Source organism: Desmodus rotundus, chromosome 12 (genome assembly GCF_022682495.2).
Source record: "Desmodus rotundus isolate HL8 chromosome 12, HLdesRot8A.1, whole genome shotgun sequence".
In the NCBI taxonomy this organism is placed as follows: Eukaryota; Metazoa; Chordata; class Mammalia; order Chiroptera; family Phyllostomidae; genus Desmodus; species Desmodus rotundus.
The window spans coordinates 74,853,967-74,926,055 of record NC_071398.1 but is presented as its reverse complement, the minus strand read 5'-3'; the positions used below and the strand labels follow the sequence as shown (position 1 = coordinate 74,926,055).

Below are 72,089 nucleotides of genomic sequence, written 5' to 3'. Positions count from 1 at the left end.
ATTTTGGTGTGCAGGCCAGTCCTCAATCAACTGAGACACACTAGCCAGGGCTGGAATCTTTTTATTTTATCCTTAAGAACTTCTTTATTTATCTTCACAAAATAAATTTTTTTCATTGCTTTTAGAGACAGAGGAAGGGAGACAGGGAGGGAGAGAGAGAATCACTGATGTGAGAAACAGATTGGTTGCCTCAAGTATGTGCCCAGACTGGGGATCAAACCTGCAACCTAGGCATGTGCTCTGAGTGGGAATTAAATCTGCAAACTTTCAGTTATGGGATAATGCTCCAGCCAACTGAGCCACACCGGCCAGGGGAAGAACTTCTTTTAACGTATGTATTTTGTGGTAGTGCGAGTCTTCTAGCCATGAATTATTTTAATCCTTCATTCTATTAAAAAAAAAAAGTCTTTATTCCACTTTTATTTTTTTCTTTTTAAAAAAATTTTATTGTTATTCAATTACAGTTGTCTGCCTTTTTTCCCCATTCCTCCACCCCTCCACCCCAGCCAAACGCACCTCCCTCCCCCACCTCCAACATCCCCCTTGATTTTGTCCATGTGCCTTTTATAGTAGTTCCTGTAATCCCTTCTCCCCACTGTCTCCTCCCCACTCTCCTCTAGTTATTGTTAGATTGTTCTTAACTTCAATGTTTCTGGTTATATTTTGTTTGCTTTTTTCTTTTGTTGATTATGTTCCAGTTAAAGGTGAGATCAAATGGTATTTGTCCCTCACTGCCTGGCTTATTTCACTTAGCATAATGCTCTCCAGTTCCATCCATGCCGTTGCAAAGGGTATAAGCTCCTTCTTTCTCTCCGCTGCGTAGAATTCCATTGTGTAAATATACCATAGTTTTTGGATCCACTCGTTTGCTGATGGGCACTTAGGTTGCTTCCAGTACTTGGTATTGTAAATTGTGCTGCTATAAACATTGGGGTGCATAGGTTCTTTTGGATTGGTGTTTCGGGGTTCTTAGGGTATAATCCCAGCAGCGGAATTGCTGGGTCAAAGGGCAGTTCCATTTTTAGTTTTCTGAGGAAATTCCATACTGTTTTCCACAGTGGCTTCACCAGTCTGCATTCCCACCAACAGTGCACTAGGGTTCCCTCTTCTCCTCATCCTCTCCAACATTTGTTTGTTGATTTGTTTCTGTTGGCCACTCTGACTGGTGTGAAATGGTACCTCACTGTGGATTTAATTTGCATCTCTCTGATGGCTAGTCACACTGAGCATCTTTTCATATGTCTCTGGGCCCTCTGTATGTCTTTCTTGGAGAAGTGTCTGTTCAAGTCCTTTACCCATTTTTTAATTGGGTTGTTTGTCTTCCTGGAGTATAGTCGTGTGAGTTCTTTATATATTTTGGAGATCAGGCCCTGGTCTGAGGTATCATTGGCAAATATGTTTTCCCATATGGTTGGTTCTGTTTTTATTTTAATGCTGTTTTCTTTAGCCATGCAGAAGCTTTTTATTTTGATGAGGTCCCATTTGTTTATTCTTTCCTTTATGTTCCTTGCTTTAGGGGACGTGTCTGTGAGGATGTTGCTGCGTGGAATGTCTGAGATCTTCCTGTCAATGTTTTCCTCTAGGACTTTTATGGTGTTATGACTTATATTTAAGTCCTTTACCCACCTTGAGTTTATTTTTGTGTATGGTGTAAGTTGGTGATCGAGTTTCATTTTTTTGCATGTAGCTGTCCAGATCTCCCAACACCATTTGTTGAAGAGGCTATTGGTGTTCCATTTTATGCTCCTGCCTCCTTTGTCAAATATTAATTGAGCAGAAAGACTTGGGTTTATTTCTCGGGTCTCTGTTCTGTTCCATTGGTCTATGTGCCTGTTTTTATGCCAGTACCAGGCTATTTTGATTACAGTAGCCTTGTAATACAGTTTGATATCAGGCATTGTGATCCCTCCTGCTTTGTTCTTCTTTCTCAAAATTGCTGCAGCTATTTGGGGTTGTTTATGGTTCCATATGAAATTCTGAAATGTTTGTTCTATATCTGTGAAATATGTCATGGGTACTTTAATAGGGATTGCATTGAATATATAAATCTCTTTGGGTAGTATGGCCATTTTGATGATGTTAATTCTTCCAATCCATGAGCATGGTACATGCTTCCATTTGTTTGTGTCTTCCTTAATTTCTTTCTTCAGTGTTGTGTAGTTTTCTGAGTACAGGTATTTTACCTCCTTGGTTAGATTTACTCCTAGGTACTTTATTTTCCTTGTTGCTATATCGAATGGGATTTTTTTCCTGATTTCTGTTTCTGATGTTTCATTGTTGGTGTACAAGAATACCTTTGATTTCTTAGTATTGACTTTATATCCAGCTGTTTTGCCAAATTCATTTATTAGGTCAAGCAGTTTTTTGGTGGAGTCTATAGGATTTTCCATGTACACTATCATGTCATCTGCAAACAGTGACAGTTTCATTTCCTCCTTTCCAATTTGGATGCCTTTTATATCTTTTTCTTGTCTGATTGCTGTGGCTAGGACTTCCAGTACTATGTTGAATAGGAGTGATGAGAGAGGGCATCCTTGTCTTGTTCCTGATCTTAGTGGGAAAGCTCTAATTTTTTGTCCATTGAGTATGATGGCTCTCATATATGGCCTTTATTATGTTGAGGAATGCTCCCTCTATTCCCACTTTGTTGAGGGATTTTATCAGAAATGGGTGCTGTACCTTATCAAATGCTTTTTCCACATCTATCGATATGATGATGTGATTTTTACTGTTGTTTATTTGATGTATTATGTTTATTGATTTGCAAATATTGTACCATCCTTGCATCCCTTGGATGAATCCCACTTGATCATGGTGTATGATCTTTTTAATGTATTGCTGGATGCGGTTTGCCAATATTTTGTTGAGGATTTTAGCGTCTATGTTCATCAGTGATATTGGCCTGAAGTTTTCTTTCTTTGTTTTATCTTTATCTGGTTTGGGGATTAGGATGATGTTGGCTTCATAAAAAGAGTTTGGGAGTCTTCCATCTTCTTGAATTTTTTGAAATAATCTGTGGAATATGGGGGTTAGCTCCCCCTTAAATGCTCTGTAGAATTCTCCTGTGAAACCATCTGGTCCAGGGCTTTTGTGTGTTGGAAGCTTTTTGATTACTGTTTTGATTTCATCAAGTGTTATTGGTCTGTTCAGGCTTTCTGCTTCTTCTTCATTGAGTTTTGGAAGGTTATATTTTTCTAGAAATTTGGCCATTTCATCCAGGTTTTCACATTTCTTGGTATATAGTTCTTTGTAGTAATTTCTTACAATTCTTTGTATTTCAGTGGTATCTGTTGTAGTCTCTCCCTTTCATTTCTTATTGTGTTTATTTGCATCCTCTCTCTTTTTTTCTTGATGAGCCTGCTTAAGGGCTTGTTGATTTTGTTTATCTTTTCAAAGAACCAGCTCCTGGATTCGTTGATCCTTACAATTGTGCTTTTAGTCTCTGTGTCATTTAATTCTGCTCTGATCTTGGTTATTTCCTTCTTTGTACTTGCTCTGGGTTGTCTTTGTTGTTGTTCCTGGAGTTCTTGTAGGTGTAGGGTTAGGTTGTTTATTTGAGCTGTTTATATTCTTTTTAGGTAGGCCTGTATCGCTATAAACTTCCCTCTCAGGACTGCCTTTGCTGTGTCCCATAGGTTTTGGTTTGTTGTGAGTTCATTTTTATTTGTTTCCAGAAAGTTTTTGATTTCTTCTCTAATCTCATTTTTCACCCATTCATTGTTTAATAGCATGCTATTCAATCTCCATATTTTTGAGTGTTTGGGGTTTTTTTTCCTTGAGATTTGTTTCTAGTTTCAGTCCCTTATGTTCAGAGAAAATGTTTGATATGATTTCAATTTTCTTGAATTTGTGGAGGCTTGCTTTGTGTCCTATCATGTGGTCTACCTTTGAAAATGTTCCATGTGCATTTGAAAAGAATGTGTATTTTACTTCTTTGGGATGAAAGGCTCTATGTATATCAGTTAGGCCCATTTCATCCAAGTCCTTGTTCAATGCCACAATATCTTTGTTGATATTTTGTGTAGAAGATCTATCCATCTTTGACAGTGGGGTATTAAAATCCCCTACTATAATTGTGCTGCTGTCAATATCTTTCTTGAAGTCCTCCAAGATTTTGTTTATGTATTTGGCTGCTCCTATGTTGGGAGCATATATATTTACAATGTTTATGTCTTCTTGGTGGATTCTTCTTTTGAGTATTATGAAGTGACCATCTGGGACTCTCTTTATGGCCCTTTTTTTTGAAGTCTATTTTGTCTGATGTGAGTATTGCTACCCCTGCTTTTTTTTCCTGTCCATTTGCTTGGAAAATTTGTTTCAACCCTTCAGTTTCAGTCTGTGTAGGTCTTCTGTCCTGAAGTGGGTGTCTTGTAGGCAGCATATGTGTGGGTCATGCTTTCTTATTCATTCAGCTATTCTATGTGTTTTGATTGGAGCATTTAATCCATTTACATTTAAGGTTATTATTGATAGGTAGTTATTTATTGCCAAATTCTTTGTACCTGTGTTCTTCCCTCTTTCTCTCTTTTCCTTCCTTTCTTGAAGTAGTCCCTTTAGCATCTCTTGCAGAGCTGGTTTGGTGGTGGTATATTCTTTTAGACTTCTTTTGTCTGGGAAACTCCTTATTTGGCCTTCTATCTTGATTGAGAGCCTTGCTGGGTAAAGTAGTCTTGGTTGCATTCCTCTGGTTCTCATTACTTGGAATATTTTTTTGACATTGTCTTCGGGCTTGGAGCGTTTCCACTGAGAAGTCAGTTGCTAACCTTATTGGGGCTCCCGTGTATGTTACTTCCTTTTTTCCCCTTGCTGCCTTTAAGATTCTTTCTTTGTCTTGGAATTTTGCCATTTTAATTATTGTGTGTCTTGCAGTGGGCCTCTTTGGGTTCCTCTTGATTGGGACTCTCTCTGATTCCTGGATTTGCGTGACTTTTTCTCTCATCAAATTAAGGAAGTTTTCCATCATTACTATTTCAAACAGGTTTTCTATCCCTTGCTCTTCCTCTTCCCCTTCTGGTATCCCTATTATATGGATATTATTGCGTTTCATGTTGTCCTGTATTTCACTTAACTCCTCTTCAGTCTTTCTGAGACTCTTTTCCTTTTCTTGCTCATTCTGGGTGTTTTTTTCTACCTTGTACTCCAGTTCTCTGATCTAGTTCTCTGGTCCATCGAGCCTGCTTTTGATTCCTTCTACTGTGTTCTTCAGTTCAGAAATTGTATTCGTCATTTCCTCTTGGCTCTTGTTGATAGTTTCTGTTTTCTTTTTCATGTTGATATAGTTTGCAGTGAGTTCATTGTAGTTTCCTTGTAGTTTTTGGTAATTCTGTGTGAGCTCATTAAGCTTCCTCATAACCAATTCCTTGAACTGAATATCTGATAGTTGACTTGCCTCTTTTTCATTTAGCATTGTTTCTGAGACTTCCCCCTTTCCTTTCATTTGGGGATTGTTTCTTTGTCTTCCCATTGTTTGTGAGACTCTTCCTGTTAGCCGCTGCTTCTTAAGTTGCTCTGTACTGACCCCCTGGGTTTTTGGTGTAAACTTCTGTGGTAGAATACCTGTAAGATTTAGCGTACAGTCTCCTTGATCTCCCAATCTTGCTGTTCTTGGCCTGTGGTTTATGTTTGCTCTGTGTATGTCTTTGTTTTTTGGTTCTTGTTGGGTCTTTCTTTGGTGGGTCTTTCCCACCAGCTGGTTACCTGAGGGTCAGTCTGTCCCCCACCTCTTGTCTTCTGTTGTGCAGGTGTGGGCAGGTTGTGTTGGAGCTGGTTCTTCTGTGTGTACAAGGTTTTGAGGCTTTTCTCTTGCTCTTGTTCAGTTGTTTGTTCTTAGTAATTTCTTCACTATTTGTTTGTATTTTCAGATAGGTCCTGGGTTGACTTCGTGTGGTTCCCCCCCTCCTCACCTTCTTCTCTTCTTATCTGTTGGTGTTTCTTTTGTTGGTGGGTTTCGTCTTCCAGGAGGAATCCTGGTGTTTCCAGCTTATACCCACTCTTTCTTTTATGGTAGGTCTGCTCTGGGTTATGGGTGTGCATGCAGAGCCTTCCTTGATTCGCACTCTCCCTGGTGCCTGTAGTCTCAGCCCCTCTGAGATGAGGTGCGGGCACTCCCCGATCACTGGGCACACTCCTGGTCACTGGGCACCTTCCCCCAGGTGGTGCCTGTAGTCTTAGCTCCCTCCAAGATGAGGTGCGGGCACTCCCCGGTCACTGGGCACACTCCCGGTTGCTGGGCACCCTGCCCTGGGTGGTGCCTGTAATCTCAGCTCCCTCGGAGATGAGGTGCACAGAGTCCCCTGACGGGTGGCCGGGTAGAGAGGAGACTGGAGCTGTTGCTGCAGGGGATTTCCCCAAAGTGCCCCAGAGGGTGATTTTCCTTTTTGGGAAAAATCCTCCTGCTCACTCCTGTGGCTCCCTCTGTACAAGGAAGGGCCTGTCCTCTCACACAGCCCACCTCTCCAGCTAGGCCGGGGGCTGTCCCGGTCAGGATCGCACATGGCCCAACTCTCCTCAGCCAGCACCCATGGTCTCTCTGGGTTTTCCAATTCGTCCTTATTCCCCTCCCTGCAACTTCAGGCAACCAGGTCTCTCTATCCTATGTTTTTTTGATTGGAGCATTTAATCAATTTATATTTAAGGTTATTATTGATAAGTAATATTGAGGTCTTTCCAGAAAAAGTCCAGCCATTGTTAATATAATGAGAATGGTTTGGGCGACATTGATATTACCCAGCAGCCGAGGAGAGTGGACTGGAATGCACACATGTGAACAATGATGACTTCACTGTCAGTGGGGGCAGTAGACACCCTTGAGTGAGCATGTGTACTGTTTGGCCCTCACATTCAAAATGAGTGGTTAAAGTGGAGATCTAAGGTGGCAGAGGGGGAAGTGGCAGCTACACTAACGTCCTCCTAGGACCAATATGGAATTTCACCTAAATTGTAGAGAAATTATCTTGAATAACCAATTGAATGCTAGCTGGAGGGAAGCCTTATAATCCAGGACAGACAGAAGAAACAACTTCACCAGAACAAGATTGGTTGGGCATGCAGAGGAGGCATGAGAAAACTTGTTGGGCTCGTATGGGCAGCAGCTGATGTTCCAGAGTGCTATTTCAGTGTCTTGCAGCTTTGCCTTGGAAGTGTTAGGTTTAAACCCCAAGCTGGGCTCCCGGACCTACAGCACCAGAGCTGGAAAGGAACCCAAATAACATTCAGCTGTGAAAAGCAGAAGGGTTTCTGTTTGCCAGGGAGAGATGGCTGGAAGTGTACAGAGCTTCTTAAAGGGTCAATGCACAAAATTTTGTTGACAGTCACTTATCCTGGGCTTCAGAAGAGGGAGGACAGAGTGGACTAGAGACACTTGAAAGGAGGAGCCTGGGGTTGGTAGCTCTGGGTAGAGAATTGAAGGAACAGCTGCCAGAATCCCCGAACTGAGTCATTCCTCATATCGCAGAAGCCATCTTTCTCAGGCAGAGCACTGCTCTGAAGTGGCATCAGCCTGAGGGGAAACGATAGCCCTGCCCATAGGAATTACTCTGCCCCACCCTCTGGACCTTACCCTGGGCTGTTGATTACATCTGATTAGCTTAACAAGTGATTAGTTTAATGACTATGGAGGAAAATACAAAGAAGCAGCCATAATGGGAAGACAAAGAAGAAGGCCCCAAATGAAAGAACAAGAGAATTCTCCAGAGGAAGAACTAGATGAAATAGATAGAAACAATTTGTCAGATAGAGAGTCTAGAGTAATGATTATAAGGATACTCAACAGTGTTAAAAAAAAAAAGACATAGAAACCATAAAAAAGGATCAGTCAGGATAAAAAATTCAGTATCTAAAATAAATAATACACTGGAAGGAATAAACAGTAGGTTAGATGAAATAGGGGATTAAATCATTGATTTGGAAGACAAGGTAGAAAAAAAACACCCAAGCAGAGCAGCAAAATGGAAAAAATAATTTTATAAATTGAGGAGAATTTAAGAAACATTTTGGACAACATGAAGCATAGCAGCATCCACATCATGGGAATGTCAGAATAAGAACAAGCAAGGGATCAAAAACCGATTTGAACAAATAATTACTGACAACTTCCCTAATCTGGTGAAGGAAAAAGACTCACACACCCAGGAAGCTCAGAGAGTCCGAAACAAGTTGGATCCAAAGAGGCCTACACTGAAACACATCATAATTATAATGCCAAGGCTGAAAGACAAGGAGAGAATCTTAAAAGCTGCAAGAGAAAAGCAGGTAGTTACCTGCAATGGAGAACCAATTAGGCTGTCATCTGATTACTCAACAGAAACATTTCAGGCCACAAGGGAGTAGCATAAAATATTCAAGGTGATGAAGAGCAAGGACCTACAACCAAGACTACTTTACCCAGCAAAGCTATCATTTAAAATTGAAGGAGAAGAAATAAGGATCTTCCCAGACAACAAAAAGCTAAAGGAGTTTGTTAACACTGAACCAGTACTATAACAAATGTTAAAGGGCTTGTTTTAAGAAGAAGAAGGAAAAGAGAAATAAAAAAACAGAGGAAAACAGTCTAACATAAAATGGCACTATGTATGTGTCTATCAATAATCACCTTAAATGTAAATGGTTTAAATGCTCCAACTAAGAGGGTAGCTGAAGAGGTAAGAAAACAAGACCCCTACATATGCCACTTCCAAAAGACCCATCTCAGATGAAAAGATACACACAGGCTAAAAGTAAAGGGATGGAAAAAGATATTTCATGCAAATGGAAAGGAAAAAAAAAAAAGCTAAGTTACCAGTACTTATAGCTGACTAAATAGACTTTAATACCACGCTATAGTAAAAGACAAAGAAAAACATTGTGTAATGATAAAGGAAACAATCCAACAAGAGGATATAAGTCTAGTAAACATTTACACACCCAACTTAGGAACACTTAAATATGTGAAGCAAATCAGATGAGCATAAAGGGAGAGATCTACAGAAATACAGTCATAGTTGGGGATTTTAACACCCCATTAACTTCAATGGATAGATCTTCCAGGCAGAAAATCAACAAGGACACAGTGACCATAAATGACACACTAGATCAAATGCATTTAATTGATATCTTCATAGTATTTCATAAAGTGGAAGAATATATTTACTTTTCAAGTACACATGGAACGTTTTCTAGGATAGACCACGTTAGGACACAAAAGTCTCAGTAAATTTAAGAAGATTGAAATCATATCAAGCATCTTCTCTGACCACAATGTCATGAAAGTAGACCTCAATCATGAGAAAACACTGAAAAGCATTCAAAGACATGGAAGCTAAATAACATATTATACAAAGAATGGGTCAACAATGAGATCAAGGAAGAAATCAAAAGATACCTTGAAATGAATAAAAATGAGGACACAACAATCCAAAACCTGTGGGACACTGAGAAAGCAATCCTAAAAGGAAATTCATAGCATTACAGGTCTATCTCAAAGAACAAGAAAAAACTCAAACTATCTAACTTTATACTTAAAGGAAATTGAAAAAGAACAACAAAGCCCAACATGAGTAGTAGGAAAATAATAAAGATCAGGGAAGAAATAAACAAAATAGAGTCTAAAAAAATGATACAAAAGATCAATGAATCCAAGAGCTGGTTTTTGAAAAGATAAACAAGGTTGACATATCTTTAACCAGGTTCATCAAGAAAAAGAGAGAAAGAACCAATTAAATAAAATCAGAAATGAGAGGAGAAATAACAACTAACACCTAACACAAAGGATTTTAAGAAAATATTATGAACAACTATATGCCAGTCCAACAAACTGGACAACCTGGGCAAAATGGGTAAATTCCTAGAAACACACAGTCTTCCAAAACTAAATCAGGAAGAATGAGAGAATATGAATAGACAGATTTCACCTAGTGAAATTGAAACAGTAATCAAAAAAACTCCCAACAAACAAGGCTGGATGACTTCACAGGTGAATTTTACTAGACATTCCAAGAAGAACTAACCCTTCTCCTTCTTAAACTATTTCATAAAATTCAAGAGGAGGAAAGTCTCCCAAACATGTTTTGCAAGGCCAGTATTATCCTAATTCCAAAACCAGATAAGGAAACTACAAAGAAAATTATAGGCCAATATCCCTGGTGAACACAGATGCTAAAATCCTCAACAAAACATTAGCAAACTGAGTACAGCAATGCATCAAAAAGATCATACATCATGAACAAGTGAGATTTATTCCAGGGATGCGAGGTTGGTTCAATATTTGGAAATCAATAAATGTGATTCATCACATAAATAAAATAAAGGATAAAAGCATGATTATATCACTAAGATGCAGAAAAAGTATTTGATAAAATCCAGCACCTAACTGTGATAAAAAAAAAAAACTCTCGGCAAAATAGGAATAAAAGGAAAAATATATAAACATAATAAAGGCCATATATAACAAACCCATTATCAGCATGATACTTGAATGGGCAAAAACTACAAGCATTCCCCTTAAGATTGGGAATAAGACAGGGATGTCTGCTTTCACCTCTCTTATTCAATATAGTACTGGAAGTCCTAACCACAGCAATCAGACAGGAAGAAGAAATAAGAGGCATCCAATTTGGAAAGAAAGAAGTAAAACTGTCATTATTGGCAAGTGACATGATACTGTACATAGAGAACCCCAAAGATTCCTCCAAGAAACTACTAGAACTGATAAATGAATTCAGCAAAGTAGCATGATACAAAATTAATATCCAGAAATTAGTTGCATGTTTATATGCCAATAATGAACTAAGGGAAATTAAGGAAACAATCCTGTTCACAATTATTGCAAAAAGAACAAAATACCTAGAAATAAACCTAATCAAGGATGTAAAAGACCTGTACTTGGAAAATTATAAGACACTAAAGAAAGAACAGGGACTTCCTCTTTTGCTTCTCTGCTCTTCCTACCAGTCTCAATGTGGCTTCTTCTTCTTGGTTATAAATCTTCTCTTCAGCCAGTCTTCAGTTGGTCAATCAGGGTGATTTTTCCCCAATTTAGTTGAATTTCCAGTTTGGTTCTGGGAGAAGGGAAACACAAGATCATGTTGAAAACCTCCTTTTCTTTCCTGTGTTTAAGATTGTGTATATACCAAATCATAAGGATAGTATTTGGACCTAGATCTTTCTGATTCCAAAGTTTAAGTTCTTTCCACTTTAAAACTGTTAATTGATCACCAGAGAGGCCCAGAATCTTGTTCTTAAAGCTCTAAATCAGGCATGAGGAGCCTCGATCAAGTGATAGTGTCTCTGACTAACTATTGTGTTTTCAGTCCATTTACCTCTTGCCTAAGTTTTTCCTTTCTAAGCTGTGGAATATAAGAGTAGTATTTTTTTTTTTTACTGCTTCCCAAAAGAACTGTGTTGGTAATAATGTTTAGGGGTGAGTGGTTAGGAAAAGAATTGATAGAACTAAAATTTATTGAACATCTACTATTATGTTCACAGGCAGACTCTGTGAAATTTTCTTTACACACAGCATTTAATCTAATTAGAATTGATTAAAAATATTTAGCAACTTGTACAACATAGTCAGTGATTGGTCAGGGTGACACTGGCCATTAATGGTTGGTAGGCCATGCCTTCATGGCCTGCCTGTGTGTGGGTCTTGAGGAAACAGACTTACAGAGGTTGAACACCTTACACAAGGTCAAACAGCCAGTGAAGAGGAGGCCACGATTACTTTCAGGGTTGTCTCACCACAAAGTCCATGTCCTTTTCAGCTACTTGAATGAACACTCCAGAAGAAAGTAGCCACACAGAGTTGAGCTATAATTTTTCTCAGATGTAGGTACTCATATTTGGAAAAATGTAAAAAAAAAAAAAGACTAAGAAGTTTCATTTTTATGGTTCCTCTTTCTTAGGGACACTGTTTTGCTTTTTTCTCTTATCTGTCTCTTTTTCATGCCTCTGGTTGACTAGAAATAATTCAGCTATGAGCCTCAAAATCTTATGCTTAGACTCTTACTTCCTCTCCTTGTGACAGCACTTCCAATTGAGACATTTAAAGCACTGAAAGCAACACTCAAAAAAAGAAAGAAAGAAAGAAACAACGAAAGGAGGGTAAAGGGGGAACAGATCAAGAAGAAATAATAAGAACAGATGGGGGGAGAGAGTGAGAGCAAGCATACGTGAGAGAGAGAGATAGAGAAGAAAACATTCAGAGCAGGACTAGGTCTGGAGCTTGTATCAATGTGTTTAATCAGATAGGCTCACAGTGACTGGAAAGTTTGCAAATTAAAAGTCCTTTCCGGTTTTCTAACAGCTTTCAACATCAAAGTGCTTTAAAGTCACCACCACATTTACCCAACACCAGAGCTGTGGTAATTATGACCTGGGAGGGGCCATAAGCTTGAAAAGGAGAGATGCAATAATTAATTTGTAGAAAAACCAAGGACAAACAGGAAGAATTAAAATAGAAATGACTCAAACCATAGAGGGGCACATTTCCTTTGCTTTTATTATCCCCTTCACAGAAAGGAGCCTTTCCGTTAGCTTTATTTTTAGCATTTTCCCCTCAACAGCTCATTCTCTCCTAACTCCTTCCTGTGAGCAAGATTAAGTTTTTCCAAAATCATGACAAGTTTCCCTGCCCTCTTCATTCACTCTGACTTCTCCTGAGCTATTTTAATATTGAATACTTGTGTTCGATAGTCACTAATGAAAATAGGATTAGTCAAAAATTTGTAAATGCATATTTTTAGAAAGCCACAGCAACAGTTGAAAATTTTATGCTTGTGGTAAAATTAATCTGAGCAGTAAAAGTCTCTAGGGTTTAGAAAAACTCCTCAGTAGGCCTCCTGGTTCAGATCTAGGCCCCAGAGCTGTTCTGAAAAGGGAACTACTGTGACAAAGAGTTTAAACTGGTCTGGATAATGGAGTAACAGATGTGTTTCATTTTTCTTCTGGTGGGGGGTGACAGGAAAGTGGTGTGCTGGTAATGTTTAACAACCACCTCCCCAATAAAAACAGCAAATAAAACCACAACCCCCTGATTTGTGGCACTTGTCCATTTCTGTGGAAGGATTTGCATAAAGACATGTACCATTATGTTGTATTTCCACTATCCACATACAATAGATGTAAAAAATCTCAAGAGCATAAAATAGTAAAGTGTAGTGAATTAATTAGGAAATGATGTATTTTGAGTACTTACTATTTTTTTGTATCTTTGTATAAATACTTCATTCTGTTCCCAGGTAGAATATTGAAATATACATTATTTCAAAGACAACTAATATACAACTAACTGAAATAAAATATACATGAAGTTTAGCAGATGTAAGATACATGAGAAAACCTGAAATGTTAACTTAATTTGCCCTAGTAGGAATATCAGGACTTGTAGAATTGACACTGGCCTCATATATCAATTACTTGCTTCTATAAGTATACTTGTTGGCCCTTCCAGAGAGGATATTGTGCCACTGTGTCTAGGAAATGAGTGAATAACTAGACTTTCCATTTTTATCAAAGTACAAAGCATTACTTCAGGCCTTCTGACAGAACACAGTATGTTTCTGGAAAAGAATATTTTCTTTCTACTAACTTTGTTAATGAAATCTTATTAAGAAAGTATTGAACAATGAAGAACACATGAAAAAAAAAGAAAAAAAAGAGAAAGTATTGAATCAGAAAGCAAGGCATCTTTATATTACAAAAGGAATCAATGAAGATTGAAGAAGATAAACAGCTGGTACTAAAAATATCCCAAATTCTGACATTTAGGGCAATAATTCCCAGATGATCTTTTCCTAAAAAAGACCTTTCTGGCTTGTTTCTAGACTTCTTTTACATTTCCAGTAATCTTGTACACTTAGTTGTTTTGGTACCCATAAATCCCAATGAATCCTGTTTTTTAACATTCCAAGAAACTCTCCATGGCTAAGACATTTGTTACCATCAAAATCAAAGATCTTGAAGGTGGTGTACAAAACAGTGTTTGAGAGCTCCTGTCCTGTTGCCTCTTCCACAGCTCTCTTAAACTCTACTAGTTTGACAGGGCAATGGGCTGAACTAAACATCTACATGGCAACAGCAAGGTCTTCCATGTGAGTTGTAAAATAACAAAATGTCTTGAACTTGTTCAAACTAATGTTATCTACTGATGACAACTTCTCTCTCACACATTTTTCTAAAAATTGTTTTTATTTTCAGTGTTAGTAAAAAAAGAGCCACTTTGCAAAATACTCTCTTCTCATGAAACTTAAATGTTTAGAGAATTGAAACAATTTCCATTCATAGGTTTTCCATAAACCTGAAAAAAAATTCTGTAATGTTTTCTTTCCTCTATTTTTCCAAAGAAATGAATCTGGAGAGTTGTGTTAATTTCTGTTTCTTTCACTGTTGGTTGCTGGAATTGTTTTCCTTTTTTAATCCACCCACGGACATTTTTTTCATTGCTTTTAGAGAGACAGGAAGGGAGAGAGAGAAATATCCATGCAAGAGAAAAGCATCAACTGGTTACCTCCCATATATACCTGGACTGGGAGTTGCTCTCACTCCTGGACTGGGGATTGAATCCACAGCATATGTATGTGTCCTGACCAGGAATTGAACCTGGAACCTTTTGGTTACCAGACAACTTTCCAACCAACTGGGCCATACTCCGTTTTATTGGTTATCCTCTTCAAATTATCCTGTTTACTTATGATCATCTGCAGTTTAAAAAATTTCTTTTTCTCAACCATCTGATTACCATCTGCATCCAGCATTTTAAAAGCAATTACTAAACTCAAGGTGGATAAAAGACTTAAATATAAGTCATAACGCCATAAAAGTCCTAGAGGGAAACATTGGCAGGAAAATCTCAGACATTCCATGCAGCAACACCCTCACAGACACATCCCCTAAAGCAAGGGATATAAAGGAAAGAATAAACAAATGGCGCCTCATCAAAATAAAAAGCTTCTGCATGGCTAAAGAAAACATTAGCAAAATGAAAAGGGATCCAACTGTATGGGAACATATATTTGCCAATGATACCTCAGACAGGGGTCTGATCTCCAAAATATATAAAGAACTCACACGACTCTACTACAGGAAGACAAAAAATCCAATTAAAAAATGGGCAAGGAACTTGAACAGACACTTCTCCAAGGAAGACATACAGAGGGCCCAGAGACATCTGAAAAGATGCTCAGCATCATTAGCCATCAGAGAAATGCAAATTAAAACCACAATGAGGTACCATTTCACACCAGTCAGAGTGGCCAACAGAAACAAATCAACAAACAAATGTTGGAGAGGATGAGGAGAAGAGGGAACCCTAGTGCACTGTTGGTGGGAATGCAGACTGGTGAAGCCACTGTGGAAAACAGTATGGAATTTCCTCAGAAAACTAAAAATGGAACTACTCTTTGACCCAGCAATTCCGCTGCTGGGATTATACCCTAAGAACCCCGAAACACCAATCCAAAAGAACCTATGCACCCCAATGTTCATAGCAGCACAATTTACAATACAAAGTACTGGAAGCAACCTAAGTGCCCATCAGCAAACGAGTGGATCCAAAAACTATGGTATATTTACACAATGGAATTCTACGCAGCAGAGAGAAAGAAGGAGCTTATACCCTTTGCAACGGCATGGATGGAACTGGAGAGCATTATGCTAAGTGAAATAAGCCAGGCAGTGAGGGACAAATACCATTTGATCTCACCTTTAACTGGAACATAATCAACAAAAGAAAAAAGCAAACAAAATATAACCAGAGATATTGAAGTTAAGAACAATCTAACAATAGCCAGAGGGGAAGGGTGATAGGGACAGTGGGGAGAAGTGTTTTCAGGAACTACTATAAAGGACACACAGACAAAGCCAAGGGGGAGGGTAGAGGTGGGGGCGGGAGGTGGGTTTGACTGGGATGGGGGGAGTGGTAGGGAGAAAATGAAGATAAGTGTAATTGAACAATAATAAAATATTTTAAAAAATAAATAAAAACATTGTTTCCTAGGTAAAAAAATTTATTTATTTTATTGTTTTTCACATACAGTTTCTCCATTTCCCCCTCACCACTCACCCTGCCCCATCCATCCCTGCCTCCCACCCTCGATCTTACCCACTTTGGCTTTGTCCATGTGTCCTTTGTACATGTTTCTTGACAACCCTTCTCATATTTTCCCCCTTATCCCTCTCCCCTCCAGTTATCATCAGTCTGTTCTTTATTTCGATGTCTTTTATATTTCGCTTGATTGTTTTGGTGATCAGGTTCCACTTATAGGTGAGATCGTATGGTATTTTTCTTTCACTGCCTAGCTGACTTCACTTACCTCTCCACATCCACCCATACTATCCTGAAGGGTAGGAGCTCATCCTTTCTTTCTGCTGTGTAGTATTCCGTTGTGTATATGTGCCATAGTTTTTGATCCATTCATTTACAGATGGACATTTAGGTTGCTTCCAGCACTTGGTTATTATAAATTGTGCTTCTATGAACATTGGGATGCATAGGTTCCTTTGAATTGATGTTTCAGAATTCTTAGGGTATATTCCCAGCAGTGGAATTGCTGGGTCAAAAGGCAGTTCCATTTTTAGTTTTCTGAGGAAATTCAATACTGTTTTCCACAGCAGCTGCACAAGTGTGCATTCCTATCAACAGTGTGCTAGAGTTCCCTTTTATCCACAACCTCGTCAGCACTTGTTGATTGTTGATTTGGTTATTATGACCATTCTGACCTGTGTAAAGTGGTATATCATTGTGGTTTTACTTTGCATCTCTCTAATGGCTAGTTATGCTGAGCATCTTTTCATGTCTATGGGCCCTCTGTGTGTCCTTGGAGAAGTGTCTGTTCAGGTCTTTTTTCCTATTTCTTAACTGGGTTGTTCATCTTCCTGGAGTGAAGTCCTTTGTGCTCTTTATATATTTTGGAAATCCAACCCTTGTCCGAGGTATCATTTTCAAATGTAATTTCCCATACACTTGATTCCCTTTTCATTTTGCTGATGCTTTCTTTCTTTAGCTGTGCAGAGCTTTTTATTTTGATGAAGTCCCATTTGTGAATTCTTTACTTTATGTTCCTTGCTCTAGGGGACACATCGGTGAAAATATTGCCATGTGGAATATCTGAGATTTACCTGTTAATGTTCTCCTCTGGGACTTTTATGGTGTTCCGATATATATTTAAGTCTTTTATCCACCTTCAGTTATTTTTCTGTATTGTGTTATTTAGTAGTCAGGTTTCATTTTTTGGGATGTAGCTGTCCAGATGTCCCAACACCATTTGTTGAAGAGGCTATTTTTACTCCATTTTATGCTTATCCTCCCTTTGTCAAATATTAATGGATCATAGAGACTGGTTTATTTCTGGCCGGTCTTTATTTAAGTATATTTTATTGATTATGTTATTACAGTTTTCCCAATATTTCCCCTTTATCTCCCCTCCACTCTGCACCCCCAACCCTCCAGCATTCCCCCTCCCCTGCTCGTAGTTCATGTCCATGGGTTGTACATATAAGTTCTTTGAATTCTCTGTTTCCTATACCATTTTTTTTTACCTCTCTCCATCTATTTTATGCCTACCAATTTTGTTTCTTCCCTGTACCTTTCCCCTCCGTTCCTGCCTACCCCTTTCCCACTGAAAATGATCCAGATCTGTATTTCTCTGGGTTTTGTTCCTGTTATAGTTGTTTGCTTAGTTTTTGTTTTTGTTGTTTTTCTTTTCTTTTAGGTTCATTTGTTGATAGTTGTGAGTTTGTTGTCATTTTACTGTTCATATTTTTATCTTCTTTTTCTTAGATAAGTCCCTTTAACATTTCATGTAATAAGGGCTTGGTGATGATGAACTCCTTTAACTTGACCTTATTTGGGAAGCACTTTATCTGCCCTTCCATTCTAAAAGATAGCTTTGCTGTGTAGAGTAATCTTGGATGTAGGTCCTTGTCTTTCATGACTTCAAATACTTCTTTCCAGCCCCTTGTTGCCTGTAAGATTTCTTTCGAGAAATCAGCTGATAGCCTCATGGGCACTCTGTAGGTAACTGTCTCCTTTCCTCTTGGTTCTTTTAGGATTCTCTCTGTATCTTTAATCGTGGGTAACTTAATGATGATGTGCCTTGGTGTGTTCCTCTTTGGTTCAAATTTCTTTGGGACTCTCTGGGCTTCCTGGACTTGTTGGAAGTCTATTTCCTTTGCCAGATTGGGGAAGGTTTCCTTCATTATTTGTTCAAACAAGCTTTCAATTTCTTGCTGTTGTTCTTCTCCTTCTGGCATCCCTATAATTTGGATATTGGAACACTTCAAGTTGTCCCAAATGTTCCTATGTCTCCATTTTTTTTGAAATCTTGTTTCTTCATTCTGTTCTGGTTCAATGTTTATTTCTTCCTTTTGCTCCAAACCATTGATTTGACTCCTGGTCTCCTTCCTGTCACTGCTGGTTTCCTGAATATTTTGTTTTATTTCACTTTGGGTATCTTTAATTTGTCTTTTCATTTTTTTGACCAACGTCAGTCAGGTCTGTGAGCATCTTGATTACCAGGACTTTAAATTCTCTATCAATAGGTTGGCTATCTCCTCACGGCTTAGCTCTCTTTCTGAAGTTTTGCTCTGTTCTTTCATTTTGGTCCTATTTCTTTGCCTCAGGGCACCTGTTAAGTTGTAAGGGGGTGGGGCCTTATGTATTTACCAGGGCAGGGCAACCCTTCTTGCTGCCCTGTGGTGCTGCCTGTGGGGGAGAGGCCAGAGAGGGCAGAATGCAGCTCCCCTGCTCATTGCTAGCCTAATTTTGCAAAGAGCTCTTGTGCAAGACTGGGAGTTTCTCCCACCACAGGAACCGCTATCATCCACAGTAAGCTTTGAGTCTCAGTTTCCTTTTCAGTGAACCCTGCCCATGCAGTTGGCTGCCTCACGGGGGGGTTCTCTCCATCTGCTGCCTTACCAGTCCGCTTGTTCTGGTTGACTGTATCAATTCCTTGGTTGTTGGAGTTCCATGCAGTTGATTTTCTGGCAGTTCTGTTTGTTTAGTGATTTTAGATTGGCTGTTATCCTCCTTTTGATTCTGTGAGGAAGTGAAGGGTTTCTGCCTACACTTCCATTTTGGCCGGAACTCTCTGGCCTCTCTTTTCAGTACCATTGATCTATATGTCTTTTCTTATGCCAGTACTAGGCTGTTTTGATTACAGTGGCCTTGTAATATAGTTTGATATCTCGTATTGTGATCCCTTCTACTTTGTTCTTCTTTCTCAAAATTGCTGTGGCTATTTGCGTTTGTTTATGGTTCTATATAAATTTTGAAATGTTTGTTCTGTGTCTGTGAAATATGTTATTGGTATTTTAATAGGGATTGCATTGAATCTGTAAATTGGTTTGGGTTGTATGGATATCTTGATGATGTTAATTCTTCCAATGTATGAACATGGTATATGCTTCCATTTATTGGTGTCTTCCCTAATTACTTTCTTTAATGTTGTATAGTTTTCTAAGTACAGGTCTTTTACCTCTTTCATTAGGTTTATTCCTAGGTACTTTATTTTTTTCATTGCTTTAGCAAATGGGATCTTTTTCCTGATTTCTGTTTCTGATATTTTTTGTTGGTGTACAAAAATGCCTTTGATTTCTGAATATTGAGTCTGTATCCTGCTGTTTTGCCAAATTCATTAATTAGGTCAAGTAGTTTTTTTGGTGGAGTATATAGGGTTTTCTTTTTTTCCTTTTTAAAATTTATTTTATTTTTATATATATTTAAATATATTTATTGATTATGCTATTACAGTTGTCCCATTCCCCCTCTTCACTCCAATCCATCCTACCCACCCCTTCCCTCCTGCATTTGCCCCCTATAGTTCATGTCCATGGGTCATACATATAAGTTCTTTGGCTTCTACATTTCCTATACTATTCTCACCCTCACCATGTCTATTTTCTACCTACCATTTATGCTACTTATTCTTTGTACCTTTCCCCCCTCTCTCTCCCCTCCCACTCCCCTGTTGATAACCCTTCATGTGATCTCCATTTCTGTGATTCTGTTCCTGTTCTAGTTGTTTGCTTAGTTTGCTTTTGTTTTTGTTTTAGGTGTGGTTGTTAATAACTGTGATTTTGCTGTCATTTTTACTGTTCATATTTTTAATCTTCTTTTTCTTAGATAAATCCCTTTAACAGTTCATATAATAAGGGCTTGGTGATGATGAACTCCTTTAAATTGACCTTATCTGAGAAGCACTTCATCTGCCCTTCCATTCGAAATGATAGCTTTGCTGGATAGAATAATTTTGGATGTAGGTCCTTGCCTTTCATGACTTTGAATACTTCTTTCCAGCCCCTTCTTGCCTGGAAGGTCTCTTTTGAGAAATCAGCTGACAGTCTGATGGGAAGTCCTTTGTAGGTAACTGTGTCATTTTCTCTTGCTGCTTCTAAGATTCTCTCCTTATCTTTAATCTTGGCTAATATAATTATTATGTACCTTGGTGTGTTCCTCCTTGGGTCCAAATTCTTTGGGACTCTTTGAGCTTCCTGGACTTCCTGGAAGTCTATGTTCTTAGCCAGATTGGGGAAATTCTCCATTATTTTTTCAAATAAGTGTTCAATTTCTTGTTGCTGTTCTTCTCCTTCTGGCACCCCTATAATTCGGATGTTGGATTGTTTAAAGATATCCTGGAGGTTCCTAAGCCTCTCCTCATTTTTCTGAATTCTTGTTTCTCCATTCTTTTCTGGTTGGATGTTTCTTTCTTCCTTCTGGTCCACACCATTGATTTGAGTCCCAGTTTCCTTCCCATCACTATTGGTTCCCTATATATTTTCCTTTGTTTCTCTTAGCATAGCCTCATTTTTTTTCATCTAATTTGTGACCAAATTCAACCAATTCTGAGAGCTTCCTGATTACCAGTGTTTTGAACTGTGCATCTGATAGGTTGGCTATCTCTTGGTTGCTTAGTTGTATTTTTTCTGGAGCTTTGATCTGTTCTTTCATTTGGGCCTTTTTTTTTTTTTTTGTCTTGGTGCACCTGTTATGTAAAGGGGAGGAGTCTTAGGTGTTCACCAGGGCGCAGTAACGCTGGTCGCTGTGCTGTGTAACTGTGCGTGGGGGAGGAGCTGAGAGGGAGTAATGGTGCTCACTCCACTCTCTGCCAGATTATCAGTCACTCCCTCCGCTACCCACAATCAAATTGGGCCCCTCTGGTGCTGATTCCCAAGTGGGTGGGCTTGTGCATGCTCTAGGCCCCTGTGGGTTTCTCCAATGAAATCTCCTGTGAGGCTGGGAGTTTCTCCTGCTGCCACCTCAACCCCTACGGGTGTTTTCAATCAGAGGTTTGAGGCTTTATTTCCCTGCGCTGGAGCCCTGGGTTGCGCAGTCTGCTTCTCTCCCCTGCCATTCCTCCCAGTTTATCTATGCACGAATGTGGGGCCATGGGTTCTGCCAGCCACCACCTTGTCGGGTCTGCTAGCTGCAGCCTGGCGTGCCCCCTTCCACAATCTGCCACCTTGCTGGGTCCTCCAGCTTCCACCTTGCTCGAGTCCTCTCTCCCTGGCTGCTGGTCTCCACCTCTCCTACCAATCTGGATGAACATTTCTTCTTTATCTCCTTGGTTGGTGGACTTCCATACAGTTCAATTTTCTGTCAGTTCTGGTTGTTTTTTGTCTTTAAATTGTTGTTGTCCTTCTTTTGGTTGTGCGAGGAAGCACAGTGTGTCTATCTACACCTCCATCTTGGCCGGTACCTCCGTATATAGGGTTTTCTATGTGCAATATGATGTCATCTGAAAACATTACAGTTTTACTTCCTCCTAATTTGATGCCTTTTATTTCTTTTTCTTGTCTGATTGCTGTGGCTAGGACTTCCAATAATATGTTGAATAAGAGTGGTGAAAGTGGACATCATTGCCTTCTTCCTGACCTTAGTGGGAAAGCTCATTGAGCTATGTTTTTGCCCATTGAGTATAATGCTGGCTGTAGGTCTCTCATATATGGCCTTTATTATGTTGAGGAATGCTCCCTCTATTCCCACTTTGCTGAGTATTTTTATCATAAATGGGTGCTGTACCTTATCAAAGCTTTTTCTGAATCTATTGATATGATCATGTGATTTTTGTCTTTCATTTTGTTTATGTGATGTATTATATTTATCGATTTGTGAATATTGTACCTTCCTTCCATCCCTGGGATGACTCCCACGTGATCATCGCGTATGATCTTTTTAATGTATTGCTGGATGTGGTTTGCCAATATTTTGTTGAGGAATTTAGCATCTATGTTCATCAGCATAATTGGCCTGTAGTTTTCTTTCTTTGTTGTGTCTTTATCTGGTTTTGGGGTTAGGATGATGCTGGCTTCATAAAAAGAGTTTGGGAGTTTTCCTTTTTCTTTGATTGTTTTGGAATAGTCTCAGAAGGATAAGGGTTAACTCTTCTTTAAGTGTTTTGTAAAATCCTCCTGTGAAACCGTCTGGCCCAGGGCTTTTAGGTACCAGGAGTTTGTTTTTGAAAACTGTTTCAATTTCTCTAGCTGTTATCAGTCTGTTAAAGCTTTTTGCTTCTTCTTCATTCATTTTTGGAAGGTTATATTTTCTAGAAATGTGTCCATTTCTCTCAGGTTTTCAAATTTTTGGCCTATAGTTGTTCATAGTAATTTCTTATAATCCTTGTATTTCTGTGGTATTAGTTATAATCTCTCGTGTTTCAGTTCTGATTTTATGTATTTGCATCTTTTCTCTTTTTTTTCTTGATGAGTCTGCTGAAAGACTTGGTTACTATGTAAATCTTTTCCAAGGACTAGCTCCTGGATTTATTGATCCTTTGAATTGTACTTTTAGTATCTATGTCATTTAATTCTGCTCTGATCTTGGTTATTTAATTCCTTCTACTTGCTCTGGGTTGTCTTTATTGTTGTTCGTCAAGTTTTTGTAGATATAGGGTTAGGTTGTTTATTTGAAATGTTTCTATCGTTTTTTTAGGTAGGCCTGTATCAGTATGAACTTCTCTCTGAGGATTGCCTTCACTGTGTCCCATAAGTTTTGGACTGTTGTGAGTTCATTTTCATTTGTTTCCATTAACTTTTGGATTTCTTCCATGATCTCATTATTAATACATTCATTGTTTAATGGCAACCTATTCATTCTCCATGGACTTCAGTATTTTGAGTTTTTTCCTTGAGGGTGGTTTGTTGTTTCAGTCTCTTGTTATCTGAGAAAATGCTTGATATGATTTCAATTTTCTTGAATTTGTTGAAGCTGTTTTGTGTCCTATCATGTGACCTATCTTTGGAACTGTTCCATGTGCATTGGAAAAGAATGTGTATTTTGCTTCTTTGGAATGAAAGTTTATATATACATATATATATCAATTAAGTCCATTTGATCTATGGCATTGTTCAATGCCTCAATATCTCTGTTGATATTTTGTTTGGAAAATCTATCCATTTTTGACAGTTGGATGTTAAAATCCTGTAGTATATGTGTGTTACTGTTTATATATTTCTTTATATATTCCTCCAAGATTTTCCTTATATATTTGGGTGCTCGTATGTTGGGTGTACATATGTTTACAATGTTTATTGCTTCTTGATAAACTCTTTGCTTTAGCAGCATGAAGTGTACTTCTGTGTGTCTTTCTATGGCCTTTGTTTTAAATTCTATTTTGTCTGATATAAGTATTGTTGCACCAGCTCTTTTCCTCTGCCCATTTGCTTGGAATACTTTTCCCCAACTCATTAGTTTCAGTCTGTTAAGGTCTTTTGTTCTGAGGTGGGTCTCTTTAGGCAGCATATGTGCAGGTCATGTTTTCCTATCCATTCAGCTACCCTATGTCTTTCGATTGTAGCATTTAATCCATTTACCTTTAAGGTTATTATTGATAGGTACTTATTCATTACAATTTTCCTCTTGTATCCGTGTTCCTCTCTCTATCACTCTTTGTTTTCATCTTCTTCAAGCAGTCCCTTTAGCCTATCTTACAATGCTAGTTTGGTGGAGGTGTATTCTTTCAGCCTCCTTTTGTCTGGGAAACTCCTTATTTCACTTTCCATTTTAATTGAAAGCCTTGCTGGGTAGAGTAGTCTTGGTTGCAGGCCTTTGCTTTTCATTACTTGGAACATTTCTTGCCCTTTTCTTCTGGCTTGAAGTGTTTGTGTTGAGAAATCAGTTGCTAGCCTTATTGGAGTTCCCTTATATGCTACTTCTTGTTTCTCCCTTGCTGACTTTAAGATTTTCTCTTTGTTTTTAAAACTCAGCATTTTAGTTACGATGTGTGTTGCTTTAGGCCTCTTTGGGTTCATCTTGACTGGGACCTTCTGTGCTTCCTGAACTTGTGTGGCTTTTCACCTATCCAGGTTAGGGAAGTTTTCTGTCATTATTTTTTCAAATAGGGTTTCTATCCCTGTTCCTTTTCTTTTCTTTCTGGTATTCCTATAATTCAAATGTTATTGTGTTTCATGTTGTCTTGCAATTCCCTTGAGCTATCTTCATATGTTTTGAATCTTTTTTCCTACAGCTGCTCTATGTGGGTGTTTCTACCTTGTCTTCCAGCTCACTAGTTTGCTCCTCTGCTTCATCTAGTCTGATTGTAATAGCTTCTAGTGTTTTTTTTTTAATTTTTTTAATTTTAGAAATTATATTCTTCATTTCTTCCTGGTTCTTTCTTATAGTTTCTATTTCCTTTTCATACTGTGGTAGTTCTCACTGAATTCCTTGTAGTTGTCTGTGAGTTTCTTGAGCATCCTTATCACTATTTTTTCAAATTCTGATAGTTTGCTTGCCTCCATTCATTTAGCTCTTTTACTGAGGAGTCTTCCATTCCTTTTGATTGTGGGATTTTTCTTTGCCTCCCCAGTTAGGTGACTTTTTGTTTGTTTCTGCAATCTGTGATTTGCCAGCCTTCTTTGTAGGGTGAACTTCTGTGGTAGGAATTCTGTGGGACTCAGTGGTGTGGTCTCTTTGATCTCCTTATCTGGATGCTCTAGGGTCGCCTTTCCTTCCATTTGTATGGATCTCTTGGAAGAGTACAGGTAAAGACAGGGCTTTACCTGTTGGTAGCTCCTTTGACAGTGGGTTCTTCCCTCCAGTGGTTTCTTGGAACTCACAACTTCCACCTTGTCTTGTATATGACCACGGACAGGGCAAAGGTGAAATGTAGTAAGACAGCAGGAGAGTATTCTATGGGATTTAAAATACAGATATATAGTGAACAGATAGGAGGTCCTTTAGAGAAGTACAGCAATAACTGTGATATTTCACCCAAGTAGCCACTTTTTATAAAGGGTGAAAAAGAAATAAGACTCTTATTGGAAGGAAAAAAGAATGTGAGCTGACTTTAGAAAGCAGAGCATTTATGTGAGGTTAGATGGTGAGATGCAGTGAGAGTAAGGGATAGAAACGTGGTGTAGTGTGTGAGAATATAATGTTAACACCAATAGAAATAAAGCTCAGGAAGATGGTGAAATGGATTAAGACCAGGGTAGTGTGCCCTGTGGGATTTGGAAGAACAATAATATGATTAGAAATATATAATCTGAATAAAAATAATAAAAAGTAAAAGATCAAGAGTAGTGTGTTATTGGAATATGAGTGAAGTGAAAGAAGAAAAATCAAAATATAATTATGAAAGGTAGAGTAAAGAAAACCAATGAACCAATGAATTCAACCAAAGAAGCAAAACCAAAAAAGCTAAACAGAAAGAAGAGAAATAAAAAACATAAAAAATAAATTAAAAACCCCTGGCTGGTGTAGCTTATTGGATTGAGTGCAGGCTGGGAACCAAAGGGTGGCTGGTAGGATTCCCAGTCAGGGCACATGCCTGGGTTGTGGGCCAGGTCCCAGTAGGGGGTGCACAAGGGGCAACCACACATTGATATTTCTCTCCCTCTCTTTCTCTTTCCCTTTTTCTCTCTCTAAAACAAAGAAACAAACAAACAAACAAATATATTTAAAAAAATAATAAAATGCAAGTTCTGAAAGAGAGCAAATTGAGATTTGTCTCAGCTGTTGGTATTAGCCTTCTGACTTCTTTCTGGCTCTGTCTTTGGTCTTCTCACAGCTCAGGTCTTTTTGTTTGACACTTGTGGCGGGGGAAAGTACTTCCTGCTTACTTTAAATCTGCCAAGCAGGTTTTGCTGTTTTCTTCCTGGATGCTACAGGAAGGGGGGGCGGGCGGTGATGCTGGGCTCCATTTTTTTTCTTTTTTTCCCCTTTATTTCCCCTTTCCTGTGTTTCCTTGAGGATGGGGCCTTGGTCTAGGCTTCAATATTCACAGCAATATTCAATATTGCCCAGTTTCAGGCCCATGCCTTCAGAGTGTTGTACAGCATACACTGTCCAGTGCATATGTGCACCAGGTTGGTGCCTCTAATCCACCTCATTGTCCAACCCTTTGATTAGTCTGTGAGGTACACTGAGTGGGAGCAAACCACACCCCTCCTTCTCCCTCTTTATTGGCCTGGGCCTGTGTCCGAGCCTGTGCAAAGTCCCTTCAGGGCAGTTAAGTTCCCTTATTGAATTAAGTCTCTCTGGGTGCTGTTACATCTCTGAGCCCATGGTCTCCCCCTTTGATCAATCTGTAAGGTGTCCTGCTTGGGAGCAAATCATGTCCCCCCTTTGCCCGCCCAGCAGCTGTGAGTGAGAGGTCCTTACACAGTGGCTGAGAGAGTTTTTGAGCGAATTCCCCTTGTTTGCCACAGGCCGTTCCTAACAAGAGCCCGGCTTTCCACACAGACCAACTCTCTGACCAGTCCAGAGACTATCTGGGTCACGGCCAGTCATGGCTCGTCTCTTCTCCCAGGTCCAGGTGTCACCTGGCTCTCCAATTTCTCTGGTACCGTCCCAGCTGGGATACACTGCCAGCTTTGTGTCTCTTACTGTGTCTTTATCCCCGCAGTGACTTTTAAGTGCCCCGATCTCTCCTGGGGTGGGTTGGCAATCTTACTGCTTTGGGAGGGGAGGGAGCTGCAAAGTCATAATCACTGACCTGGCTCTCCTCCAAAGCTGCCTTGGCAGCTGTGGTCTCTGGGGCAGGGCCCAGGGCCCCTCCCCTTGGCCTACAAAATCTCCATACCATTGTTTGCAAATGTTCTCTGCAACCTTTGGCTTCCATACTTCATTTCAGCTGTAATTCTGTTGGCTATTCAGTTTGTTTCTTGGAAGATTGGCTAGATGTCCCAGTTGGGCGCATGAGCAAGTGAGTTCAGTTCCTACTTACCTCACCACCATATTCCTCCCTCTGCTTTCTAAATATAAAATTATAATATTGACTATGCCTTTTTTAAAAATCTTTTTTTATTGTGACTACGCCTTTTCAAATTATATTTTCTGTTGTCTCTCATAAGCAGGCTCTTTTCCTGTACCTTTCTACCTTTTCTTTTCTGAGAAGTTAGATATTCAAGTTACTTTTCTTTTTGTCTTAAATTGTCCTATGAATTTATCCTATAACTTGGATTTTTATCAGATCCAGAGAGGGCCTTTGATAGGGATATTCTCCTTTCCTTGGGTCACTAGGAGTATTAATCATATTCAGTCTATGGAAATGAATGAAGGGAGAGAGAAAAGCAGAATTTAAGGTGATTGTGGGGCATCTAGGAGGTGTCCAGTCAGTAGATTCTAGGGAAGCAAATCTATTTATGGGACAGGAATCTTAGGAGAAGTCAAGCCAAGGACAGTTAAGGAGGAGCCAGAAAGATAGAGAAGACTAAGATGGTGTGGTTTACTGAAAGCTAAAAGGAGGGAAAGCACCAGAATAGAGAGAAAAGACCCCTGCATCTGGATGTTGGTGCCTTTTTAAGAATGCAATTCAGAAAAGTGATGGGGCTAGGTGTAAGGAAGTAAAGGTTTTGGATGTAAACCATTCATTCTAGAGGTCTGATAGTCTCCTTCCTTTCTTCCCATAGGAAGTATATTTAGCTAACCACTGGGAAGAGGAAACTCAGGGAGTCAGACTTCCTGTCTCTCTAGTTGAGAAGGCACTTCTCAGCCCATTCTCATCACCTGGAAATATAGAATAAAATGTCTGTTTAGTGACTCTGGAGCAGGGTTACCTTCTCTCTGTTTTGCACCCATCTTTAGCAATCTTCTTCATATCTACATATACCATGGACCCTAAGGGAGGTTAAAAGCTTCAGAAAAATGACCTAAAGTCACACATGGTCCAAGTGTTGTTTGGGGGTGGAATAGTGAGTGGATAAGTGATGCAGACTCCGTCCAGTGGGGTCCATATGTTGTGGATGTGATGTACAAATTCACCCGGACTGCAGAAGTCCTGTGGAGGAAAAGGGATGGCATGGCCCCTCTCTGACTGAGAGAGCACCCCAACCCTTGCCTGCATAGGCTTTTATTGCTTTTCTGGGAGCATTACCTCAAGGTAGGTCTTCATTCATCATTGTCAGGCAGTAATGATCAAACAATAGATAACATTCAAAGAACTATGAGGTTTTATTTGAGTCAGGGTCAGTTAGCCAAAGGGCTATAAAACTTTGGGAAACAACCTAATTTCATGCTTGGACCCTTATCAGAAAACTGAGGATGTTCTTAGCAAAGCAGGTTTTACAGGATTTTATGCATTCTTTCTTAGGCCTGATCTCCCAGGGGAACTTCCTGTTCCTGCCCAGGGCTACACCACCCTCCGGCATTATTTCAGGCTTAAGTCAAGCAGGGGAAGTAAGGCAGACAAAAGACTAGGAGACTTCTTGCAGACAAAATGAGGACTCAGGCTATGTCAAAGCCAAGGGGCAAGGGTCCATCATCCCCTTTTTCTATAGCCCCCCAAGTCCTTACCTGAGGGTCCCTTCACAACCGTGCCTGTCTTAGGTCGACCCTCCCTTGAGGAATCTTACCCATCACTGGCTAACCAGTCAACTGCCCAGGGCCAAGCAGGGTGAAGTAAAAAGGGGCAGAGGCAGTGCCCCTACCAGGAAGATAAGTTTTGTCTCCTTAGTGGCTTATGGACGCAAGGTCTCTTTACTCAGCCTTAGCCATGGGGGTTACGGCTTCTGAAACCAGACAGGGTGGTTCCCAAAAGGAAAGGGAGATCAGGCTCTGTTATTTTGGGACTAGCTTATTTGCTCCTTTGACTAACATGAGATGGAGTAAATGTCATGGCTTAGGCTAGAGATTAGAAACTTGAATGTTTACAGGTGTCAGGCAGATATAATAAATGAGTAATGTAAGTAGGGCAGGCCAGGAATGAAGTGTAGAGTTCATTAGAATAGGACAAATGCTACTTAGCACCAGATAATTGTTGCCCTGTAAGAATGTGGTTCCAATGTGGTCAGATATCTGGAAAATATTTCTAAAGAAAAGTATAAAATCAGAATTTTTTCTAGATGCATTGTCTCATTTTTTTATGCTGCAATTTTTTTTAAAAAGCACTCTTGGGGCCAAATATCTGTAGATAGGATCCTGGTCTCCAGCTGCCAGTTTGTGATTTCAGGTTTAGGATTTAGGGAGGAATGTCAAGGGAATACTCTCCTTAGTCCTTAAGTCATTACTGGCCACTACCCACCCCACAACAATTTTGCCTTGTTGTCCCTGGCTTCCCTTCCTCAGACACTAATAGGACTTGCACTGTTTTCTCCACCATCCTTAGCAGCTGGCTCTGAGGGAAGAGGAATGGGCAATGTACTGTAGATAGGAATGAGAGAAAGATTGGGGATGTTTCAACTCTAGTTTAGTTTCTCAAGTCCATAAGGCTGTCACCAGTTTTCTCCTAAAGTACCTGAAAATAAATACATAACTTCACTGAGATTAATTTCCTCTTGAAGACTACCTCATGTAATCTACATGCAAAAATGGATGTTTCTCCTATTAAATGGACTGGAATCACCTGTGTAGTTTAAAAATATAGGCATATACTACAGATATTATAGGTTTGGTTCCAGACAACCATAATAAAGTGAGTATCACAATAAAGCTAGTCATACTCTTTGCGCTGGTGGAGGGTTTTGCCTTCAATTTATTAAAAGTGCAATACCTGTGAAACACAAAATAAAGCAAAGTTTAATAAAATGAGGTATGTCTGTAGTGCTGCCTGAGTCCCAGGCTAGACCAGTTAAATCACTATTTCTGGGCTATAAAGGAGATTTGATAGTTTACCATAACAATGGTGCCATTTACTCATGTAAGAAGTAGAAGGAAAGACTTGGAAAAAGAATCCAGTTTTTCTTTTCTTTCTGACATCTGAAATTTGAGATATAGATAGATAGATAGATAGATAGATAGATAGATAGATAGATATTAGATGTGTAAATGGAGATGCCAAGTAGGTATTTGGTGATGTGAGCCAGGACACTAGGGATAAAGATATAAATTCGGGAACTATTAGCATATAAAGGGTATTAAGGCAATGGGAATGGTTGACATCGCATAAAAGGAATATGTACATGGAGAAGTGAAAGGGACCCAGGTCTGAGCCTTTGTCCCAGTCTTTACTGGTCCTGCAGAGGAGAAAGAGGTTCGGAATGAGGCTAAAAGTTTCTGGTAAGGAAAGAGGAAAACTAGTAGAATGTTTAAAAGGTTCAAGGAAATATAAGAATCAAAAAGCCTATATTATATATTATATTATATTATATTAACTGGTCTACAGTGAAATCTAAGTTTAGTTTTTCTTATAAGCACTTTTCTTATTCATCTCTTAGATATTAATGGCTAGTTCCTAGTTCTTGTTTTAGTAGTGATCCTCCCCAGTGCTGACTAGAACCTGGGCAAAATATGGTAGATTTCCTGTTCTAGAAGGATTAGCAGTCTCTTCCATGGTAAGGTTCCTAATTTTACAGTAGGTTTTGAACATCCTAGATGTTGAAACATTTCTTGTACCTGAACAACAATTTAAAAAATTTAAAAAACCCCATCTAAAAATAAATAAATAAATAAATAAAGAAAGAAAGAAAGAAAGAAAGAAAGAAAGAAAGAAGATTCTGGTGTGAAAAAAAAGGAAACATTTCTTTACCTGCCATGATTTCACAGATTATTACTTTTTCCCCTCTGAAGAACCTTGGAAATTTTACTTTTTCCCCTCTCTTGATCTCCTTGATAAGGAAGACATTATTTACCTATCAAAACAGACTTCCCCTGAGCTTTAGGCCATCTTGTGTAGACATAGCAGTAACCTTCTTTTCTTTGATGACTTCATGACTCTTATCAGTGGAGTCCTTCCTTCTTCCTTCTTTCTCTTCCGCTGATTGATAATGTAATTAATAACCAGTATTTGACATTGATTTAACTTTGGCCAATTTTGTTTTGCTCTATTGTTTGCCACCATTATTTCAGTTCTTTCCTACTCCAATTGCCTCATCTTTTCTTGAAGTCTTGAGAACTGGTCTTTATTACATAGTTCTTAGCATGTGGATTCTTTTCAACAGTCCTGAACTGTTTAAAATTTTGTACTTAACTTTAAAAATTGATATAAAATTATAGAATAATTTGGTTTAAAGTCACAAAATAATACATTATTACTATAACTATTTAAATAAGTCACACACACATATGTATATATACATATATATATATATATATATATAGAGAGAGAGAGAGAGAGAGAGAGAGAGAGAATATCATGAGATATAAAATTTGGGGTATCTCACAGAGGAGGTAGGTAAAAGGGTTGCCTAAGGTGATGATAAAAAGAAGTCTCAAGATAATTGCTGTGTATCAGGCATAGAAGATAACCAGTTCATGATGAAATATGAGCTCAGATGTTCCATATTATATAACAGATTTACTGGATAGAAAATTATATTGAGAATCACTTTTTACAGAGCTAATGGATGGTATGGGAAGATAGTCAAATGATTAATGAAAACAAGGCAAGGAAACAATGAGGCAATTAACTCCAAGATAAACTAAAAGCTATACAAGAAGGGAAATGTAATTATAATCATTTCTTGGCTGAGAACCAACAGTATTTTACATGGTCATAATAAAGAAAGCATTTGAATATGTATTTAACAGAAATTGAGATGTCTTTATATTAGGAAGATAAGGCAAGGAAAGGATAAATCTACAAATAAGAAGTCAATGGATAATGTGTTGTTTGCATATGTATGGAAAAGGGAAAGTATTGGAGTGGGGAATATAAGAGACTGTTGTTATACACATTTTAAAGCACATTATTTGACATTTAGCTATTTGTAGGTAAAACTGAAAAAAAATAATCAAAAGCAAAAAGAATGTAGCAGAAAAACATTCTGACACTGGGAAGTTGTTTAAGAGATATTCTTAAGCGAAAAAGAAGAAGCATATTCTAAAATATATTTTATTCTGGTAGGAAAGTTATTTTTTTAATATAAAACCATTAATAGTTATCACAGAGATTGTAGTGGATTTTTGTTTGTAGAATGTTTGAATTACTTACAATGATCATGTATTTATTATTTGGGGGATCATATAAAGAAACTAAAAAGAGATATATTAGAGTGACATCAGCTAAATGGTGAAATAAGAGGTCTTAGCCCTGGTTCTCCCAAAGAAACACTAGTTTTACTACCATTCATATACAAAAATACCTTTTTAAGAACACCAGAGTCTAGTTGAGAGGTTCGGTGCTCCAGTGGAGCACAAGATCTGAGAATAGCCACATCAAAAAAGATAAAAAGGACATTTTTTCTTTACTCATATTACCTTGTCCCCAAGCTGGACCAGTTCAGTACTCCCACAGGAGAAATAGAGAATGAAATGAGCTTCCCTAGACTTTTCAATGCTGCCTGAGAAATCTCCTTCTGCCTTGCCTCACCTAGAATGCTGAGGGAATTCACATATCTGGCTAATCAAGGGATATCTGAGAACAAAAAAAAAGGGTTAAGGAATTACAGAAACTGATGTATGGACCTCAGCAATCAGTCCAAGGACCCAGCCAGCCAGCTGGCCGCCCAGTGGACCCCAGCAGCTAGCCTGAATATAACCCTGCAACAGTGCCCCATTGTTCTGTGAAAAGACCATGGGGGCAAAGTGGCCCCCAAATACAGAAAGAGCTGATAAGCCAAAGAATGAGGCAGGCAAGTCCAACGTGTCAGTTTAGAGAATTTAATAGGAAACTTATGTACACAAATGGTTCTGGGTGGCTGTAGGGCAGTCAGATCTCCTGTCTTTCACTTCTTAGACAATTCCCTTTTATCTTCCTTAGACATAGACTTATGTGCTAGGAAAAGAGTCTGTAAGTGATTGGGGAGACTGAGAAGCCAGATACCACCAGGACCTGGTACCAGGGAGATAGATAACATCTAGGGCTCCTTGTGGCATAGAAAGGACTAATGGGAACTCTGTGAGTAGCCCAAAACCTCTGTACCTATTCCAGAGTTCACCTAGGGGAAGGAGAGGGGGTCCAAGATCTGGACTTATTCACTCAGAACTGGTGACTTAGTTTCAGATGAAATCAGCTTTTCAGATGGAGTCAGATCTGTCTGCATACCTGTATGTGCCCCCTCAGATGGCATCTCATGTCTGCCCCCAAAAACAGTGCAGGGATCTCAGCAGCCAGCTGGACTCTGCAGGTTTGGGAGAAGGTACACAATCCTAGATAAAAGTGGAGCTTGCACCCAGTGACCTGGCATTTCAGGGCACTGCCTTAGGGAAAAGGAGTAGGTGGTGCTCAGCACCCAGCACAGCTGTGCAGAATTAAGAGAAGGCATACAATACCTAAGACTTCACTCCCTGTGCCCCAGCAGGGGGTGTGAGGAGTAGGGTGGGTATACCCATAAAAATGTGCAAGATTCCTCCCCTAGAATGTCTACCCCACTGACTGTGAAGGTCTTTATCTTCTGATACCAGCCTATAAAGAGTGGAAAAAGTGGCTGCTTTTTCAAATGCACAGATACCAAGGCAAGGCTACAAAAAAATATCAAGATATCAAGAATCAAGGAAACATGACACCACCAAAGGAAGAAAATAAAGTAACTAACCTCAAGGAAAAGGAGATCTACAAATTGCCTGAAAAAAGAATGAAAAAATAATCATCTTAAAGGAGTTCAGTGAGCTACAGGAGAATACAGACAACTAAACATAATCAGAAAAACAACACGAAATGAACAAAAATGAGTTCAACAGAGAGATGGAAAACACAATAAAGAACCAAACAGAAATTCGGGTGCTAACTGAACTGAAAAATTCAATACAGAGCTTCAGTACAATTTTAGTTAAGCAGAAGAAAGAATCAGTAAACGTAAAGACAGATCATTTGAAATTATTTAGTTGGAACACCAAAAATAAAAAAAGGATGAAAAGGAGTGAAGAAAGTCGATGAGACTTATGAGACACCACTAAGAGAACAAATACATGCATTATAGGAGTCCAAGAAGAAGCAGAGAAAGAGAAAGTGGAAAGAAAGCTTATGTAAAGAAATAATAGCTTAAAACTTCCTATATTTGGGGACAAAAATAAATATCTAGATTCAAGAAGTCTAAAAAGTCCTAAATAGTTTGACTCTAAAATGGTCTACACCAAGGTACAATTTATTGTAAATAAATTGTCAAAAGTCAAATACAAAGAGAAATTTTTGAAAGAATGAAAAGTAACTTGTCACATATAAGGGAGTTTCCATAAAACTATCAGCAGGTTTTAAGCAGAAACCTTGCAGCCCGGAAAAGAGTGAAATGATACAATCAAAGAGCTAAAAGAAGAAAACTGCCAACAAAATTCATGTAAAATCTCAATGGATCCAAAACGGCCAAAACAACCTTCAAAAAGAACAAAGTTGTAGGACCCAAACTGGCAAACTGTACTTTAAAAATAAAGAAGCAATAAAGACTCTCCCAGACAAACAAAAACTAAGGAAGTTCATCCCCACTTGACCTGCCTAACAAGAGGTGCTAAAAGAAATTTTTCATGTTGAAAGGATGATAAACAATAACACAAAGCATATAACAGTATAAATTTCATCAGTAAAGGTAGATACTAGACAAATACAGAGAAATGTAATATTGTAATCGTAGTGTACAAATCACTTTTAACCCTGGTATAAAATTTAAAAGATAAAAGTATTAAAATAACTATAAACAAAAACTCTGGAATGGCTACACAATTAAAAAATGTAAGTTATGACATCAATAACATAGTGTATGTATGTGTGTGGGGGCAGAGTAAAAATGCAGAGTTTTTGTATATAGTTGAAGTTAAGTTGTTATAGGCTGAATGGAAGGAGTGAAAAAAAGATATTCCATGCAAATGGAAACCAAAATAGAGCAGGGGTTGTTATAGTTACACCAGAAAAAATAGACTTTAAGTCAAAGATAGTTATAGGAGATAAAGAAAGTTTTATAAATGATGAAAGGGTCAATTCAGCAAGAAAATGTAAAAATTAAAAATATATTGCACCTAACACTAGAGCACCTAAATATATAAAGCAAACACTGACAGATCTAATGGGAGAAATAAATAATAATACATAACAAAGGTGACTTCAATACCCCATGTTAACTGATGGATAGAACATCCAGACTGAAAGTCAATAAGGAAAGAGCAGATTTGAACAATGCTATATCCACATGGACCAAACACACATATTCAGAACATTTCACCCATAACAGTAGAATGAACATTCTTCTCAGTGCACATAAATCTCTAGGATAGATCACATGCTAAGTCACAAAAAAACTTGTAACAAAATTGAGAAGATTTAAATTATTCTAAGTATCTTTTCTGACCACAATGGGATAAAACCAGAAATCAATAACAAGTAAAATGGAAAGTTTTACAAATACAAATGAACTTTAAATCTGAAGGAACTAGGAAAAGAAGAACAAATTGAGCCCCCAAAGTAGAAGAAAGCAAATAATAAATATTAGAACAGAAATAAATGAAATAGAAAATAGAAGAAACAAGTTAGTTTTATGAAAAGATGAACAAAATTAATACACCCTTAGCTAGACTAAGAAGGGAAAAAGAGGACTCAAGTAGATAGGCTAAGATATTAAAGAGGAGACATCACAACAGATGCCACAGAATTAAAAACAATCATAAGGGACTATTATGAAAAATTATATGCCAACAAATTGGACAACCTAGAAAAACTAGATAAATTTCTGGAAACATACAACCTACCAAGAACAAATCAAGATGAAAGAGAAAGTTTGACAGATCAATAACAAATAAAGATATTGAATTAGTAATAAAAGAAAAGCCCAGGACCAGATGGCTTTACAGGTGCATTCTACCAAATATTTAAAGAAAAATTAATACCAGTCTTTCTTAAACCCTTCAAAAATATGAGGAGGGAGCATTTCTGAACTCATCTTATGAGGCCATCATCACTCTGATACCAAAACCAGACAAAGATGTAAGAAAACTATAATGCAAAAATCCTCAGTAAAATATTAGCAAGCCAAACTCAACAGCATATTAAAAGGATCATACACCATGACTAAGTGGGATTTATCCCTAGAATGCAAGGATGATTCAGCATACACAAATCAATCAATGTGATATACCATATTAACTGAATTAAGGATAAAAATTACATGATCATCTTAACAGATGCAGAAAACGCATTTGACAAAAATTAACACTCAACAATTTTAACACTCTTTTTTCCCCTCTCTCTAAAAAAAATAAATAAAATCTTTAAAAAAATAACAAGTGTTGATGAGGATTTGGAGAAAAAGGAGGTCCTGTACACTGTTGGTGGGAATGTAAATTGGTCCAGCTGCTGTGGAAAACAATAGGAAGCTTCCTCATAAAATTAAAAATAGAATTTTTTAAAAATTATTTTATTGTTGTTCAATTACAGTTGTCTGCAATTACCCCCCACTACTCCCCCCCACCCCAGCCAAACTCACCTCCCTCCCTTGCTTCCACCCCTCCCCCTTGGTTTTGTCCATGTGTCCTTTATAGTTGTTTCTGAAAACCCTTTCCCCCATTATCCCCTCCCACTGCCCCTCTGGTTATTGTCAGATTGCTCTTACTTTCAATGTCTCTGTTTATAGTTTGCTTGCTTTTTTCTTTTGTTGATTAGGTTCCTGTTAAAGGTGAGATCATACGGCATTTTTTCAATATGATCCAGCAATCCCACTTCTGACTATATATATCCAAAAGAAATAAAATTCATGGATGAATGTTGAGGAGATTGTGCTAAGTGAAATAAGCCAGCCAGCCAGACACACAAATACTCTACGCTCCTACTTATTTAAGGAATTTATAATAGTTAAACTTATAGAAGCAGAGAGTGAATAGTATTCACCAAATGACAAGTGGAGAGGGGATAAAAAAGATGTTGGTCAAGGGTATAAAATTTCAGTTACACAAGAAGAATAAGTCTCAGAGATCTATTGTACAACTTAGTGCCTATAGTCAACAATACTGTATTTTATACTTAAAAATTTATGAGGGTAAATAGTATGTTACGTATTCTTATCACACACAAAAAATTACAAATTAATAAAATAAAAAAGGGTAGAGGGAACTTTTGGAGGTAATGGATATGTTTACAGTATTGACGAATGTATACTTATTTACAAACTCATCAAGTTGTATGCATTAACTATGTATAGTTTTTGGTATGTCAATCATGCTTTGATAAAGTGTTTTTTTAAAACATTAAAAAATACTTGAACCCACAAAAAAAATCAGAGAACTCTTCCCAGGAGAAGAGGAGCATTATTTTTCATATGGGGTGAAATAATGGAATTTGAGAAAAGGTAGGAAATGATAGGAAAGCAGGGCTCAGACAAAGTATCCTATCTCCTTTATTTTTTCAAAGGTTTGTGAGAAAATTTTGTCAGTTCAGAAGAATGTAATTTAATAAAATAACAATAATAACAACAATAAAAGCTGACACTTATTGAGCTCTTTTATGGGCTAAGCACTATGCTAAAGGCTTCAGGTACCTTGTCTTATCTAATTCTCACAAAACTTTATTACATATTCATTTATTTGTTGAAAATACTTATTGAACATTTGCTATGTGCTAGATACTATGCTAGGGGAACAGTGATAAGTAAAATCATTATGATCCCCATTCCTGGAGGGTTTATGGTATAGGACGAGAAACATACATTAAACAAATAAAAATAAATATTTATTGACATGTGATAAATGACATGGAAGGTATGACAGTACAAAGGGGAGGGCACTTCAGATAGAGTGTTTGAGAAGGTCTTATTTATTTATTCGTTGTTGTATTTTCATCCTCACCTGAGGACATTTTTTCATTGCTTTTTAGAGAGGAAGGGAGAAAAACATCAGTATGAGAGAGAAGCATGGATGGCGGCCTTCCCTACACATCCTCTGGGATGGGGGAATGAATGAACCTGCAAACCAGGCATGTGCCCTGACCTGGAATAGAACCCGCAACTCTTAAATTATGGGGCAATGCTCCAATCAACTGAGTCACACTGGCCAGGACTGAGAAGGTTTCTTTTAGAAGATGACATATGTAAGCTAAACCCGAAAGAATAAGAAGCTAGGCAGGCAGAGGAAGGGCCTTAAGGCAGATGTGAATAACTTCAACATAAATAAATCTTTCTTCTAATAGAGGAACTGAAGGAAGATCAGGGAGGATAAATAGAGATAGTGGTGGGAGAGTGATGATAGCTGAGGCTGGAGATGGGCCAGACTGGCTAAGGCCGTGGAGGTGCAGTTTCATTCTAGTGCATAGGGAAATCTTGCAGAGCTTTAAGCAGACAAGTAAAAGGTCCAATTCATATTAAAGATATGATTCTGGCTGTCTTGTGGAGAATGGAGTAAAGGGAGATAAGAGCAAAAGTTAGGGAGAGTTGTTCAGAGTTTATTGAAGCATTCCAGAGTAGAGATGATGATGGTTAGATATAGGATGATGGAAGATTTCCAAAGAAGTGGATAGGTTTAAGATGTATATTTGGAGGTAGATTCCAAAGGGCCTAGTGATGGAGAGCTAAAGTCAAAGATAACTCAAGTTCCTGGTTTGGGTAACAGCTGATGTACTATCAGCCTTCTTTTTCACTCTGGGAGACCAAAGGCCCAAGATCTTCAGTAGCATGTACCAGGAGATATGTCTAGTAAATGATTTGAGCATGGGTCCATCCAACTCCAGAGACAACACGTATAACCATCCCATTGTATTCTCTCCCAATGAGTCACAATTCTGCTGCTTTCTAAAAGGGAAGAAATGGTTATCTTCTGAATTATAGTCTCTCTGTCAACCATAATTCCATTTGCTTAGTTTCCAGGTGTATTATCTGAAGCATGTTTTGTTCTGGAGCAGACTAGAAAATGTTATTTGGATCACAGGCTGAAAATGATGTTATTCCTTAAATTTTTGAGCTAGGTAAGCAGGTTTAAGTATGGAGGGCTGGAAGTGATAATCCTAGATATTCAAATTCCATTTCCAGGCAGAAACCAAGCTCTCTTTTCTCCCAGGGGATAATGAGAAGATGTGTCACTCCTGAAATCCTTTGAGACCTTTCAGCAACTTAGATGATGACAGTTGCCCTGGAAGAAAAAGGTTTACTTTAATGGGAAAAAGAGGAAAGTGAAGTAGGATAATAGGGACCAGAGTTCTAGGCCACCCCCTAGGACTACAGAGGAGGTAAGGAAAGGACTAGAAAGCAGTAGGAATATTGATAGCATAAGGCAGAATTACATTAAAAAAATAGGCTGAAATCTCAGATATGTGAGGTGATCCTAAAACAAGGTAATTTTTGTATGTGTTTTGCTGATGTCCTGAGACTTTCTGTATCCTACTGGCATTTGTACATCTGTAAAATGGCTCCTTAACTTTTACTTCATTTGCAAAGTCATAGGTGTGATGAGAGAGGTAAGAATGTAAGAACATGGGACAATCATGGGCTTACCTGTTTGGATTGAGAAATTGTGGAGTAAATTGTAGAGGAATCATTGTTTTTCATAGGTATTGGGATTTCTGTTTTCTGTAATAAATAATCATACTGATTTGGATTACACAGACAAACAGATATTCAAACATAGATATATTCCCAGGGAAAGGTAGTGTGACAAAGTTCTTCAAGAGGAATGCTAGGGAGTGTTTAGCAAGAGGAGCTGGAGACCAAACACCACTGAAACATATGTGAAAATTTAGTGGCATTTTCTGAGCCTAAAACAGAAGCACACCCCAGCAAACCACTGGGCTCAAGAACCAGAGAGAGAAGCAGAAGAATGACCTTCTTGACACATGTTGTGAAGAAAATAAAACATTTTTGTCCTAAACCCAACACTACTGTCTTTTGCCTCAGATCTTTATTGGCTATAACTGGAGGTATTACCTGCTCCATTTTGTCCCTGTGATTCTAACTGCTTTGTTATCAAGTCATCGGGTTGTCCTCAAGCAGAGGGAACTGGTAGAGTAGCAGAAACATGTGATATTGAGAGTGGCTCTGCTTGGAATAGAGTATAGCAATAACAGCAGGAGTCCCCTATGCTCAGAGGTTTTGACATTTAAAATTAATTAAGGAATATTAGGGTATTATCAAGACCTCTGAAAATCTCCAAAGTACAATTTTGTACTCAAGAAAAAGTTAACTTTGCAGGAGATTAGTTTCTTTGTAGGTTGAGAGTGATTCATCTTGTCTCCAAGAAGAAATTGAAAAGACATAGAAATATCTGAACAAGTAAGAGTATCCCTCTGTGTTTCATTCTTCAAGGAGCCTGCTTTGCAAATACCTATGAGGGGCTGTATGAGGTGATCCAAGATTTCTAGCTAGACTATTGCTCCCATCAGTTGGAGAATGATGAGTTCTTTGGGCTGTTTTTCAGTTGACATGGAAACTGGCCTCTCAAGATGTGTAGTGTTCTTTAGAAATATGCCTCTTGCAGGTGGTAGGGAATTGTTGATGCCTGACCAAGGCCATCTGGCTACATTGCTAGAGGGGTGGGGAGGACTGAGGGCTGGTCATGCCTATAGTGTCCTCTACTGTGAAGTAGTTGCAAGTTCTTGCTCCTGTCCTCCTCTCAAGAGACTGCTGCTGAGCACCCCTGTTTTTTGCACATCCAGGTGAGAAGCCCTTACTACAGAATTGTCTCCTTTGCAAACTCTCAAACTTGATTGAACTCAGATCTACTCAGTAAGTATTTACTGAGCATCATGCATTAGAGGAAGACCTAATTTTCACTCTTGGGCAGCTTGTAATTAAACTGAAGGGACCACTTACTTAAACATTAAGCAGTTAGAGAACAGTGTCAATAAGGACATGAGTGAACATTCCATTGGGGCAAGAGCAGTGGGGTCTGGAAAGGTCCCTCATAGAATTTTGCAATGCCTGCAGCTGCCTTCTCCTCTCCTCAATGGTGTACATAATTTGGATTAATCAGATGATTGTGGCGACAAGTTTGTGAATAATGACTAAAAATAATAATGATGGAGCATAAAGCTGAAAGGACTCACCACGTTTGGATGAGTGACCTGAGCATACACAGTGTTTCCTGGAGAGATTGGACCATACGCTGAGTTCCTTAGGATCTCTGTTGTGAACAGAGAGGCAGTGTCAGTGGCAGATGCATTCTGGATCTGCTCTCCCAGGACCTTGCCTACCCCAGGGGACTTTCTGGCCCTAATGATGCAGTTGTTTGAGGCATTACCCTTCCTTAGGGTTCATTCATTTTTGAGTCTTTGCAATTCTGGGTGGAACCAGGAACTTCTCAGTCATGTGATCTATTTCTGACCTCATCTCTTGGGGGTGCATGGTCTTGTGGTAGCCTAAAGTTTTAGAGTCTCCCACTGAATTCAATGTAAGCAAGGAAGCTCCTAGGACCAAATGGTACCATATACATAAGAACTAGACAACCTCACTGGCCAGCATAGTGAAGCTGGATTACTTCATGTACATGTTATTAAACTTTTCAGAGGTCCTTAGGGTGGGTTTGATTATATTAGAGATGAGGAGTTGTAAACTCAGAAAATTCAGTTAACTTGGCACAAAATTATAGAGGAAGTGATGGAATAAGGAACTTAAATGCATGCCCTCTGACTCTAAACCTCATGCCCTGCCCTCTACACATGATATCATATATCTCTTCATTCATGAAATGAGACTCAGTGCCAATCTGAGTCCAGAGTCTATATTCCAGTCTCTCTATTACATTTTCTCTTTTGATTCTTTTTATTCAATACCCAAACCCTGGATGAATAAAGTGATGTGGTCAGGCAGTTTGTCTTTGGGGCTTTGATGCTCTAATCCTATCCTTGCCCTGGACTTGTTGGGTGATAATGGCCAGGCTATGAGCACTTTCTTTGACACTTAGTTTTTCCATCAGCAAGATGGGGAATGACCCTAATCCTATTCTAAGAAATTGTGTCAGTGACTGGTTCACATGTGTGCAAAGGACCCTGTAGGCCCCACAGGGGACAAACTCGCAGTTACAGGTTCTCCCCTGGCACCATCTGGTCCATCTGAGTAATGACATTCTGACTCCATCCTCTCTCATTTTCCAGGCCTCTGGCTGGCCCCTTTCTTCTTTCATTGGGCTCTTCCCATCTGTTTTATGTTTGGGATTTAAGAGTCTGGAAGCTCACCAGGATTCTGGGTTTGATGAGTAGAAAACCATAAGGAACCTGGAAAATAAAATCAGGTAAATTGAAACTTGTGACTAGTGAGAGAGATCTCCCATGCCTCTGCCCCCATGGGTGTCTCCCCAGAAGATATGGTGGAAGGGGACCAGAAAGGGAAGGGCAGGCAGGCCCTGAGGCTGGGTCCTACATTTCCCAGTAGGACACCTTTCCCAGGAAATTAGCAGGTGTGTGGTCATACCCCATGTCCCAGTGGACTAACTGAACCAGTATTTACATCTTTCCTGTCTTTACCTGTCTTCTGAAAGAGACAGGCAAAGGTAACCCAGGGATAATTGTCTAAAACCTTGAAGAAGAAACAAGTAGGAAGAAAGAAAACCTGTTATTTTTTTCTTCCAAACAAATAAGCACACAGCGATACAGATAAAAGAAAGCACTATTATAATCCATATGATATTTGGGCGTTGATTTTTCTTGTTAAAAGCACCTGAAAAGAAAAAAAAGGAAGTTACACTTAGGACACATTAAGGGGGTTGGGCATCATCCTGCAAAGCAAAACGTGGCTAGTTTGATTTCCAGTCAGGGCACATGCCTGGGTTGTGGACCAAGTCCCTGGTTGGGTGTCTTCGAGAGGCAACTGATCGATGTTTCACACTGTTTCTCTCCCTCTTTTTCTCCCCCCTTCCATTCTCTCTGAAAAAAAAAAAGATTAAGGCCCAGTGTTCTTCTCATAACCTACACTTAACCTCTGCTAGGCCACCTTTAGGAATGGGTTCATCTATACCCAGAAGCTCTGGGGCTCTGGGCAGAATTTCTGGGAGTAGGAGACAGGGCAGGGTAGAGCCTGGTAGGGCCATGAGAAGGAAACAATTCTGCCTTCCCAAGGACTTTGCTCTTGGGCTCTGAGTGTGTTGGAGAAGTGTTGGGAGTGTGGTGGGGGAGGAAGGTAAGACCTCTAGGGTTAGCAAGAGGCACAGAGCACCAGAGGGTGTCTGTCTTTTTCCCAGCATCTTTGACTGCTTCCTACTGGGCTGCTGTTTTGGGAATCATGTAGGTCAAGTAGTCATGCCACACCCTAAAGCCACTCAAAGCTCTTAGAAAGACATGAGAGACTATTACCTTTGCAGAGACTTTGGGCAGAGAGAGAAAAGGATAGGTTGCTGACAGGATTCATAGCTGTGCAAGTGTAGGTTTGTTCACTGGAATTCTCAGGGTTCCAAGAGATAGTGAGGTTTGCTTCCTCTAGAGGTGTGTTTCCTGAGACCTGCCACCTGAATGAGACATGGTCGTTTGGATTCTCCACAGAGCAGACTAGGTGCATCTCACAGGTCCCATTGTCAGAGAGTTCAGTGTGATTAGTAACTTGTAAATTCCTCAGTCGTCCTGTGTGCAGAGAAAAGACTTGGATTAAGGACAAATTGCTTGGCTCATCCCTCTGTGAAAAATATCTTTCTCCTCAATGTTTCTGTATTCCATCTGACACTTTGCTGTATGTTGCGATCTGTATATTCTGTTAATAACTCTGTTTATGTTGCCTAATTGATGTGATCAACATTTAAGGTGAGCAAATGATAAGGACATCATTCTGAGACAGAGTAGTCAGTGTGAGAAATGAGAAGTAAAAGACTGAGGTTGCTGCCAAATAGTTGGGTCATTTGGGCTGGTCACCTTGCTTTTCTGTACTTCAGTTTATTCCTTGGATCCTTTCTAGCCTTTATTTTCTGTCCCTTTGTAAAAACAATTTGGAGACTAAGCTGAGGGCCAGTCTTAGCTTAGCCAGATCAGAAACCAGAACCAGGCACAAGAGTCCTGTTTCCTTCATAATCAGAATTCCCTAGCTGGGGTGGAAGATGGAAGCTTAACTTCCTTGGGAAATTATATTTCCCATAAGTGTACAGGAATCCTGATCCTCATTGTATCTGATGTCAGCTGCAGTGGTGATGAAGAGACCCTTATGTAGAATGTCAGCAAGAAGAAAGGGACATATTGAGAACCAGAAAACTGAGGAAGAAAGAAGTGAAGAAACTGAGAGATCAAGCAAGGTATTCTGGACAGCAAGGAAGTGCAATATATTCAGACATTTGATAAAACATTTACTGCAGAAATTTTTGATAGCAGAGACCAGAAAATATTGGCTAGTGAGATGTCAGTAGCTATGGATCAAAGGCAGCATGGGAACAGTATAGAAAAGGTCAGTGACCTAGACTTGTCCTGATGGTTGAAGTAAAGGTGGCCCAGTAAAGAATAGAATGACTGTAACTGATTAGAAGAGACAGAATAATGCTTTAAGTTTATTTAACTGAATAGAAATAGTGTAACCTATTTTGCCAAAATGGAGTTTTATGTAACAGCAAGAGTGTTGAATTTGGAGTTAGGATGACCTAGGTTAGAATTGTTACTTTGTTATTTATTGGCTACATGACCATGAATACATTGTCAATTGCTTCAAGCCTTTGTAAAACTGGCAATAATAGCTACTTCTTAGGTAATTATGATTTAAGTGAGACAGTGCCTAGCACAGCAATGGCAAATATTTGGCATGAATGTCTCATCTCCCTCAGCCTATGTTCATGGCAGACCTCAAAAAGCTATCTTACTACCTTTTCCCGCTTGATCAATATCTAACTGCCTACTTGACATTTCCACTTGGATATAATGTGTATTTCAAACTCAACATGTTCAAACGAACTCCCTCCCATTTTTTTCTCCAAGACCTGCTCCATCTGCAGCCTTCCCCACTTTAGTTGATAACAAGTTCATCCTTCTAGTCACACAGGCCAATAGCCACGAATATCCAGAATCCAACCACTTCTCACCATCTCCCCTGCTCCCATCCTGGTACAAGCCAGCATCATCTCTTGTTTGGATTGTTGCAACGGCCTCCTGATTGGTCCAGTGGCACCCACCTTTGTCCCTTATAAACTATTCACAACGGAGTAGCAAAGGGATCTTTTAAGCAAGTAAGTCAAACCATATTACTTCTCTGTAAACCCTCCTATGGTTCTCAATCTCACTGAGATTCAGAGCCTTACATGATGTGGCCTCTTATTTACTTAAGGAACCTCATTTCCTATTACTCTCTCCCCACTCTGCTCCTTAATGTTCCTTGAGTATGCCAGCACTGGAGAGTGTGTGTACTTGATGTTCTTCATCCATATATCTTCATGGTATACCCCCTCACCTCCAACAGGTCTTGGCTTAAATGTCATCTTCCCAATGAGGCTTATTATGACCATGCTAATTAAAATTGGTCCCTGCTCCCTGTTGGCACTCCCAATGGCTTCTTATGCTGTTCTAATCTCTTTATCCACAGCACTCATGGCTTCCTTACATACTGTCTTTTTTTAAAAAAAATTTATTGTTATTCAATTACAGTTGTATGCCTTTTCTCCCCATCCCTCCACCCCACCCCAGCTGAACCTCCCTCTCTCCCCCACCTCCTCCCTCCCCCTTGATTTTGTCCATGTGTCCTTTATAGTAGTTCCTGTAATCCCCTCTTTCCACTGTCCCCACCCCACTCCCCCTGGCTATTGTTAGATTGTTCTTAACTTCAATGTCTCTGGTTATATTTTGTTTGCTTTTTCTTCTATTGCTTATGTTCCAGTTAAAGGTGAGATCATACAGTATTTGTCCCTCACCGCCTGGCTTATTTCACTTAGCATAATGCTCTCCAGTTCCATCCATGCTGTTGCAAAGGGTATAAGCTCCTTCTTTCTCTCTGCTGTGTAGAATTCCATTGTGTAAATATACCATAGTTTTTGGATCCACTCGTTTGCTGATGGGCACTTAGGTTGCTTCCTACATACTGTCTTTTAAGGGTGTCCAACTCACAGCCCATGGGCCGCACATGGCCCTGGATGACTATGAATATAGCCCAACACAAAATTGTAAATTTACTTAAAACCTTTTTTTGCTCATAAGTTTTTGTTGTGTTTTTGTATTTGATGTGTGGTCCAAGACAACTATTCTTCTAGTGTGGCCCAGAGATGCCAAAAGACACCCTTACTATATGACTGTTTATTACCACCTCCTATTCTCCACCCAGAATGTCAGCTCCATGAAGGCAGGAATATTTATCTGTTTTGCTCACTGATATATTTCAAGTGCCTAAAAAATTTACTTATACATTGTCTATGGTCAACAAATGAATACATGTAGCATGGCTTCAACCTTTCTTAACAATGAACTGTAGGTAGTTACTCCCAACTAATTGGTCTTGGCCTATAAAGATAAAATCTTTGCCATTCCTAGCCTGGCACATGGAGTAACTGGTCAATATTTTGAAAAACCTATATAGTTTATATGTTGAATTTTTTGCACTATTGTAAAACATATTGGTGTAGCCTTACACATCTATTTATTTAAAGTAACTTTGAAGGAGAGGGACTTTAAATGATTCTAAGGAGGGATGGACATTGAGCCTCAGGAGTGTGGTTGTTGCAGAAGTGATGCCTAGTCTTCTGAATGGTAGCAGAAGAACATTGTCTCAACAAGTGTAATGAAACCTGACGCAGGTGTGCTCAGACTTTCCACTGGATGTGTTTCTTCTCTCCAGGGTCCTAGCGCTGCCTTGATGATCACTAATTACCCAGAGTGATTCTGCCTATAGTGGGTTGAATGAGGACATCCCCAAAGATATTCTTTCTCAGAATCTTGTTTGGAAAAAAGGCCTTTGAGAATGTAATTAAATTAGATAAGATGATTCTGGATTATCTGGATGGGCCCTAAATCAAGTAAGTGTCCTAATAAGAGAAAAGCAGAGAGATATTTGCATTAGACAGAAGAGGAGAAAACACAGGGAAGAGGAAGAGGTAATGTGACCACGGGGGCAGATATTGGAGTTATATAGCCATAGGCCAAGGAAAACCAAGAAATGCCATCAGCTACCAGAAGCTGGAAGAGGCAAAGAACAGATTTCCTGTCCTCTCTGGTCTCCAGAGGAACTGTAGCCATTCCCATACCTTAATTTTGGACTTTTGGCTTTCAGACCTGTGAGAAAATAAAATTTTTGTTGTTTTAAGCTACCAACTTTGTGGTATTTCGTTTTGGCAATCTCAGGAAATGAATACACTGCCCTAGGGTAATACACTGCCCTAGGGTAATACACTGCTCTTAAAATTGGAATCCCTGTTCTGAACTTTCCCAGACATCCTCTATTTGCCATGACATTTACTTGTTATGTGTCCTCTTCTTTCAGGGACATGACTGACTAATCTAGCATGGTTATCCTGCCAAATATTTAGGGGGTACTAAAGGTTAACATGTTACCTGTTAATGATGACATTTTATTTGAACAGTATTTTTTCAGATAGCATGTCTTAACCTAAAGGACCCAGTGAATTTTAGACACTGTGGGTTCTCTTGTAGATAAGAATTACATAATCTCAGTGGCCTTTAAAGTTGCCAATTTAATAATTGAATCTCCTGTACAACATTCCTGCCATTCACGGCATCACTGATTGCTAGAAGGTTTTTCTGATCTTGGCTCATAAATTGTGACATTATAGTTTCCATAACTTTATATTGAGGACATGAGCTGTCTGGGGAAAATATTGTTTTGTTAATTAAACACCCTTAATAGAAAAGACATTCTCTATTCCAGATCACCCTTATAGAGCATTTTCTATATAGACCACTGTTCTGTACATTGACCACTGGGTCAGAAGAGCCTTTGTGTTAAGAGAGGCTTCACACCAGCTAGTTATATGGGAAGCTCTCCCACTTACTATCTCTGTGACTGTAGGGGGTTACTGTAGTTGACACTGTGCCTCAGGGGTAAGGATAGTACTTACCTCATGGAGCTTTTGTGAGGATTATGTGACAGATACATGTAATACGCATGGTAACAAGATTATAGATATTTCATTACTTCCTCTAAATTTCTAGTTGAAAGGGACTGTTTTATGAGGAGGAGTGAAGTAATTCTGGACTGAAAGTCACAAGACTTAGGTTCTATTCTCGGCTCTATCACTAACTGGCTGTGGGATGCCATTGAGTAGCTTTACCACTGGATCTCAGTCTAGCTCCAAATGCCATATTCTTTACCACTAGGCTACATTGCATGTTTGCAGTCACATAGAATTGAAATATGTAATATTTTTTAGTCTATACACAATTAAACCCAAAGTTTTGACTCACTGAATATCCCCAGATTGTATTTGAAAGTCTCTATGGAGTTTGTTGTGCTTATCTGGGCGTAATAACATCCGCTGTCTGCCATAGTCAGGTTGTTGATCTGCAAGGAGTAGAACTGGGCAACATGCAGTCGATCTTTCCGTTTTGGATCAATCACCTGGATTTGTGCTTCCTTTGGCTGTATGAAGATGATAGCTGTTTTATCATGAAGCCAGGAGATGAAATTGGTCTGCTGTCCTCCAGGAAACTTCAGGGGGAGAGTTACTGACTCTCCCAGCACCCCATTCACCACCAGCAATGGGGTTGCTGTGGTTTGTGTAACTGTGTTTCCTGTAAACACAGAAGAGAAACTGCTATAACTTCCCCTGTTCCACCATCCCCCTACACTCTTTCTCTGTAACTCTGCTGGTCTGTTAGAGCTCTCTATTGAAGCTCAGAGATAGAAAGAAGAGGGAAAACATTAGGAAAACTGTTGAAATGGACTATCAGAAAGACACCACCCAACAGTGTCTTGGTTAACGGGAAGTTGGTCCAGATGATACTGACCCAGTTCATCCTCCCACACTGGCTGGTTATCTTGGGTCATACACACTATCTGACCCCAGCCTCTGAGTTCTTTCTCTGGGCATGAAGTGGAGGGGTACTGGGAACTATATCAACTTCCTGCCACAGACGCCAAGTCCATAGGTGTTTGCTGACAATGTATATTAATTAAAGTTCAACATTTACTGATTACATACTATATATCTAACATAGTAGAGTTTTGAGATTTAGAGGACTAATAATCAAATTTTACAGATCTTTTTATACATTACTTCATTTAATGCTTATACCAACTCCCCTGAGATGGGTAAGGATGGATGTTGTTATCTCTATTAATAGATAAAGGACCTGAGGCAGAGTACTTAACTAGTAATTTTCCCAGGGATACATAGCTAAAGAATGAGTCAGGATTCAAACTCAACTACTTAACTCCAACTACTTTTTGCTCTTTTCATGATACCCAAAGATATTTATTCTTTTCTCAAAAAGATTATCGTCTAGCAGCAATGTTTTCACTGATACAACCCCTAGGGCAAGGGGCATAAAAAAGAATAAACAAATGGGACCTCATCAAAATAAAAAGCTTCTGCATGGCTAAAGAAAACATCAACAAAATGGAAAGGGAACCAACCATATGGGAAAACATATTTACCAATGATACCTCAAACAAGGGTTTGATCTCCAAAATATATAAAGAACTCACAAGACTCCACACCAGGAAGACAAACAATCCAATTAGAAAATGGGCAAAGGCCCTGAACAAACACTTCTCGAAGGAGGATGTACAGAGGGCCCATAGACATATGAAAGAATGCTTAACATCATTAGCCATTAGAGAGATGCAAATTAAAACCACAATGAGGTACCATGTCACATGGTCAGAATGGCCATCATAAATAAACCAACAAACAACAAGTGCTGTTGAGGTTGTGGAGAAATGGGATCCCTTGTACACTATTGGTGAGAATGTAGACTGGTACAGCCACTGTGGAAAACAGTATGGAATTTCCTCAAAAAACTAAACATGAACTCGATCACCAACTTATGCCATACACAAAAATAAACTCAAGATGGATAAAAGACTTAAATATAAGTTGTAACACCATAAAAGTCCTAGAGGAAAACATTGGTAGGAAAATCTCAGACATTCCACGCAGCAACATCCTCACAGATATGTCCCCTAAAGCAAGGGACATAAAGGAAAGAATAAACAAATGGGACCTCATCAAAATAAAAAGCTTCTGCATGGCTAAAGAAAACAGCACTAAATTACAAAGAGAACCAACAGTATGGGAAAACATATTTGCCAATGATACCTCAGACAAGGGCCTGATCTCCAAAATATATGAGGAACTCACATGACTCCACTCCAGGAAGACAAACAACCCAATTAAAAAATGGGCAAAGGACTTGAACAGACACTTCTCCAAGGAAGACAAACAGAGGGCCCAGAGACATATGAAAAGATGCTCAGCATCACTAGCCATTAGAGAGATGCAAATTAAAACCACCATGAGGTACCATCTCACACCAGTCAGAGTGGCCAACATAAACAAATCCACAAACAAATGTTGGAGAGCATGCGGAGAAAAGGGAACCCTAGTGCACTGTTGGTGGGAATGCAGACTGGTGAGGCCACTGTGGAAAACATTATGGACTTTCCTCAGAAAACTAAAAATGGAACTGCCCTTTGACCCAGCAATTCCGCTCCTGGGATTATACCCTAAGAACCCCGAAACACCAATCCAAAAGAACATGTGCACCCCAATGTTCATAGCAGCACAATTTACAACAGCCAAGTACTGGAAGCAACCAAAGTGCCCATCAGCAAATGAGTGGATTCAAAAACTATGGTATATTTACACAGTGGAATTCTACGCAACAGAGAGAAAGAAGGAGCTTATACCCTTTGCAACAGCATGGATGGAACTGGAGAGCATTATGCTAAGTGAAATAAGCCAGGCGGTGAGGGACAAATACTGTATGATCTCACCTTTAACTGGAACATAAGCAATAGAAGAAAAAAGCAAACAAAATATAACCAGAGACATTGAAGTTAAGAACAATCTAACAATGGGCAGGGGGGAGTGGGGAGGGGACAGTGAGGAGAGGGGATTACAGGAACTACTATAAAGGACACATGGACAAAATCAAGGGGGAGGGTGGAGGTGGGGGAGGGAGGGGGGTTCAGCTTGGGTGGGGTGGAGGGATGGGGAGAAAAAGCACACAACTGTAATTGAATAACAATAAAAAATTAACATTAAAAAAAACCCCCAAAAACTAAACATGGAACTAGCTTTCAATCCAGTGATCCCATGGCTGGGATTATACCCTAAGAATCCTGAAACACCAATTCAGAAGAATCTATGCACCCCAATGTTCATAGCAGCATTATTTACAATAACCAAGTGCTGGAAACAGCCTAAGTGCCCATCAGTAAATGAGTGGATCAAAAAACTATGGTACATTTACACAATGGAATACTGCACAGCAGAAAGAAAGAAGGAGCTCCTACCCTTTGCAACAGCATGAATGGAACTGGGATCATTATGCTAAGTGAAGTAAACCAGGCTGTGAAAGACAAATACCATATGATCTCACCTATAAGTGGAACCTAATTAACAAAACAAACAAGCAATAAAAATATAACCAGAAACATTGAAGTAAAGAACAACTGACAGTAACCAGAGGGGAAGGTGGAGAGGGATAACTGGGGAAAATAGGGGAGGGTCCATCGAGGAACATGTATAAAGGACACATGGCAAAGCCAAAGGGGGTAGGTTTGAGGGTGAGAGACTGGGATGGTTGGGCAAGGGGCTGAGGTGTGGTGAAAATGGAGACAACTGTAGTTGAACAACAATAAAAAAATTAAAATAAAAAAATAAATTAAGCAAACAACCAGAACAGGAAGAAATTCAGATATGGAGATCACTTGGAGGGTTATCAGCTGGGAGGTGGAAGGGAGAATAGGAAAAAAGGTGCAGGGATTAGAAGCATAATTGGTAGGAATAAAATAGACAGGGTGATGTTAAGAACAGTATAAGAAAAGGAGAAGCCAAAGAACTTATATGCATGACCTATGGATATGAACTAAGGGAGGGAATGCTGGAGGGAATGGGGTTACTGGGTGGAAGGGGGCAAAGGGGAAAAATTGAGAAAACTGTAATAGCATAATCAATAAAATATATTTTAAAAATAAAAAATTAAGAAGACAACCTACAGAATTGGAGAAAATATTTGTAAATTATATATCTAAAAAGGGTTTAGTATTCAGATTAAAGAACTCTTATAACTCAAGAACAAAAAGACAAACAATCCAATTAAAAATGAACAAAGGCCTTGAATAGACATTTCTCCAAAAAAGGTATACATTCAAATGGCCAATAAATTCATGCAAAAATGGTAAACATTATTAGCCATTAGGGAAATGCAAGTAAAAAACAATGAGATACTTTTACATCTACTAAAATGATAGTAATAATAATAATCAGAAAATAATTCTTGGTAAGGATATGGATAAATTGAAACCCATGTACATTGCTGGTGGAAATGTAAACTGGAATAGCCACTGTGGAAAACTACTTAGTATTTTCTCAAAAAATTAAACACAGAATTATCATATGATCTAGTAATTCCATTCCTACCTATATACCCAGAAGAATTGAAAACAGGTACTCAGACAAATACTTGTACACAAATCTTCATAGCAGCACTATTCCCATAAGGGAAAAGGTGGAAACAATATAAATGTCCATCAATAGATGAATGGATAAATGAATGTAGTACATACATACAATGGAATGTTATTCAGAAATAAAAAGGAATCAATTACTGATAGATGATACAACATGAATGAACCCCCCAAAATTGTACAAAGTGAAAGAAGTCAGATACAAAAGGTAACATGTTGTATGATTTCATTATGTAAAATATGCACAATAGGTAAACCCATAGAAGCAGAAAGCAGACTGTTATTTTTGGGGGGTTGGGGAGAGGGAGAAATGAGTGATTGCTTAATGGGTACAAGGTTTCCTTTTGGGTGATGGAAATGTTTTGGAGTGATAGAAGTAGTGATGGCAAAACACTGTGAATTTGCTAAATGCCACTAAATTGCACAGTTTAAAATTATTATTTTGTTTTTTTGAATATCACCTTAATGAAAAACAAAGAAAGAAACAAGTCTGCTTGTGGATGGAGACACAACTGAGGCTACATGTGGATTGAAGTGTGAAAGGCTTGGAAGGCTGGAAGTCACAGTGAGGACTGATGACAGATTATGAGAGGTGGAAAGACACAGCTGTCCTTGAAGATAATGACAAAATGTAAAACAACCCTCTGCCTTTGGTGAACAAGAATAAACATTAGCCCGGATGATTGGTAAGAAGTAGATAACACTGCGCGCAGGGGAAGGAAATCATTGGATTACAAGAACCTGCAAGTATTTGACTCAAGTCCCCAGAATCATTTGGCTAACCCACATGTTGGCTGTGCCTCCATTTACAACCACTGTTCTCTCCTGAAGAGTAACATACCTGTATCTGCTTCTTGCAAATACATTCAGAGAATTAATTCCATTTTTTTCTCCATATAGTCCCAATATGACTTAAGTCCCATGATATCTAGAACTTTGCTACTCAAAGTGTGATCTGTGAAGTAGCTTTGGGGTACCTGGAAGCTTGTTATAAATGCAGAATCTTAGCCTCCATCCCAGAATCAACATTATAATAAGAGTCCATAGTGATTTATATGCATATTAACTAACATTTGACAAGCTCCCATCTAGAAAGAATAAAGGAGAGACAAATGAGATTCACTTTCCCCAGGGCACGATGATACCTGATTCCAATTACACCTATTAGGATTATACTCAACATGGTTTATCTTCCAGATAATTTTCTAAAAAGATCAAGTTATGGTGTTCAAGCCACTTGAGAGAATGTGGGCTGGTGAGTCATCTTCCTTCATGCTTGTTTTCAAATTTGATTTTATTAAACTTACCTTCCTCTCTGTGTCTATTTCCTCTCCTCTCACCTTTGTCACCTTCTTTTGCTACCCTGTCTGAAATTTCATTGTCCCTACCCTGCACCATCTCCTCTCCTCCTCAACATTTATCACCATACAACATATTATTTCATTTATTCATCTTGTTTATAGTTTGTCTCCCCTGTCAAAATGTTAACACCATGAGGGTGTTACAGAACAGGTGGGGGTGGGGGCATGAACAATATACCATTACCGAATGGACCCCCCATTCTTCTCCCAGGGTCCCCCTTACTAGGTTCGCCTTGCCCACTGCCAGGGAATTATGTCTCTCAATGTCAGAGACTGGTGAAAAGGAAAGGAATTATTTATTCAAAGGTTATACAGACTTAATGTCTTCATTAAGATCCCAAAGTCCTTTAAAACACCCACAAACACACACACAGTCCTTCCTTCCCCCCCTTGCCCAGTCAGGGGTACCGTATCTCAGGAAAAGAAATAGAAGTCCATGGCTCTGGTAGCCCCTGGTTCTTCCCAGTAATCCATGCTCAGCTGGCAGACCTCCCTTGGTTCCCAGCACCATCAGCTGTGTTGCCGCCATGATCTCCAGTTAATCCAAACCTGCGTGGAACCTTCTCATGGGCCACCAGCAAGAGTCCTTTTATCCCTTCCCTTCCCACAGCATCTCTCCTGCATTCTTCCAAACTGCTAAGAGAGAGCTCTGCATTGCTGCTACTTCTTGCTTTCCAGCTTCCTAAGCTGCAGGGCAAAGGGAGCCCCAAAGCCTTGTGGTTCTCCCTCTCTCATCAAAGCTGTGTGGGTCCTCCAAAGTTGTGTGGTCACTGTAACCAAGGGGAGGGAGCTGCCTCCCAGATACATCCAGTGTGGAAGTCACTCCCAACTGCCTGGCTTAAAGCATAGCCACTGCTATTTAACATATCCCATGAAACCTGTCAAAAGTTATAGATATGTTAAATAACCATGCCTGAGGTGAGTTGCAAAACTTTTGCTATGCAAAACAGCTCTCAATGGCCCTGCTCCATGTGTCCCATCCCCCATTTCAGACTTGTGGGGGTGAGGACATCCTATATTTTTTAATATTTCCTGGACACCCTGAGTTCTGGACCCCATTACAAATCCCTATTTGGGTGCCCCCCTGTCTGCACCCTGTTACAAGGGCAGAAATTTTTGTCTGCTTTGTTCTTGACATGTCTCCAGCAACTGGAACAGTGCCAGGTGATAGACCTAGGTAGGCCTAGGAGGAATGGAAAATCACCAGGTAAGAAAATGGCACCATGGGAAACTGTACCATGGGAAGCTGCCTGCAGACCCTACCCAGGAAAAACAGATGCCCGGCTAAGATTAGGGTCTGGGGTCGGCCTATCCAGCATAACAGGATGCAGCTTTAACTTGGGCCTGACAAGATGTATCAAGAACAATGGTCAGCAGAAATGGCACCCAGCAACCAGCTCTAGCCAATCAGACTGACACCACAATCAGTTACCCTTCACGGGGTTTTGTGCTTAAAAACCCTGAACTAGAACAACTGAGTGAGTCCTAACCTTCCTTGGTTGGCTCCACTTTCCCTCTTATTCCCCGCTAATAAACCCTGCTTCTTAGCTCACTGCGTCCGTCTGGTTTCTTGAGTGAATCCGGCCTAACAGTTTTTGGTGCCAAAACCTGGGATCCCACACCCAGCCAGAGGCCCATGCTCCCGTCACTGGGATTGGACTTTGGTTGCCCCAATTCCTGACCATGGAGTTGTTCAGAAACCCTAGGGAACAGCGGCTCAAGCTTCCCCTCTGGCTCTTCCATCCTATTTCACTCCTTATTCTGGAGGACCCTCGCTTTAAGTACCCTTGCCATGGCACCGGACCTTTCGGGTCAACACTGGTCACTATTCTTTCCGGTGAGTCCTTGACCTTTGACTCCAAGCACTCTGGGGGTTGCGTCCAGGTTGCACTGGCCTCACTTCTAACTCTGGGAGTTAGCTCTCCAAATCTGAGTGCTCATTTGGAACCCTCCACATATTTGGTGGTCCTGTCTCTCTTCTGGGTCGCCCCTGGGACCCAGAATGAGTGAGGCCCACTCATTCCTCTCAAGTCCGTGTTGCTGACGCAAGGATGCTTGCCTCAGTACTCAGGCTCACTCAGGGCTGCTCCGGCCCCACTTCTGACTCCGGGAGTCAGCACTCAAGTCATGGGACTTGGACTCACCCTCCTAGTAATCTCCCTCCTTGCCGCTCACATGCCCAGCATAATTATGGGGGCATCTCAATCTCTTCCCCCCGGGACACTCCTCTCAGCTGCCTGGTTCGCAGCCTTAAGAATCTCGAATTAGAGGGAGAAATGAAACCCAAAAAACTCATCTCTTTCTCCACCGTTGCCTGGCCACAGTACCCTCTAGATAACCAGAATCACTGGCCCAAACACAGCACTTTTGACTTCCATACTCTCACTGACTTAAGACAATTTCCTCCAGACAAAGGGTATAAAGTCTCCAAACACAAGGGACAATTCTCCCAAAGCCAAGTCACCTATTTAGGCCTGTCCCTCTCCCCTACTTATAAGGCTCTCACCTCACAGTGCAGGGACCTTATCCAGAATACCTCACTTCCCCAAACCAAGCAAGAACTCCTCTCCTTTCTGGGGTTAGCCAACTTTTTCCACATCTGGATCCCCAACTTTGGCATAATCACCAAAGATCTATACAGGGCCACCACTGGAGATCTCCATAAGCCAGTTGAGAATCTGGCTGCCTTAAAACGCCTGTTCCAGGGGCTCAAGACTGTGTTAGTTCAGGCCCCCACACTTGCTCTACCAAACCCAGACAAGCCTTTCACCTTATACAATGACAGAGATGGCTTTGCCCTTGAAGCCCTTACCCAGACCTATGGGCCAGATCACAAAGTGGTGGCATATTTCTTTAAGTCACTAGATCACTCTTTTCTTGGGTGGCCAGCTTGTCTCCATGCCTTAGCCTCCACAGCATTGCTTCTGCAAGAGGCCCTCAAGTTCGTTCCCTATGTACACCTTACAGTGATCTCTCCCCACAACCTTACTTCCCTTCTCACACACCAGGCCATTACCAATGCCTCCCCATCCAGAATTCAGTCTGTCCATGCTCAACTACTACTCAATCTGCAGGTCCAAATTCAACACACCCCAGACATTCTTAATCTTGCTACTTTCCTTGTTGTCCTTATCAATTACCCCTCACCTCACAATTGCCTTGACCTCATAGACCAGTTCCTACATCCTTCCCCAACATCAAAGATTCCCCTTTACCCCCTCCTGCTGCCAATTGGTTCATAGATGGCAGTGCCTTCAAAGACCTTCTTCAAAAGGCAGGATATGCCATAGTAACCTCCCAAAGGATCATGAATCTGGATCCCCATCACCTGGCACCACCTCCCAACGGGCTGAGCTAATAGCTCTAACCAGAGCCCTTATCTTAGTCTGGGACCAACCCATCAACATATACAACAATTTCAAGTATGCCTTCCATATCATTCACTCGCACATTCCTATATGGAAAGAAAGGGGTTATCTCACTTCAAAGAACTCCCTAATCATCAGTAAGATTCTCATCTTACAGCTGTTCCAAGTGGCACAGTTGCCAAAACAAGTGGCCGTTATACATTGCAAAGGCCACCAGAGCCATAAGGATCCCATTTCCCAGGGCAACAATAGGGTGGACTTGGAAGCCAAAAAACAGGCCCACACCACCAAGCCACATTCCCAGTTCTTGGTCATGCCCTCCCAGGCCCCAAAATATACCCCACAAGAACACACAGATGTAGCCCAGCTAGGGGCCACATACAATGAAGGGTGGTATTACCTACATGATAAGGTCATTTTGCCCCAACAACATGCTCACCAAGTTCTCACAGACCTCCACAATCAAATCCCCATAAGTGCCAAACCCCTCATGGCACTCCTGTCATAGACCATCCATCACCCAACCCTTTATACTGTTCGCTCTAACATCACTAAGCTTTGCCCCACGTCTCAATGCACCTCCTCCCAGGGAGGGGTAAGACCCTTCCCATACCCATTCCACGAGGCAAGGGGCCAAATCCCAGGACAGGACTGGCAGATCAATTTTACACACCTGACCCCCGTCAGAAAATTCAAATATCTCTTTGTGTTCATTGACACCTTGATCAACTGAATAGAAGCATTCCCAACTGTCTAAGAGGGACCCACCCAGGTCACTGAGGCCTTACTGCAAAACATCAGCCCAAGGTTCAGTCGCCCTACAACCATACAATCAGACAATGGACCCTCCTTCATTTCACAGGTCACTCAACAAGTTTCCAGGGCCTTAGGAATAAAATGGAGGCTACATATTCCATACCATCCCCAATCATCAGGAAAAGTGAGCACATGAACGTCATTTTAAAATCACACCTCACCAAACTTAGCACACAAACCCAACTTCCATGGCTAAAACTCCTTCCCTTGGACCTCCTTCAGATTCTAACAGTCCCAAGAAAACCACACATGCTTAGTCCTTTTGAACTAATGTATGGCATGCCACTCATAATGGGGAATCTTCTACCCCCTGCCTCTCAATATGGAGATTATCTGCCTATCTTGACCCAGACTCAAGCCCTCCTTAGGGACTTTGCCAATACTATCCTCCCAGCAGCTGCTCAAAAGGCTCACATCACCACCATTACACCAGGGAACTATGTCTACCTGAAATCCCTACAGTCCAGATCTCTCAACCTTGTCTGGACGGAACCATAACTTGTCCTCCTCACCACACCCAAGGTCGCCAAACTCCTAGGTGTGACCCTCTGGATTCACCTTTCCAGGCAAAAACCTACCCATCAGCTGTCTGACTTTCAAGACAAGATCCCTACACTATCTCCAGTTCCTGAGGGGTCCGAGGAAAGTCAGCCACCGCAACACCAGTGTACTCCCACTGGAGACCTCACCTTAAAAATATCAAGAACCACCTAAGTCTGGTCCCCTTGAATAGAGCTGGAGTCCCACCAGGCCCTTTCCTTTCTACAAACTGTAAGTGTCCACCTGTACCCCATCAATACATTTGAAGACCTTTTTCAATTCATCTTGGAACTCTGGTTCCAAGGTGACCGGCAGGACTTTACCCTCGACCAAATATCCTTCTTTGCCTTCCTTGTAATGGTACTCATAGCTGACCTCCTAATATAGCATTCTCTAGCATGCAGAACTTTGTTCCCCTCCTTCTAGCCCTTCCCACTCTCTCCTTTAAACACCCCTTCATCGTACAACAAGTAGCAACCCTTACCAGCAATTCCTACTGCTGGATTTGTCCTGCATACATGCCTCATATCAAGACGCTCCAAGTCCTTGCTATACCAGTTAATGTTTCCACCTTTCTGTCCCTTAAGGCATCACCTATTCCTTTACCACCTCACAATGCCACCTGGGCAGTCTTCCGCAGGCATACCCAACTCAAAGGACACTTTCTAGATATGTGAAATGGGTGGAAGTATCTCCAGGTATATTAGCCCACCTACCTGACCTGTAGTCCCTTCGGCTCTTGCCACTATCCTGACCAACAACCCGGCAGTCTGCTTCCAGACAAACTCCTCCAACCCTTCCCTTCAGCCTGTCAGGGACTCAGAGAGCTTAATACTTCCCTCTGCAATCATACTATGTTACTCTTTATAGGCCGGGGTGGGGGTGCAATATCCAGGGAGTCAATACCTCTTCTCATGATAAACTCACATCCCTCAATAACACCTTGTACTTCTGGACCCCCTGCTTTAATATGTTACTCTTGCCAACCAACACTACTCTTTTTTTTTTTTTTTTCAAGCTGTGCATTTAACTTCAAGTATGATTCAAAGGGTTAGGTTTTTAAAAAAACATATTTTATTGATTATGATATTACAGTGTTCCCATTTTCCCTCCTTTATTCCCCTCCACCCTATGCACCCCCTCCCATATGCATTCCCCCTGTTGAGTTCATGTCCATGGACCAAGTTCCTTGGCTTCTACATTTCCTACACTATTCTTAACCTCCCCCTGTCTATCTTCTACCTACCATTTATGCTACTTATTCTCTGTTCCTTTTCCCCTCTCTCCCCACCCACTCCCCTGCTGATAACCCTCCACATAATCTCCATTTCTGTGATTCTGTTCCTGTTCTAGTTGTTTGCTTAGTTTGTTTTTATTTTTGTTTTAGGTTTGGTTGTTAATAACTGTGAGTTTGTTGTCATTTTACTGTTCATAGTTTTGATCTTTTTCTTAGATGAGTCCCTTTAACATTTCATATAATAAGGGTTTGGTGATGATGAACTCCTTTAACTTGACCTTATCTGGGTCTGGTTTCTTGAGTGACTCTGCCCTAACACCAGGCAATCAGTAAGTGTTCATTGAATATTTACTGGATGACTTAATGAATTCACCTTTCCCCTCATTCCCATTGCCACTAATTCTACATCTATGGTCACTCTTATTTCTGTCCTTTTTTCTCTTGTGCTACTGCTATGTTTGTTCAACATGTCATTGTTTCTCAGAACTATCACAAGGGCTTGCCACCTGCAGGCTAATGAAATTTGTTAAGTTATTTATATTATTGTAGTTCCTCATGTAGAAATGGGGATAATAATAGTACAGACTGTCATGAGGCTTATGTACATAATTTGTGTATAGCACTCAGTCAAATGACTGGAAGACAGAATAGGCACTAAGCAAATATTAGTTATTTGTATCTCCTACCCTCGGGCTCATTCTGACCTAGCTTTCCTGTATTGTCTCCTGCCCCATATGTTCCTGAATCCTATGCTTTGGCCCTGGTGGACCACTTGTGGTTACCCAAACATGACATACACCTTCATGTTTTACATAATGAACAGCAGGGTATGAGAAGCAGGCAGGGTCAGATAATTCCTTTTTCTCTGCCATATAAAGTACTGCCAGACTACCACCTAACTCCTGATTTGTATCAAAGAAAGAGAGAGCTGGAGAACTCTTTTTAAAAAAAATAGTAAACAGAAACTAACAAGATTATTTTTAGTGTTTTTTGTTGGGCCTGGAAATTTTGGCTAAATTGATTCATGGGTTTTCAGTATTTTAGATGAGAATAGTGAGGCCCAAGAGGAATAAATAATGTTACTGATGTTGCACAGCAAGACACTAGCTAATTGGGCAAAATGATTTATTTTCCCAATCTTAGTGCTTCTTATTCTACAACATGCTGGTGATAAACCTGGAAGAGTCTTGTCTTAGAAAAACTAATTTCCCATGTCCCAGGAGACAATTCCCTTAAATGCAGACACAACTAATTTGGTAACTGAACCATTTAACATTCTAAATTAAGAGGAGGTAGCAGATTATCAGACACCACTGTGAGCCCAACCCAGACCCGTGGCACAGGGACATTCAGACATCTATACATAGGTGATTTAAAGTGAGCAAGCTGCACAAAACCGGGGAGTCACTCAGTAACTACATGGGTCCATTTAGGCATTTACCTGGGCCAAGGCAGGAGACAAGCGTTAGAAACTGGAACAGCCAGATCATGCTCTTATCACAGGAGACTGCTGCTGGAGACTTCACGGCAGCCAAGTTCATTCTGTAGATAATCTGAAAGTGCTTCTTACTGAAACCTCCCCTTCCTCTTAGAGGTGTGGCAATGTGACAGATGTGGAACAAGGTTCAGAGCTGAGTATAGTCTAAGGAACCTCCAAAACCCCCAATAGCCTAGCTGGGGGTGGGGCTGGGAAGAGCAGCAGCACAGTGATTGACAGTTACTTTACGTATTGATAACAGCAGGCTAGCTTTGTAGGAATACTGAATAGTTTGCGTGGGCCTGGGATAGGGGAATGACTTTGACCCGTGATGTTGCTGGGGGGGCGCCTCCCCAGTTACTGTGATGGTTTGCTTCATGTCATGGGGCCACATCTCCCTGGACTAACTGTGGCAGCCAAGAAAGGTGGAAAATATGGAAGTGCTAGTAGGTGTAGCTGATTGTGGGAGGAGTCAGAAATGGGGTTACAGAGGAGGATCCAGGCCAGGATTTAAACAAAAGGCTATGTGTGATGGGACAGTGCAGGGCCTTGTGGGACCATTCGGGTCGAAAGGGGGTGAAAGAACTCTTGCTGGCCGGCCATGAGGAGGTACCACGTGGTTTTGGATTAAGAACTGGAGATTTTGGTGACACTGCTGTTGGTGCTGGGAACCTTGGGAGGCCTGCCCAGATGAGCACTGATTACTGGGAGGAACCAGAGAAGTGAGCTGTGGACTTATGATTTTTTTCCTTATGGAAGGTGGTACTTCTGACTGGCATGCTCTGAGACTGGCCTGGAAGGTTGTACTTTTGACTTTCATGCTCTGAGACTGGCCTAACTGGGCAAAGAGGGAGGGCAGGACTGTGTGTTTGTGCATGTTTCTTTGTTTCAAGTGATATTTAATGGCAGAGTTCTCCCATTATTTTAAACCTATGTAACTTTTGAATAAATAGTTCCATTCCTTTTTACCAAACTCTGGCATTGAGAGCCACAGCTTTACTTGGCAGTGAGCAAAAGAACCACAGAACAAAAGACCTATAGGGGGTTTCTGTTTCAGTAAGATATTCTTTATATAAACAAGCAATCCTAATTTTATTATTATTTGACTTACATTTATTTTTCTGAGCAAAGTACAAAAATCTTATGTGTGCTATGTGAATTGGAATTTTCACTTTCCATTTACATTCTTTTTTTCATATTTTTGTATTTTTTATTGTGGTAAAATAACTTAAATTACATATTGTGATCACATAACCTAAATTTTAGTGTTTTACCTATACAATTCAGGGGCATTAACTTTATTCACAGTGTTGTGCAACCACCAACATTATGAATTTCCAAGGTGTTTTCATTATGTGTGATATGATAATTTATAATAAATATATTTGGTCATTCAGATGACAAAAATATATTTCTCAAGTATATTTGGTCTTTGTCTATGGTTCCTGGCTCACAGCTCTCAAAACCCTTGGAATTTCCTAAGCCATTAGAGCAATGAGAGCATCTTTTGTTTCACTGTTTGGTCTGTTGACCTCAGTGTAACTGCAGAAACTTCATTTCTTTAATGTGATCCTTTCTTCTTTCTTTCCTTTTGATTTAAATTGTCCTTGTCCAGTCTGATAGTGCCATGATACATCTGCCTCCCTCTTTCCATGCACATTTACTCTCTCAATCACTCAGCCCTTAGGACATCAGATTCTATTCAGCATCAAACTGTCTTAAGAATAAAGCCTCAAATGTGTTGACCACAGACACAGAAGTTCCATTAAACTAAAGATAACATGTAGGGCTCAGTTGTGTTTCAGCTCTAGACCGGAAAAAACAGAGTACCCTCACTAACCACATCCTCGCAAAGCCAGACAGAATGACACCATGGCTGATATCAGGACCAGATGCAATGATCAAGATACCCTCTTTCTTAGCTCTGACCAGTCAGTAGAGCCAATGACCCAAAATCTCTTAGTCACCATGATTAATGATCTCCTTCTTCCCCGTATAATACATCCCCTAAAAGACATTGGGAGCCAGGTCTTAGAGCATTAGCTGACCTATGTCTCTGGGTTTGGTGTCATTTCCTTAAATAAAACTTTGCTTTCTTTGCTGCATACTCCTGTTTAGATTGCTTGGGCTTTGATGTGTGCAGGCAAACAAACCCCTGTAGTTTGGTAGCAGTTTTGGTGGCTAACATGGGTGGGGCCTTTTTGCTGGTGGATTTGGTGACCCCTGGCCTGGGGCTTGCTACCAGGCTCACAACCAGCAGCTGCCCAGACCAGTTGTCTTGAAGGTGGAACCTGAACAGTTGTCCACAACTGGAAGCCCCTGATCAACGCACAGCACTTTTGTTTGCCGCATAAAAACAAGGGAATTGGAGAATGGAAAGATGGCGGTGAGATAGGTGGGAGCAGAGTCCATTTCCTGCTGCACACGGGTGAAACACCTAGCCAATCTACTGAGGAACAAAGAGAACAGCCAACAGCACCCCAGGGTTTATGAAGATAGGAGACCAAAAAGTATAAAGGACACTGAAAAAACAGACGGTAAGGGGACTGCTTCAGGACAAAAAGGTCCCTGGGACCAGTGCAGGGACCAGGGGGACTACAGCCCCAGGCCCTCGCTGGGTCTGCTGCAGGACTCCTGGGAGAGAGCCAGGTTAACAGCTCCCTCCCCTGCTGAACAGGGCTTAAGCAGCACAGAGAGAGACCTGGTTGCTTGAGGTCGAACGGAGGGGAATAAGGACGAAGTGTGGTAAACACACAGAGACTATGGGCACCGGCTGGGGAGAACTGAGAGTTGGGCTATGTGGAGCCCCAACCCAGAGAGTACTGGTCTAGCCGGAGAGGTGGGCTGTGCAAGAGGACAGGCCCTTCCTTGTATGGAGTGGCAGGATTGAGCAAGAGGATTTTCCCAAAAAGAAAAAGACCTTCAGGGGCACTTTGGAGAACTCTCCTGCAGCAGCGGCTCCAGTCTCCTCTCCACCTGGCTGTCTGGCGCTTCTGCAGGGCTGTGGGGGATATCCAGCTCAAAACCTAAGCACTGGGGCAGGGGGTGGAGGGAGTGCATCCACACAGAGACCACAGGCACCAACCCGGGAGTGTGCAACTCAGAGAGACGTGAGACCAAAGGCACCAGGGAGAGTGTGAATAAAGGAAGGCCCCCTGTGCGCGCACACCCATAGCCTGGAGGAGGGTGAGTGCCTGAACCTGTGGGTCTGGGGGCCACTGCAGACTGGCTTGGCCAGCAGGCTTGCATTTTTTTAAGTCATTCTTTATTATTATTTTATTATTTTTTCTTTCTGTTAACACCTTCTTCCTCTTTCCTTCTTTCTTATTCTACTCCTTCTTTCTCTCTCTTTATATCTCTTCTTCCTTCCATCTTTTTTTTTTAAATCCCACAAGTGAAACAATCAAACCTGGAACTTTGAAAAGACCAAAGTTGGACCCAAAGAGGGGGCATCCCAACACCTGAGACAGTGAAACAAATTTCACTTGGCTACTCCAGAGAACTTGCAAGATATTGTATATTTTTTTCATTATCCTTACATCACTCATTTTATTAATATCTTTGTATCTCTCTTCTTTCTGTTTAGTCTTCTTCACTTGACAGGTTAATTTGCATTGTTTGACTGGTTTCCCCTTGTTCTCTCTTTCATAGTGTATTGTTAATTAACTGTCTCTCACTTCACTTGGGTAACATTAGCACACTACTCTAACATCTATACTCCCTATTCTAGTTATTCAGATCACATAGATTCTGTCATATGATTGTTGCTCCATTACTATTGTAAATAATAGCTGTTCCATACATCTGTAAATACTACACAGAACTTCTCCCAGATTTCAGCCCACTTCACTGTTTCCTGAACTTTATTGCTGGTGTGGTTAACTCTATTCTCTCACAAATTACACCTATTCTTTATACCTTTACTCTCACTTTACCTCATAATTTTACCTCCCATAAGCTCACAGCTTTCTAGATCCAACTCACAATTCTTCCCCCCCCCCCACAACTGGAATCTTATCTTCTTTCTAAAAAATGGCAAGGTGGATAAAATATCACGGTTAACACTATATATATATATATCCAAAGGATCTCCAAAATCTTCTCTAAGGACTGGTACTTTAAATATCATGGAATACACTCCTGCTGTCTTAAACCATTTTGCCTTCCCCCTACAACCTACCAAAAAAAAAAAAAAAAAAGAGTAGGTAGGAGCTGTGAATCCCTCCTGGAACAGAAAACCCACCAACAAAGGTAACACCAACAGCTAAGAACAGGAGAAGGTGAAGGAGGGATTGGAAGTCACACTAACTCAACCCAGGACCTATCTGGAAATACAATTAAATAGTGAAGAAATTACTAAGAAGAAACAACTGAACAAGAGCAAGAGAAAAGACCCAAAACCTTGTAAATACAGAAGAACGAACTCCAACACATCCTGCCCACACCTGCACAACAAAAAACAAGAGGTGGGGAACAGACTGACCCTCAGATAACCAGCTGGTGGGAAAGACCCACCAAAGAAAGTCTCAAAAAGAACCAAAAACCAAAGACATACACAGAGCCAACATAAACCACAGCCCAAGAACAGCAAGATCGGAAATCAAGGACACTGTACCACTGAATTTCACAGGTAATCTAACATAGAAGTTCACACCATAAACACAGAGGGACAGAACAGAGTGACTTAAGAAGTAGAGGCTAAGAGGAAGTGTCTCACAAATAATGGGAAGACAAAGAAACAAACCAAAATGAAAGGAAAGGAGGAAGTCTCAGAAACAATGCTAAATGAAAAAAAGGAAATTCAACTATCAGATATTGAGTTCAAAGCATTGGTTATAAGGAAGTGTAATGAGCTCACAGAGAATTACCAAAAACTACAGGGAAACTACAATGAACTCACTGCAAACTATATCAACATGAAAAAGGAAATAGAAACTATCAACAAGGGCCAAGAGGAAATGAAGAATACAATTTCTGAACTGAAGAATACAGTAGAAGGAATCAAAAGCAGGCTCGATGGACCAGAGGACTAAATCAGAGAACTGGAGTACAAGGTAGAAAAAAAACACCCAGAATGAGCGAGAAAAGGAAAAGAGGCTCAGAAAGAATGAAGAGGGGTTAAGGGAAATATAGGACAACACAAAACGCAATAATATCCATATAATAGAGATACCAGAAAGAGAAGAAGAAGAGCAAGGGACAGAAAACCTGTTTGAGAAAGTACTGATGGAAAACTTCCCTAATTTGATGAGAGAAAAAGTCACACAAATCCAGGAATCACAGAGTCCCAATCGAGAGGAACCCAAAGGGGCCTACTGCAAGACACACAATAATTAAAATGGCAAAATTCCAAGACAAAGAAAGAATCTTAAAGGCAGCAAGGGAGAAACAGGAAGTAACATACAAGGGAGCCTCAATAAGATTAGCAACTGACTTCTCAATGGAAATGCTCCAAGCCAGAAGACAATGGCAAAAAATATTCCAAGTAATGAGAACCAGAGGCCTGAAACCAAGACTACTGTACCCAGCAAGGCTCTCAATCAAGACAGAAGGCCACAAAAGGGGTTTCCCAGACAAAAGAAGTCTAAAAGAATACACCTCTACCAAACCAGCTCTGCAGGAGATGCTAAAGGGACTGCTTTAAGGAAAGGAAGGAAAAGAGAGAGAAAGACAGGGACATAGGTACAAAAAATCAGCAATGAATAAGTACCTATCAATAATAACCTTAAATGTAAATGGATTAAATGCTCCAATCAAAAGACATAGAATAGCTGAATGAATAAGAAAACATGACCCACACATATGCTGCCTACAAGACACCCACCGCATGACAAAAGACCCACACAGACTGAAAGTGAAGGGCTGGAAACAAATTTTCCAAGCAAATGGACAGGAAAAAAAAAGCAGGGGTAGCAATACTCATATCAGACAAAATAGACTTCAAATGAAGGGCCATAAAGAGAGACCCAGATGGTCACTTTATAATACTCAAAGGAAGAATCCACCAAGAAGATATAAACATTGTAAATATATATGCATCCAACATAGGAGCAGCCAAATACATAAAGAAAATCTTGGAGAAGTTCAAGAAAGATATTAACAGCAACACGATTATAGTAGGGGATTTTAATACCTCACTGTCAAAGATGTACAGATCTTCCAAACAAAATATCAACAAAGATATTGTGGCATTGAACAATGCCCTAGATGAAATGGACTTAATTGATATATATAGAGCCTTTCATCCCAAAGACGCAAAATACATATTCTTTTCAAGTGCACATGGAACATTTTCAAAGATAGACCACATGATAGGACACAAAACAAGCCTCAATAAGTTCAATAAAACTGAAATAATATGAAGCATTTTCTCTGAGCACAAGGGACTGAAACTAAAAACAAATCTCAAGGAAAACACCCCAATACACTAAAAAACATGGAGATTGAATAGCATGCTATTAAACAATGAATGGGTGAAGAAAGAGATCAGTGAAGAAATCAAAAAGTTTCTGGAAACAAACTAAATGAACTCACAACAACCCAAAACTTATGGGACACAACAAAGGCAGTCTTGAGAGGGAAGTTCATAGCGATACAGGCCTACCTAAAAAGAATATAAACAGCTCAAATAAACAGCCTAACCCCAACCTACAAGAACTTGAGGAACAACAGCAAAGACTACCCAGAGCAAGTACAAGGAAGGAAATAACCAAGATCAGAGCAGAATTAAATGACACAGAGACTAAAAGCACAATTGTAAGGATTAATGAATCCTGGAGCTGGTTCTTTGAAAAAATAAACAAAATCAAAAAGCCCTTAAGCAGGCTCATCAAGAAAAAAAGAGAGAGGACCCAAATAAACACAATCAGAAATGAAAGAGGAGAGACTACAACTGATACCACTGAAATACAAAGAATTGTAAGAAATTACTACAAAGAACCATATGCCAAGAAATGTGAAAACCTGGATGAAATGGACAAATTTCTAGAAAACTATAACCTTCCAAAACTCAATGAAGAAGAAGCAGAAAGCCTGAACAGACCAATAACACCTGATGAAATTGAAACAGTAATCAAAAAGCTTCCGACACACAAAAGCCCTGGCCCAAATGGTTTCACAGGAGAATTCTACAGAGCATCGAAGGGAGAGCTAAGCCCAATTTTCCACAGATTATTTCAAAAACTTCAAGAAGATGGAAGAATCCCAAACCTGTTTTATGAAGTCAACATCATCTTAATCCCAAAACCAGATAAAGATATAACAAAGAAAGAAAACTTCAGGCCAATATCGCTCATGAACATACATGCTAAAATCCTCAACAAAATATTGGTAAACCACATCCAGCAATACATTAAAAAGATCATACACCATGATCAAGTGGGATTCATCCCAGGGATGCAAAAATGATACAATATTCGCAAATCAACAAACATAATACACCACAAAAACAAAAGCAAACACAAAAATCACATGATCATATCAATAGATGTGGAAAAAGCATTTGATAAGATACAGCATCCATTTACCATAAAAACACTCAGCAAAGTGGGAATAGAAGGAGCATTCCTCAAGATAATACAGGCCATATATGAGACATCTACAGCCAACATCATACTCAGTGGACTACACTTAGAGCTTTCCCACTAAGATCAGGAACAAGACAAGGATGCCCTCTGTCACCACTCCTATTCAACATAGTATTGGAAGTCCTAGCCACACCAATCAGACAAAAAAAAAAAGAAAGAAAAAGAAAAAAAAGAAAAGGCATCCTAATTGGAAAGGAAGAAATGAAACTGACACTGCAGATGACATGATAGTGTACATGGAAAATCCTATAGACTCCATCAAAAAACTACTTGACCTAATAAATGAATTTGGCAAAACAGCCAGATACAAAGTCAATACTCAAAAATCAAAGGCATTCCTGTATGCCAACAATGAAACAGCAGAAACAGAAATTAGGAAAAAAATCCCATTTGATATAGCAACAAGAAAAATAAAGTACCTAGGAATAAACCTAACCAAAGAGGTAAAAGACCTGTACTCAGAAAACTACACAACATTGAAGAAAGAAATTAAGGAAGACACAAACAAATGGAAGCATGCACCATGTTCATGGATTGGAAGAATTAACATCATCAAAATGGCCATACTACCCAAAGCAATTTATAGATTCAATGCAATCTCTATTAAAGTACCCATGACATATTTCACAGGTATAGAACAAACATTTCAGAAATTCGTATGGAACCATAAATGACCCCAAATAGCTGCAGCAATTTTGAGAAAGAAGAACAAAGCAGGAGGGGTTCACAATACCTGATATCAAACTATTACAAGACCACTGTAATCAGAACAGCCTGGTACTGGCAGAAAAACAGGCACACAGACCAATGGAACAGAACAAAGAGCTCAGAAATAAAACCACGTCTTTGCAGTCAATTAATATTTGCAAAGGAGGCAGGAGCATAAAATGGAGCAAAAATAGCCTCTTCAACAAATGGTGTTGGGAGATCTGGACAGCTATGTGCAAAAAAATGAAACTCGATCACCAACTTATGCCATACACAAAAATAAATTCAAGATGAGTAAAAGACTTAAATATAAGTCATAACACCATAAAAGTCCTAGAGGAAAACATTGGTAGGAAAATGTCAGACATTCCACGCAGCAACATCCTCACAGATATGTCCCCTAAAGCAAGGGACATAAAGGAAAGAATAAACAAATGGGACCTCATCAAAATAAAAAGCTTCTGCATGGCTAAAGAAAACAGCACTAAATTACAAAGAGAACCAACAGTATGGGAAAACATATTTGCCAATGATACCTCAGACCAGGGCCTGATCTCCAAAATATATAAGGAACTCACACGACTCCACTCCAGGAAGACAAACAACCCAATTAAAAAATGGGCAAAGGACTTGAACAGACACTTCTCCAAGGAAGACAAACAGAGGGCCCAGAGACATGTGAAAAGATGCTCAGCATCACTAGCCATTAAAGAGATGCAAATTAAAACCACCATGAGGTACCATCTCACACCAGTCAGAGTGGTCAACATAAACAAATCCACAAACAAATGTTGGAGAGCATGCGGAGAAAAGGGAACCCTAGTGCACTTTTGGTGGGAATGCAGACTGGTGAGGCCACTGTGGAAAATATTATGGACTTTCCTCAGAAAACTAAAAATGGAACTGCCCTTTGACCCAGCAATTCCGCTCCTGGGATTATACCCTAAGAACCCTGAAACACCAATCCAAAAGAACATGTGCACCCCAATGTTCATAGCAGCACAATTTACAATAGCCAAGTACTGGAAGCAACCAAAGTGCCCATCAGCAAATGAGTGGATCCCAAAACTATGGCATATTTACACAAAGGAATTTTACACAGCAGGGAAAAAGAAGGAGCTTATACCCTTTGCAACAGCATGGGTGGAACTGGAGAGCATTATGCTAAGTGAAATAAGCCAGGCGGTGAGGGACAAATACTGTATGATCTCACCTTTAACTGGAACATAATCAACAAAAGAAAAAAGCAAACAAAATATAACCAGAGACATTGAAGTTAAGAGCAATCTAACAATAACCAGAGGGGAGTAGGGAGAGGGGTTTTCAGGAACCACTATAAAGGACACATGGACAAAACCAAGGGGGAGGGTGGAGGCGGGGGAAGGAGGTGGGTCTGGCTGGAGTGGGGTGGAGGGGTGGGGAGAAAATGCAGACAACTGTAATTGAACAGCAATAAAAAATGTTTAATAAAAAAAACCCAAAAAGATACCAACAAGGGACTTTGGAAAAGGTCTTTATTAGGAATGTGTTCTGGTTTTGAAAATCAAAGACATCTTCTGGTTAGGTTTTGGGAGTGGCGACCCCAGGGAAACAAGGAAGGCCATTGGATATCTAAAATTCTACAAGACAGTCCAATAGAAATATCTAGGTGCAAACATGCATTATTCTTCAAGAAAAGGGGAAGATGACCCCCTCCAATTGTCCAAAAGTTGGCAGGGCTGATATTGCCATTATGAGTCCTAGGGCACAGGCTCAAGGGTTGGGAATGTTTTCTCTACAGTTTCAGAGGGGCGGGGGTCATTGCCCAGGACTGAGAGGATAAAACTGATGGGCCTATAAGGCAGGGCCACCCAGGTAGACCCAGATGACAGAGCATTGAGCCAAAGATGGTTGTTCTCAAGTTTTAAATCTAATAGAAACTGCCCTTCTGGGTTTCAGACTTGCCTGGGACCTGGAATCTTTTTTTCTTTTCTATGCCTCCCCTTTGGAATAGAAATTTCTATCCTTTTTTAGTTCACCATTTTATTTTTTAATGTCATTATCGTTTTTTTATTGTTGTTCAAGTACAGTTGTCTGCATTTTCCCCCCACACTCCCCCCTAACCCCAGCCATCCCCATCTCCCTTCCCTGATCACACCCCCCTTGGTTTTGTCCATGTGTCCTTTATAGTAGTTCCCAGGAACGCTTCTCCCCTTTCTCTCCATTATTCCCTCCCACATCCCCTCTGGTTACTGTCAGTTTGTTCTTAATTTCAATGTTTCTGGTTACATTTTGATTGCT

At 40.0% G+C, this 72,089-nt stretch overlaps 1 protein-coding gene and 1 pseudogene across 2 annotated transcripts; both read right to left on the bottom strand.

Annotated features, from left to right (window-relative positions):
- Nucleotides 1–13,766: 13,766 nt before the first annotated feature.
- Nucleotides 13,767–22,127, bottom strand: LOC112315845 (calcium uptake protein 2, mitochondrial-like; annotated as a pseudogene).
- A 14,661-nt stretch (nt 22,128–36,788) lies between these two features.
- On the bottom strand, nt 36,789–61,645 carry SLAMF6 (SLAM family member 6). 2 transcript variants are annotated; one of them, XM_071220124.1, is made up of 8 exons: nt 61,480–61,645; nt 48,486–48,812; nt 43,467–43,730; nt 42,727–42,834; nt 42,354–42,392; nt 41,226–41,302; nt 39,679–39,753; nt 36,789–39,316 (listed from the first exon to the last, which is right to left on the bottom strand). In XM_071220124.1, exons 1-8 carry the CDS (start codon nt 61,577–61,579, stop codon nt 39,290–39,292), a joined length of 1,017 nt encoding a protein of 338 aa, XP_071076225.1. In that variant the 5' UTR covers nt 61,580–61,645; the 3' UTR covers nt 36,789–39,289. The 2 variants fall into 2 exon arrangements, 1 of the variants encoding a protein (XP_071076225.1); XR_008425780.1 differs by lacking the exon at nt 36,789–39,316 and having other exon boundaries at nt 39,695–39,753; nt 42,642–42,834.
- Nucleotides 61,646–72,089: the final 10,444 nt, after the last annotated feature.

Excerpts from the sequence above, each read along its gene's own strand:
- SLAMF6 (XM_071220124.1), bottom strand. The coding sequence starts at position 61,579 with ATGAACTTGGCTGCCGTGAAGTCTCCAGCAGCAGTCTCCTGTGATAAG. Across the intron at positions 42,835-43,466 it reads TGCCCAAAGTCTCTGCAAAG|GTGCTTTTAACAAGAAAAAT; the intron begins GTAATAGTCTCT and ends TTTTCTTTTCAG. Across the intron at positions 42,393-42,726 it reads TTGGAAGAAAAAAATAACAG|GTTCCTTATGGTTTTCTACT; the intron begins GTTTTCTTTCTT and ends TTTATTTTCCAG.